This window comes from Hylobates moloch, unplaced genomic scaffold, assembly GCF_009828535.3.
Source record: "Hylobates moloch isolate HMO894 unplaced genomic scaffold, HMol_V3 SCAFFOLD_9, whole genome shotgun sequence".
Lineage (NCBI taxonomy): Eukaryota > Metazoa > Chordata > Mammalia > Primates > Hylobatidae > Hylobates > Hylobates moloch.
Genome location: NW_026652284.1, coordinates 18,528,298 through 18,585,752, shown reverse-complemented (window position 1 = coordinate 18,585,752; position 57,455 = coordinate 18,528,298). Strand labels below are relative to the sequence as shown.

The 57,455-nt window shown below is 43.2% G+C and overlaps 1 protein-coding gene across 1 annotated transcript; it reads left to right on the top strand.

Annotated features, from left to right (window-relative positions):
• Positions 1-12,652: 12,652 nt before the first annotated feature.
• On the top strand, positions 12,653-55,091 carry PLA2G2A (phospholipase A2 group IIA). The gene is made up of 5 exons (XM_058443670.1): positions 12,653-12,753; positions 50,321-50,399; positions 51,899-52,227; positions 52,486-52,592; positions 54,765-55,091. Exons 1-5 carry the CDS (start codon positions 12,653-12,655, stop codon positions 54,905-54,907), a joined length of 759 nt encoding a protein of 252 aa, XP_058299653.1. The 3' UTR covers positions 54,908-55,091.
• Positions 55,092-57,455: the final 2,364 nt, after the last annotated feature.

Genomic DNA, 57,455 nt, shown 5'->3' with positions numbered 1-57,455 from the left:
GCTATCAAAAATAAATAAGCTATCAAATCACAAAAAGACATGGAAGAACATAAAGGCATAAATTAATTCAATCTGAAAAGGATATATACTGTATAACTCTAGCTATATGACATTCTGGAATAAGCAAAACTATGGTGACAGTAGAAAGATCAGTGGTTGCCAAGGGTTTGGGAGGACAGAGGGATGAACAAGCAGAGCACAGAGAATTTTCAGGGCAGTGAAACTGTTCTGTAGGATATGGTGATGGTGGATACATGACATTATGCATTTGTCAAAACCCATAGAACTGTGCATCACAAAGGTGAACCTTAATGTATACTACGGGCTTTAATAATGATATATCAATATTGAGTCATTAATTTTAACAAGTGTGCCACACTAATTCATGATGTTAATAAGAGGAAAGTCTGTGTATGTGTTGGGATAAGGGGGCGGTATATGGGAACTCTATACAATTCTTCTGTAAATCTAAAGCTGTTCTAAAAAGAACCATCTATTAATTTAAAAAGAATTCCTATTGTCATAAATGCCCTGAAGTTATGGTGTGCGTTCTCATTGCAATGCAAGCATGGTAAATACTTTATTTTCTTCGTTTGTTTCAGGTCTATTTTGTGTTTGACATGTTTTGGTGCTCTCGGGCAGTACATCTCAAATTTTCCTGTGTCTACAAGTCAACTGGGGGATCTTGCTAAGATACGGGTTGTGATCTACCAGGTCTGGGGGAAAGCCTGAGATTTTTATATTTTTAACAAGCTCCCTGGTGATTCCCATGGGGCTGGTACATGGTCCACACTTGGAATAGCAGGACCTACAAACAGACAAACAAGACTGGAGACCCAGACTCCACCCTTTGTACTATGTTTTCTTTCTTTTTCTTTTATTGTAGAGACAGGGTCTTACTATGTTGGCCAGGCTGGCCTCGAACTCCTGGCCTCAAGCAATCCTCCCAACTTGGCCTCCCAAAGTGCTGGGATTACAGGTGTGAGTTACCATGCCTGACCTTGTATTCTGTTTTCTTCCTTTCTTTTTTTTTTTCCTTTTTTGAGATGGAGTCTCGCTCTGTCACCCAGGCTAAAGTACAACGGCACGATCTCAGCTCACTGCAACCTCAACCTCCCAGGTTTAAGTGATCCTCCCATCTCAGCCTCCCATGTAGCTGGGACTACAGGTATGCACCACCATGCCCAGCTAATTTTTTGTATTTTTAGTAGAGACAGGGTTTCACCATGTTGGTCAGGCTGGTCTCGAACTCCTGACCTCAAATCATCTGCCTGCCTCAGCCTCCCAAAGTGCTGGGATTATAGGCATGAGTCACCACACCCGGTCTGTATTCTGTTTTCTCAATAAGGAGGAAGAACTATCTAATTTTATGACTATGCTAGCCAGTAGTTATATTTTTTAAAAAATCAATCTTGAAAGGTCTGTTTCCACTGATGTTTCATCCTGAGTCATATCTAGTTTCTATTTCCAAAGGCATTGGGATTCCCTGCTACAACTAAATGAGTCAGTTGAGATCAGAAGTTCATATGTCCAAGTGAAACTCAGCGGAAGGTCCATAATGCTCCCTGGCAGTCAAAGGGCCACTAAGTGTTGGTATTTGCATAAGTCAAGTGCATTTTGCATTCTAGAGGTGATCAAGGTCACTGCCAGAGTCGCCCCGACAATGGCTACTTTGTGGTCAGTAAGAACATGCTGCTTACTTGAAGGAGAGTCTTAAGCAGGTGGCAAACGTGATGAGAGAAGGTGATTGCACAGGACAGATTTCATGTTCCCTGATAGCTAGGGCTCCGGGTGAAGCCTCACAGAGCATTGGAGCCCCATTTCTACCATGAACTTGCTAAGCCTGTTTCTCCATCAATACATTGGGATGATTGAGCTCCATCTGTGTTAAAATCTCCTCCAGCTCTGCATAATTATTTTTATTTTAAGCATATTCATTCCAAATCAGGGCCTGGCTCTTCATTTTCCAGGCAAGGGTTTCAAGTTTCCAACTGCAGCCTCTGCGCCTGCCATGCTCATCCTGCCTTTGGTCCATAGAACAGTGTTCAGATGAGGTGTCTGTCCTTCCAGCTGCCTGACTTCACATCTTAAAGCCAAGGAAGAGTCCAGTTCTGGCGGGGGGCAACCTCTCCTGGGCAGGTCAGAAACAACTCCAGGATGTGAGCAAAGATAGAACCCACTCTTCCCCATCCCTCTCCCCACAGTTTCCACTGACCCCAGCTGGCCTCAGAGACATTTGGCTGGAGAAGATCCTGGCTCCATTCTGGAGCCAAAGAAGACTTTACTGCAGTTTGACAGACTCAGAAAGTCGACTGAAAGAATGATGGAATGGGCGGCCAGCACTAACCAGGGCACCAATTTGTTGTGAGAAAATCAAACTCTTCTGGTTTTTTTCATTTTCATCTTCATTTTTATTTTTTTAGGGAGGTGGTCTCACTCTGTTGCCTGGGCTGCAGTACAGTGGCATGGTCATAGCTTACTGCAGCCTTGAACTCCTGGGCTCCCATCCTCCCGCCTCAGCCTCCAGAGTAGCTAGAACTACAGGCACATGGCACGATGCCTGGCTTCAATGTAAACCAAACACAGACTCTCTGAGGGACTATGAGTAGGTGCTTCCCCACGTCCATGGATCTTCTCAGTAGTAAGACCTGGGGTCTAGAAACTTGGGGCCACAGATCTCTCAGAGATCTGTCCAGTGGTGAGTTGATTGGGGCCCAGACAAGCAGCTTGTCCATCAGCTCAGAGTCTCTCAAAGGCCAGGCCTAGAACTCATCTGGCTGCCTTACTACCTGGTGTCTGGAATGGACCCCCTAGGCACACAGATGTACCATTTATTCATCCAGTCCATCACCCAACACACATTGACAGGGTCCCTTCCATTCCACAGGTCCTGTGCTACATGATAGGGGAACAAGAAGGACAGCAGTGTGCCACCTCCCCTGTCCCCTCTGAATTTTGGTGGTTTGTTTATTTGTTTGTTTGTTTTAATACATACAAGGTTTCACTATGTTGCCCAGGCTGGTCTGAAACTCCTGAGCTCAACTGATCCTCCCACTTTGGCCTCCCAAAGTGCTAGGATTACAGGCATGAGCCACCATGCCCAGCCTGCTCTGAGCTTTCAGCGCAGGAGAGGAGAGGAGTGGGGACTGGCTTTGATCCCCCTGAAGCCACCAGAGTTTTCCTCTCAGAGGATGTCCCTGCTTACCTTCTGTGTCTGGGAACTCCCCATTTGTTTTAAACTGAAGTTTCGTGCATCTTCCTGGCGTGGGATGTAGAGAGACAGAGGAGTATGAGATGCTGGGAGTTTCCCGTCTGATGGGAAAGACCATTTCATATTCTCCAGGGTTCTCAGTCTGAAGGAAGAGAAAGCCTCTGTATTAGGCTGTTCTTGCACCGCTATAAGGAAATACCTGAGACTGGGTAGTTTATAAAGAAAAGAGGTTTAATGGCCTCATGGTTCTGCAGGCTTTACAGAAAGCATGGTGCCAGCATATGCTCGCCTTCTAGGGAAGCCTCAGGAAGCTTAGTCATAGTGGAAGGTGGAGAGGGAGCAGGCACATCACATGGAGAAAACAGGAACAAGCAAGAGATCTCAGAGTGAGAGCTTACTCATCACCAAAGGGATGGCCCAAGCCATTCATGAGGGATCTGCCTCCATGATCCAAACACCTCCCACCAGGCTCCACCTCCAATATTGGGAATTACGTTTCAACCTAAGATCTGGGTGGGGACAAACATCCAAACTGTGTTAGCCTTTATCCTTAGAGACCCCCAGGCTTTGAGAAGCCCCTTGTCTGGGGGACAGAGCAGATATACAAATATGAATATGCAAAGATGTACAACACTTTATAAAAAGGCAGAGGGCTGGATTATCGCTGAAGGAAGGATAAGAGGTGGGTAACCCACAGGGGAAGGCCTTTGGAGTAGGATATATGGAAAGAGGGATTCTTTTAGGCCCTGTTTATTTCAAGCAGAAAGGAGAAATCTGCTTTCATAGTCATGCTTAGAGATTTTATATTTTTTTTGGAGACAAGGTCTTACTCTGTTGCCCAGGCTGGAGTGCAGTGGTGCAATCACAGCTCACTGCAGCCTCAACCTCCTAGGCTCAAGGAATCCTCCCACCTCAGCCTCCTGAGTAGCTGGGACTACAGATGTGTGCCATCATGTCCAGCTTATTTTTAAAATTTTTTCTAGAGACGGGGTCTCCCTACGTTGCCCAAGCTGATCTCGAACTCCTGAGCTCCTCCGGCCTCAGCCTCCCAAAGTGCTGGGATTACAGGTGTGAACCACCACACCTGGTATGTTCTGAGATTTATAATATGAGTGGGGCAATCAGGTCAGAGTGGGGTGGATGTGAGATGGCTATTCTGGGGCAACAATTCTTAAAGTAGAAAACAGCATGAAGTATGCTCTCTGGAAAAGATGAAGAGGTGGATTCATTTGTATCCCTGGGTCAAATCCCACAGAGAGGTGAGAGCAATGGAGAAATGAGGCCAATCTGGGGAGGAGGTCCAGAATCACCAGGCTGCCTGGTCCATGAAGGGCCATCCAGTCCAGTTTCCTGCTGCAATAAAAGACTTGCTCTAGGCTGGGCACGGTGGCTCGTGCCTGTAATCCCAGCACTTTGGGAGGCCGAGGTGGGTGGATCACCTGAGGTCAGGAGTTTGAGACCAGCCTGACTAACATGGAGAAATCCCATCTCTACTAAAAATACAAAATTAGCCAGGCATCGTGGCGCATGCCTGTAGTCCCAGCTACTTGGGGGGCTGAGGCAGGAGAATCTCTCAAACCCGGGAGGCAGAGGTGCGCCATTGCACTCCAGCCTGGACAACAAGACTGAAACTCTGTCTTAAAAAAAAAAGAAAAGAAAAGAAAGACTTGCTGTATGTAGCCCCTAAATGGGCTGTTGGCCTCCTCCTAAAAGTCATTCTAACACTAGCCACTCGTTTCCTTTGGGTCGTAAAACTACCTGCTAAAAGGAGGTGCTCTTTACATCTAGCCTAAACTGACCACTGCAATGTAATGTCTTTCTGTTGAAAACACTGAACTGGCTGGGCATGGTGGCTCACGCCTGTAATCTCAGCACTTTGAGAGGCCGAGGTAGGCAGATCACCTGAGGTCAGGAGTTTGAGACCAACCTGGTCAACATGATGAAACTCCATCTTTACTAAAAATACAAAAAAATAGCCAAGGGTGGTGGTACGTGCCTGTAATCCCAGCTACTTGCGAGGCTGAGGCAGGAGAATCGCTTGAATCCGGGAGGCAGAGGTTACAGTGAGCCAAGATTGCACCACTGCACTCCAGCCTGGGTGACACAGCGAGACTCCATCTCAAAGAAAAAGAAAAGAAAAACAAAAGAAAGAAAGTAAATAGTGAACTGATTGAAGATAAGGGCTGGTTAACAGTATTCCGCCTTCAAAAGCAAGGCTTTACAGTGCCATAGGTTGAGCCAAGAAGGCCAGTGGCCTATAGCAATCTGGCCCTGCTGACCTCCAACCTATGTTTCACCCTTTGTGCTCCATTGGGCTGGGCTTTTGTCACTTCCTCAACATCACACTTCCTCCTTGTGTGCAGCCCTAGTGGTTACAGTATTCTCCAGAATCCTTGGGGGTGCTGGAAAAGCAGGCCCTAGACTGAGTTTCCAGAAAAGACTCCCAGAGTCACATCCCAGAACTGATCTGTTAAGGGAACGGCTGTTTCTACCACAACAAGGAGCTGCTCATCAAATCATGAAGCTGTTGTTACCACTTCTATCCCCAGAGTCACACCTCTACTATGACAACCTATACCAGCAAATCGATGCTTTACATCCTGCCTCTTTTCCCACTCACTCAATTCTGATTCCAATTCCCAAGCAAATATATCTGATAGGCAGAATCTCAAAATGGATGAAAGCTTACCTGCAAGGAAGTCTTAGCCATCATTTTCATCTTTCCAGCCTCTGCAGAGTAGTAAGGTACACTAGGAGATGAAATAGATGTTGAGCAATCCAGTTCATAGATAATCTCCACAGTTAGTAATCCCTTCATTTATCTGACTGACATGCATAACCCTCTTCCCATATTTGTACTTCACTTCCAACTAAGTGGTCCTCCTTTGAGCCTATTGTTCAGTAGCATGAAGACCCCAAAATGGCCATATGGTCTTTCTCTCTCTCTCTGTCTTTTCTTTTTTTTAGACAGGGCCTCACTGTCACCCAGGCTGGAGTGAGGCAATCAGGGCTCACTGCAGCCATGATGTCCTAGGCTCAAGCTATCCTCCACTTGAGCTTCCCTTGTAGCTGGCACTACAGGCATGCACTACCACACCTGGCTAATATTTTTTAGTAGAGAATAGGTCTTGCTATGTTGATAAGGCTTGCATTGAACTCCTGAGCTCAAGTGATCCTCCTGCCTTGGTCTCTCAAAGTGCTGGGATTATAGGCATGAGCCACCACACTTGGCCATGTGGTCCCTTTTTTTTTTTTGAGACAGAGTCTCACTCTATCACCCAGTCTGCGTAACTCTCTCACCTCAGCCTCCTGAGTAGCTGGGATTACAGGTGCACACCATAATGCCCAGCTAATTTTTGTATTTTTAGTAGAGATGAGGTTTCGCCATGTTGGCCAGGCTGGTCTTGAACTCCTGACTTCAAGTGATCCTCCCACCTCGGCCTCCCAAAGTTCTGGGATTACAGGCATGAGCCACTGCACCTGGCACATGTGATCGTCTTTAACGCTGAGTTTAGTTGAACCAATTTTGCGTACCCTAGTAAAGGCATTCCTCACTTGGCTACTAATATCTTCAGCCTCAAGACTGGGCTGCAGAGGAAGCTGTTGGCCCTGACTCAATCAATAAACAAACTTGTCAAATCGAGAAGCTGCTGCTGGAGCTGCAGCTCCAGAATGTAACGCCCCTCCTACACACTGTACTGGCAAAACCACTTCCTCCAGCCTTGACTCACTCAGCCATTAAATCAGTTCTAAATTCAAGGCTCATATGATTGTATCTTATTTACAAATCCTGAATCTCATTCAGAAACCTAGCTGCAAAAGAGACCAGGCATGTTGTCTACAAGAAGTTCACTTTAAATATAAAGACATATATAGAATAAAAGTAAAGGGAAGGAGAAAGATATACCATACTAATACTAATCAAAAGAAAGCTGGAGTAGCTATGTTAATTTCTGCAAAGCAGATTTCAGAGTAAGGAAAATTATCCAGAATAAAGAGGGGCATTTACATAATGATGAAGGGGTTGATTCTTCAAGAAGACATGACAGTCCTTAATGTGTATGCCCCTTACAACAGAGTGTCAAAATACGTGAGGCAAAAACTGAGAGGACTGCAGGAGGAATAGACAAAGCCACAATTATGGTTGGAGACATAACCACCCTCTCTCAGTAATGAACAGAGCCAGCAGGCAGAAAGTCAGTAAGGACATGAACTGAATAGCACTATCTAACAGCTGGATCTAAATGACATTTATAGAATACTTATCCCAAACAACAGTAGAATACACATTCTTCTCAAGTTCTTGTGGAACACTCACCAAGATAGACCACATTCCAGGCCATAAAACATACCTTAACAAGTGTAAAAGAATAGAAATCATACAATGTATGCTTTTAGACCACAATGGAATTGAACTAGAAATCAAAAACATAAGATAGCTAGAAAATCTCAGAATAATTGGAGATTAAACAACACACTTCTAAATAACACGTGGGTGAAAAAAAATCTCCAGAGGAATTTAAAAATATTTTGAACTAAATTAAAATGAAAATATAACATCAAAATTTGTAAGGTGCAGTTGGGTGCGGTGGCTCATGCCTGTAATCCCAGCACTTTGAGAGGTCAAGGCAGATAGATCACCTGAGGTCAGGAGTTTGAGACCAGCCTGGCCAACATGGTGAAACCCTGTCTCCACTAAAAATACAAAAATTAGCTGGGTGTGGTGGCACATGCCTGTAGTCCCAGCTACTTGGGAGGCTGAGGCAGGAGAATCACTTGAACCCAGGAGTCGGAGGTTGCAGTGAGCCAAGATTGTGCCACTGCACTCCAGCCTGGGTGACAGAGCGAGACTCTTTAAATATAAAGACATATATAGATTAAAAGTAAAGGGAAGGAGAAAGATATACCATACTAACACTAATCAAAAGAAAGCTGGAGTAGCTATGTTAATTTCTGCAAAGCAGAAATAACCCCCCAAAAAATTTATGGGGTGCAGTGAGAACAGTGTTTAAAGGAAAATGTATAGCATTGAACACACACATTAGAAAAAAAAAAAGACCTAATACCAATAATCTAAGCTTCTACTTTACGAAACAAAAAAAGGAGAGCAAATTAAGTCCAAAGTAAGTAGAAGAAAAGAAATAATAAAAATTAGAGTAGAAATCAATGAAATTGAAAATAGAACATCAATAGAGAAAAGCAAAGACACCAAAAGCTGATTCTTTGAAAATATCAGCAACATTAATAAATCTCCAGCCAGGCAACTAAGAAAAAAGACAGAATACACAAAAAACTAATATTATAAATAAATGAGGGGCCATCACTACTGATTCCATGGACATTGAAGGAATAAAAGGAATATTATAAACAACTCCATGCTCAGAAATTTGATAGCCTAGATGAAATGAACCAATTCCTTGAAAGATCCAGTTAGCTAAAACTCACATAAGAAGAAATAGATCATTTGAATAGGCCAGCATCTATTAAATAAATTGAATCAATAATTAATAACCTTCTAAAATAGAAACTACTAGGCCCAGATGGTTTCACTGGTAAATTCCACCAATATTTAAGGAAAAAATCATATTAATTCTCTACAATCTCTTCCAGAAGGTAGAAGCAGAAGGAATACTCCTTAACTCATTCTATGAGGCCAGTATTATTCTAACACCAAAACTAGACAAAGATATTATAAGAAAGGAAAATTACACACCACCATATCTTAAAAACATAAATGCAAAAATCCTCAACAAAATATTAGCAAACTGAATCCAATAATGCCCAAAAAGAATTATACACCACAACCAAGTCAGATTTATTCCGCACATACAAGGCTGATCCAACATTTTAAAATCAATTAATGTATTCTGTCACATCAACAGCCTAAAGAAGAAAAACAACCCAATCATAGCAATAGATACAGAAAAGGCATTTTACAAAGTCCAGCATTTATTCATTATTTAAAACTCTCAACAAACTAGAAATCAAAAGGAACTTTCATTGAGTTCCAAAGACTGAGCCTAGGATAGGGGGGCAAGATGGCCAACTAGATGCAGCCAGGAGGAACACCTGCCCTTGAGGGAGTGGGACATTGGGAAGACTGCCACACTCTGAGTAGATCTTTAGAGGGAAGGCGTTGGGAGCTACCTCACTGGGGCAGGATGCTGATGATCCAAGAGGATGTGTATTTTGGATGGAAGGGGTATGTGGGAAACCTTTGTACTTTGAGCTCAATTTTGCTTTGAACCTTGCAGCTCTAAAAAGTAAAATCTTTTAAAAGAAGGGGAAAGAAGGAAAAGGAAATGCAGTGTTTATAGCCTTTTAGCCTCTGGAATTCAGGGACAGACACCAGGAGGCTGGAATAAATGTTGAGTGAGCCAAGATGCAGAAAATACTTACCCAGATAACTCCTAAACTCCCTGGAGAACTCAGATAAAATGTCATCTTCCTAGAGAAACTTCTCTGATCCCCAGACTAGTTGAGGACCTTCTGTTCAACATGCTGTCGTAGCACTTGGTTCTCCACTGCACTTACTACGTGTATAGGTCAGGGTTCAGTCAGGGAAGCAGAAACATTATGAAGATTAAAGAATGAGAGATTTATTATGGGAAATAGACCTCCTGCAACTTTAAGAGGAGCTAGGGAAGCAAAAGTCTAAGAGAGTGAGACAACCAAAGAAGAGACACTGCTAGTCCCAAAGCACTGGGTAGGTGGACAAGTTGGATCTGCAGAGAAATCTGAGAAACTGTCTCCAATTGCCAGAGTAAGAGGCAAATGGGAGCTTCTGGAGAGGTCTACTAGAAGGGGTTATCCCAGTGCAGCTACCAGCTCTATGGTCCTACAGCCAAACATCAGGTGGTGGGCCAGAGCTGTAGCTGGTCATCAAGACCAGTGGGCAGTAAGAAAACTGGACACAAAGCAGAGGAGAATGAGAACAATTGAAACCACTCCAGAAACCCAAGCACCAGTCCATCCAGAATTCTGGCCACAAGGACTTGCAGAGAGTAAAGGTCACTGATTTATTTCTGCTCCTAAAAATCTTGGGCAAATTTACCTGTTGGCCCACTCTAATCTAGAACCATACAGGAAAGAGAATTCTGGGAGACATAGTTCCCAGATTAACTGAATGGATCATGGAACAATCCAACACACAACATTCTGTGACTGTGTGGGGGTTTCATCATCTGGCATACGTTTCTCTGTGTTGCCAGATTGAAATGCCATCAGGGAAGGGACTATTTTTGTTTTGCTCACAGTTGCATTCCCACATAGTACCTAGATTACTGAGTAGGTCCTCAATAAATATTTGTTGGAGGAACAGTGATTTTTTTATTAGGATTTCAGCAATGACTTGGAAAAATTATTTTTTCATTATAAGAGGAATGCCTACAAAATGGAAAGTCTAATAAAGCATTCTGTTGGGGAGGGCATAGTGGAAAAGGCAGTCTCATACATTACTAGTGAGAATGTGAGCTAGTTCAACCATTCTGTAGGGGAATTTGGCATCACCTAACAAAACTACGTATACACTTACCTTTTGAGCCAGTAATCCCACTTCTAGGAATCTGTCCAGAAGATATAACTGCAATATTATGAAAATATATATGTACAGGTCACCGACTAAAGCAATATTTGTAATTGTAAAACAGCAGAAAAACCCTAAATGTCTATCCTGGGAGAATGGTTGGAAAAATTATAGTACATCCCAACAATGGAGGACTGTAAAAATGAAAGAGGGGCTTAGACCCCACTGAGACAGCCATCAGAAAAGACCTCTCCAAGTTGGGAGGAAAACATTAAACATATTTAAAAAAAAAAAGATAAAAGATCTCCATCCGTTTACATGAAATGATTTCCCACATCTACTGCTAGGTGAAAATAGCAAAGTACAAAATGATCTATGGTCTCGTATCCATCATATAAGAAAGAAGAGGCTAAAAGAAAATATATGCATATCTACACATTTATGCAAAAGAATTTCAGGAAGAACCAACCAAAAATGAATGCAGCTACTATGATAGACACAGCCTAGAGGGACCTCTAGTGAGTTCACCTTTGAATAATCCTTCCTCCTTTAGTGCAGGAAGAACCTCTGAATTGCTTCTAACTAATGGAATATAGCAAAGGATGTGGGGTAATCAGTCACTTGATTATATTACATTATAGAAGACTCTGCCTTAGCGGATTGAATTGAGAAATTCTCCCGGTGGCCTTGAAGAAGGTAGGTGTCATGTTGTAACTGCCTATGCCCAAACAGCATCTTGTTTGCAGTCTTGTGAGATAACAAATCTATGTAGTTCTAAGCTGTTTGTTTTGTTTTAAATTTTAAGTTTCTGAAAACTTATTACACAGCAATAGATAACTAATACTGTAAATTGGTTTGTATGGTATGGTACTATAAAAGTGGAAACACATCCTTATACATTTGTCAAAATCCATGGAATATACAACACAAAGAGTCAACCCTAATGTAAACTGTGAACTTTGTTTGATAATATGTCAACATTGCTGCATTAATGGTAACAGAGGTACTGCACAGAGGTGCCATTAACAAAAGATAACTAAATCTGCAGGAGGAGAAGGGAATTAGGTGGAAAGAAGAAGAAAGTGGAAAGAGAATAGTAGAGACAAGTGAGAAGCAACACTCTTCTGAGTATTCCTTTTAGTATGACTTTCATCTTTTTTCACGAGGGAAAGTTTTGCATATCACCCCCCCAAAGTAATACATAATTAAAATCAACTAGGATGTGAATGGAACCTAAAATAGAATACAATCACAAAGAAATATTAACTATATGAAAAATAAATTTCATAATCACACTTAAGGGAGGAGGAAAACAACTAAAAGACTGACCTAAATAACTTCAGAAAACAGTACTTTGATGGTATACCATAAGGCTAAAGATAAAAAGAAATGTACACAAACACTACCTGCTAGTTAGTAAATTTGTTTCTCACAGAGGTATGGGTTATCAGTTTTGAAACTTCTTTATTTGTACTACAATTGAAAAAATAAGTAAAAATATTATAAATTTAAAAATTCCTGTCAGATAAAAGAGTTATAAATTGAAAAAGAGAAGGTTTGGAATTGTGAACCCTGAATATCTGAGACAGGTCTCAGTTAATTTAGAAAGTTTATTTTGCCAAGATTGATGACACACACCTACGACACAACCTCAGGAGGCCCTGATGACATCAGGCCAAGGTAGTCAGAGCACAGTTTGGTTTTATACGTTTTAGGGAGACATAAGACATCAATCAACATAGGTAAGATGAACACTGGTTTGGTCCAGAAGGGTGGGACAACTCAAAGAAAAGGCAGGACTATTTGAAGTGGGGAGGGGGCTTCCAGGTCATAGGTAGATAAGAGACAGATGGCTGCATTCTTTTGAGTTTCAGATTAGCCTCTCTAAAGGAGACCTCTGTGGTGGTCTTGACCCCATGGCCCCACTGGGCATTGCCTTAGTGGAGGCTGTCTGCAGTGGCCCCACCCCTGTGGCAGTTCTCTTCCTGGGCCCTAAGGCTGTCTGGGACATCCTTTGGCAAGTAGAGATGCCATAAAACCTACAGAGTGCTCACAGAGGAGTCATTCTCTTTGTTTTCTCCTCATTCTTACATCATTTGTTTCCCACATTTTTTTTTCCTAAAAGGAGGAACTGAGCTGTGGCCTAGCGTTTTTGTGTGGTGGATCAATGTGTGCTTGCTTGTGGGCAGGACTCCACAGTGTGTCACCACTGAGTCATTTCCACCCTCTTACATGTCTCAGTTTCTCTCTCCAGAGGTCTAGGACCTCAGAGAGGGCTCAAAACGGTGGGCAATCAGCCCTTATATGAGTTTCCTGGATGAGCCTTATTCTTTCAAATTAATTGTTGTTGAGGATTTCCCTGCAGGGCTGCTGCAAATCACAGGGGGTTAAACCCCCAGACACTCCCACATGGCCCCTGGTCACTCAGGGGCACCTTTTGGCCGGGAGGAGCAAAATGACCTTTCTCTTCAGAGCTGAGAAAACTCAGTCTCTCATTTACCTATGAAAACAACAGTTCCTCACACAAATGCACACAGACAAGCTCAATCAAGATTAATTTTGAGAGAAAAAGTAAATAGAGAAGACCCTTTAGAATGCATATCCAAACTAGAATTAGGATCCTTAAACAACAACTTCCTAGGAGAAAATAAGAAACAACAGCCAAGACCACTTTCTGTAAACTGTACTCAGCCACCCCTACTTTGTAGCTCCCGTTTGCCATAACACATGCCAAGGTCAAATCCTCTCACAGTACAAGGTAATCTCTGGTACCCCCAAAGTCAAACAGGTCAGGTCATTCAATACAGGAAAACAGAGCTTTATACCTAAGAAGAATCTGCCCATGACTATCAAAATTCCACAAAGAAAGAAGAACATCCCAAAAGAGGTGATTGGTGCCTTTGTTCTGAATTATTTAAAGGGGTTCAAGTCATTAAAAGCCTTTTCTAGATTTTTGGTGCTGCAGATGGCAAGAGAGGGAAGGAGATATAGGGTGGAAAAAAAAGTAAAAGAACATTTTTTAACACAGGAAGTAAACACAGAAACCAAGCACATGGTTTTGGGTTTTCTTGTTTGTTTGTTTTTTCCTCTTTTGCAGTTGCAAGGAATTTTAACCAAATTAGAGAGGCTTTGTTACCCATAATTTGGAATTCTCACTTGGATTTAATTCTCACTTGGATTTAACCAAGTCAGGTAGAGTTGGTCAAATCTGATTGGCAAAAGACCGGAAGAAACAACAACAACAAAAAACTAACAATATGATCGCTGAGCACTCTAATGGTAAAAAGAAATTAAGACAAGCTGGTTGTTAGACTTTAGACAAGACAAAACCCAAATTCAGCTACTTACCTAGGGATGGGTCTCAGGCTGAAGACTGTCCTCTACCATTCTAGAAGCAGGAAGAAACTCAAACTCATCCTCCCTGCTGGGAGTGAGCTCAAATTCCATAAAGGAGTTACCTGTCTTCCAACATCATGGAAACAGGAAATCTTGCTTTCCTTGTTGGAAGCAAGTAAAACTCAAAAAAAGGAGATGGGGTGGGTGGAGTTGTACATAAAATAAACTTTAGATCTTGAGCAAATTTTGGGAGGTCAGAGATTCTCTGTGTCACACGCATCTGTGTGAAGAGACCATCAGGCAGGCTTTGTGTGAGCAATAAAGCTGTTTATTTCACCTGGGTGCAGCCTGCACATGGACACGCATGACATTTGGTGCTGAGATTTGGATAGGGGAGCCTCCATTGGGAGATCAATCCCCTGTCCTCCTGCTGTTTGCTCCATGAGAAAGATCCACCTATGACCTCGGGTCCTCAGACCAACCAGCCCAAGGAACATCTTACCAATTTTAAATCGGGTAAGCAGCCTCTTTTTACTCTCTTCTCCAACCTCTCTCACTATCCCTCAACCTCTTTCTCCTTTCAATTTTGGTGCCACCCTTCAATCTCTCCCTTTTCTCAATTTCAGTTCCTTTCCTTTCCTGGTAGAGACAGAGGAGACATGTTTTATCCATGAACCCAAAACTCCAGTGCCAGTCATGGACTTGGGAAGACAGTCTTCCCTTGGTGTTTAATCACTGTAGAGATGCCTGCCTGATTATTCACCCACATTTCAGAGGGAACACTTCCAAATTCATTTTATGAGGCCATCATTACCATAGTGGCAAAGCCAGACAAAGGCACTACAAGCAAAGGAAATTATATACAAATATCCCTGATGAGCATAGAAGCAAAAATCCTCAAAAAATACTACTAAACCAAATTCAGTAGCACACTGAAGAGATTGTTTACCATGATCAAGTGGGATTTACATCAGGGATACAATGATACTTTAACATACACAAATCTATAAATTTGATACACCACATAAACAAAATGAAGGAGAAAACCCATATGATCATCACAAGAAATATAGAAAGAGCATTTGACAAAATTTAACACCCTTTCATGAAAATACTCTCCACAAATTCGCTATAGAGGGAATGTAATTCAGCACAAAAAAGGTCATATGTGACAAACCCACAGCTAGCATCATACTCAACAGTGAAAAGTTGCAAACTTTCCCCCTAAGATCAGGAACAAGACAAGGTGCTCACTCTTGCCTCTGGAAGTTCTAGCCAGAACAATTAGGCAAGAGAAGAAAATAAATGGTGACCAAATTGGAAAAGAAGTTAAATTGTCTCTGTTTGTAGATAACATAATCTTATATATAAAACACTCTAAATTTAGACTCCACTAAAAAAAACCTGTTATAGCTAATAAAGGAATTCAGTAAAATTGCAGGATGTAAAATCAACATAAATGTTCTGTGCTTCCAGAGGTTGACGAATAAATAAATAAATTCAACATACAGAAAGTACCATTCCCATACATTAATAATAAAGTACCCTAAATATGAAAATCCAGAAAATAATCTCCTTTTCAAATAGCTATTGCAAAATAAAATACTTGGGAATAAATTTAACCAAGGAACTGAAAGTCCAGTGCACTAAAAACTATAAAACGTTGATGAAAGAAATTGAAGAGGACACAAGTAAATGAAAAAATATCCTATGTTCAAGGATTGAAAGAATTAATATTGTTAAAATGTTCATACTACCCAAAGTGATCTACAGATTCAATGCAATCCCTATGAAAACTCCAGTGGCATTTTTCACAGAAATAAAACAAAAGAGACCCTAAAATTCCTATGGAACCACAAGAGACCCCAAATACCCAAGTACTCTTGGGCAAAAAGAACAAAACTGGAGTCATCATACCACCAGACTTTAAAATATACTACAAAGCTATAGTAATCGAAACAGCATGGCATTGGCATAAAAAACAGACACATCAACGGAACAGAAAAGAGAGCCCAGAAATAAGTCCATGCATTTATGATCAATTGATTTGTGACAAAAGTGCCAAGAACACTGCTGTGGTTTGAATATTTGTGTCCTCTTCAACATTCAAGTTGCAACTTAATCCCCAATGCAATAGTATTAAGAGGTGGGGCCTTTAGGGGTTGATTAGGTCATGAGTGTTTCTCCCTCATGAATGGGATTAAGATCCTTATATAAGAGGTTTCAGCATTCAGCCCTTTTTGCCTTTCTGTCCCTTCTGCCACATGAGGACACAGCATCTTTCCCCTCAAGGACACATCAAAAAGGTGCCATCTTAGAAGCAAAGACCAGGCTTTCACCAAACACTGAACCTGCCAGAGACTTAATCTTGAACTTCTCAGCCTCTGGAACTCTGAAAAATAAATTTTTGTTGTTTATAAGTTACCCAGTTTGTGGCATTTTGTTATAGCAACACAAACGGACTAAGACAGAAATTAGAACCGAGAAGTGACATGTTGCTCTAACAAATACCTAAAAATGTAGAGGTGGCTTTGAAATGAGGTACTGGGTAGAGGCTGGGATAGTTTTTAAGTGTATGCTACAAAAAGCCTGAATTGCTTTAAAGAGAATGTTAATAACAATTTTGCTGAAGGCTCCAAAGAAGAGAGCTATAGAGACAGCCTCAGTCTTCTTAGAGATTAGATGGTCATAATCAAAATGCTGGTAGAAATATGAATAGTAAAGAACATTCTGATAAAGTCTTAGATGAAAATGAGGAATGTCTTATTGGAAACTGGAAGAAAAACCATCCTTGTAAGAGCAGAATTTGCAAGCAATGAAGGAGGATTTTTGTGGAAGAAATATCTACATGAAGTATTGAAGGAGCAGCTTGACTTCTTTTGATTGTTGATAGCAAAATGTGAGAAGAGAGAAACAAATTAAAGACAGAATTTATAATCAAAAGGGAAGCATAACTTAAAGATTTGGAAAATTCTCAGCCTTCCTGTAAAGAATAAAAAGTCGTGTTTGGGAGAAAATATTGAAAGTGTGGCCAAGTGAACATTTGAAAGAGATTAGTATGGATAGAAGAAAGTTAGATGCTATTTATCAAGACAATGAAAAAATGACCCTGAAGACATTTTGCAGATCTTCAGGGCTGCCACTCAAGGCCTGAGTGCCACGGCTTTGGAGGCAGAATGGTTTCAAGGGAGGGGCCCAGGGTGCCCATAGGACCATGGAGCTCACTTCCCTGTGGCACCTCATGTCTCTGCTCCCTGCAGATTGGCTTAGATTTCTCAGCCACCCCACCTTTGGCTCAAATGGGCCAAACTGTGGCTCAGGCCACCCCTCTGGATGCCAGGGGGGTAACCCTTGGCAGCCTGCATATGGTGCTAATTCTGACAGTGTGCACAGTGCAAGAGGTGTAGAAGCATGGAAGGATACTCTATCTAGAATTCAAAGGATGTCCCAGACAGCCTTAGGGCCCAGGAAGAGAACTGCCACAGGGGTGGGGCCACTGCAGACAGCCTCCACTAAGGCAATGCCCAGTGGGGCCATAGGGTCAAGACCACCACAGAGGGACTCCACAAGGATGTCTGGTGGAACCATGACAGTGGGGTCACCCCGAAGACCCCAAAACTGTAGAGCCACCAACGTGCAACTGCAGTCAAGGAGAGTCTCAGGCACTAGACTCCAACCCATGAAAGCTGTAATACCAGGCAAAGTCACGGGGCTGAGTCCCCCAGAGCCTTGGGAACACAACCCCTGCCCCAGTGTGTCTGGAAGGCAGGACATGGTGTCAAAGATTATTCTCAAGCCTCAAGATTTAATTTTTTTGTCTTGTTGGGTTTGGGACTGACTTGGGATCAGTTACCTTTTTCATCTTTCCTATTTCTTCTTTTCGAAATGAGAATTCCTGTCCCACCACTGTATTTTGGAAGCACATAACTTGTTTGATTTCACATCTAAAGAGGCTCACATCTAGATATTATCTAAATCAAGGAGGAGAATTTGCAATTATCCTCCTTGGTTTAGATGATATTTAGATGAGATTTCTGACTAGTCTCTAAAGTTGATGCCAGAATGAGTTAGGATTTTTTGGTTTACTAGGGTGGAATAAATGTATTTTGTATATAAGAAAGCTATGAACTGTTGGCAGGCAGAGGCAGAGCAATCTAGTTTGAGTGTTTGTGTCCTCTTGAAAATTCATGTTGAAATGTAATCCCCAATGCAAAACTATTAAGAGGTGGGGACTTTAGGCAGTGATTAGGTCATGAGGGCTCCTCCTTCATGAATGGGATTAAAGCCCTTATAAAAGAGACTTCATATAGCATTTGGCTTTTTTTGCCCTTCTGACCCTCACCATGTGAAGACACAGCACCCATTCCCCACCACCCCCCGGAGGACAGAGCAGTGAGGCACCATCTTGGTAGCAGAGACCAGGCTGTCAGCAGACACTGAACCTGTAGGCACCTTGATCTTGAACTTAGCATTCGTAAGTGAGAAATAAATTTCTGTTGTTTATAAATTACCTGGTTGCTGGTATTTTATTGTAGCAGCACAAATGGACTAAGACAAATGCACAATGGGGAGAAAACAATGTCTTCATAAATGATGTTGGGACTAGATATCCACATGCAGAAAAATCAAATTAGACCCTTATCTCACACAATATACAAAAATCAACTCAAAATGGATTGAAGTCTTAAATGTAAGACCTGAAAAATTTAAAACTACTAGAAGAAAACATAGTGGGAAAGCTCCATGACACTAGTGGCCAACAATTTTTTAGATATGAACCCAAAAGCACAGACAACAAAACCAAAAGTAGTAGACAAATAGGATTCCATCAAAGAAAGAAGCTTCTGCACAGCCAAGGAAACGACATGAATGAGCTTCATCATTATTATATTGAACGGAAGAAGCCAAACATAAAAGAGTATACACAATACATGATTCCATTTATGGGAAGTTCTAAAGTAGGCTAAGGTGAAAATGATTAGATCAGTGCTTTTCCCAATGTATAACTGTGTCCCTCCAAAATTCCTATGTTGATGTCCTAACCCCAGTACCTCAGAATGTGACTGTGTTTAGAAATAGTGCTTTTAAAGGGGCCATTAAGTTAAAATAAGGTCATGAGGGTGGGCCCTAATCCAATATGACTGGTGTTTTCATAGGAAGAGGAGATTAGGACACAGACATATACAGAGGGATGACCATGTGAGGACAGAGGGCAAAGACAGACATATGCAGGCCGAGAGAGAGGCCTCAGAAGAAATATCCTACCAATGTCTTGATCTCAGACCGGACATCTAGGCTCTTTCTATTTTCCACAGTGAATAAATTTCTTTCTTCCTTTTTATTTTTTTATTTTTATTCTTTTGAGACGGAGTCTCCCTCTGTTGCCAGGCTGGAGTTCTGTGGCGTGATCTCGGCTCACTACAACCTCTGCCTCCTGGGTTCAAGCAATTCTCCTGCTTCAGCCTCCCGGGCAGCTGGGACTGCAGGCATGCACCACCACGCCCAGCTAATTTTTGTGATTTTAATAGAGACAGGGTTTCACCATGTTGGCCAGGATGGTCTCAATCTCTTGACCTCGTGATCCCCCCACGTCAGCCTCCCAAAGTCCTAGGATTACAGGCACGAGCCATCGTGCCTGGCCCACAGTGAAAAAATTTCTGTTACGACCCCCAGTCTGTGGTATTTTTTTGTTTTGTTTCTTTTGTTGTTGTTTTTGGTTTTGTTTTGTTTTGTTTTCTTTTTGAGATGGAGTCTCACTCTGTCACCCAGGCTGGAGTACAGTGGCTCGATCTCGGCTCACTGCAACCTCTGCCTCCTGGGTTCAAGCGATTCTCCTGCCTCAGCCTCCTGAGTACCACCATGCCTGTCTAATTTTTGTATTTTTAGTAGACCATGTTGGTCAGGCTGGTCTCGAACCCCTAACCTCGTGATCCACCTGCCTTGGCCTCCCAAAGTTCTGGGATTACATGCATGAGCAACCACACCCAGCCTTTGTGGTACTTGTCTATGGCAGCCTGTAGTAAATTCTCATAATTTTATGTTTCCTTGGCATCCATTTTAATATAAGCTGAACTTTCTCATACCAGTAGCAGGGTGCAGTCACCGTTGACAGTTTCTGGTTCTATACTTCATCCCAGTTCCTCCATGGTCAGTCCAGATATCTGCCTTAAACTTCTGCCTCTGGTCACCACCTCCCCAACATCCCTATGGGACAGCTAGGTACAACATACTTGGCTCACTCCTCTTGTTCCCTACATCCTTCAAGAACTGCTCAGATATGCCACAGGGACCACCTCTCAGCCACAGCATGACCCCATGGAACTTGGCCTATTCCATGTGCTTTGTTGTGCTGCCTCCTTTGTGTCTCACCTGACCGACACACCTGAACCTAACTGCTTTCCTGGTCAGGCTATATTTATAGCCACCAACAAGAGAGGTGGCTCAACAGGTTCACATCTAAATATCATCATCTAAATGTCATCAAAATCAAGGAAGAGAATTTGCAATTATCCTCCCTGGTTTAGATGATAGTTAGATGAGATTTCAACTTAGACTCTAAAGTTGATGCTGGAATGAGTTAAGACTTTTGGGATTACTAGGGTGGAATAAATGTATTTTGTATATGAGAAAGATATAAACTGTTGGCAAGCAGAGGCAGAGTGCTATAGTTTGAATATTTGTGTCTCCTTGAAAATTCATGTTGAAACTTAATCCCCAATGCAAAGGTATTAAGAGATGAGGACCTCAAGACCAAATTATGAAGAATTGGTATTTACAAAACACACCCCAAGCAAGCTAATATATCCAGAGAAAGGAATTGACTGGGAAGGGACACAAAGAAACTTTCTGTCTAATGTTCTACATCGTGATCACATGAGGATTACCTGGGTGTATCCCTTTGGCAAACTTGCTATATATCAGTAATTTGTTCTTCTTTATTGCTGAGTAGGTTTCTATAGCATGCACATGCCACAATTTGTTTATGCATTCTCCTGATAATGGACATTTTTGCTATTTCCAGTACTGGGATACTTTGAATAAAATTGTGATGAGCATTCTTTTATAAGTATCTGTGTGAAAATTAAGTTTTCATTTCTCTTAAATAAATACCTAGGACTGGAAATGTTTGCTCAACAGATAAGGTTATGTTTAATGTTACAAAGCAGGTCAAATTTCTTTCCAAAGTGCTTGTCCCATTTTACATTCCCACCAGCAAGGTGTGAGAGTTCTGGTTGCTCTACCTTCTATGCTTAACCTTTTAATGCTCAACGACCCATCCAACAGAAAAAAAAAAAAAAGTCTCAGTGTCCTCAAGTCCAACCAATCCAGAGTAACCCTTCCTGTGACAATCTTGGACAGCACCAATCAGCTCTCCCCTCAAATTAGAACCTGTTCAAGGAGTGTGCTTAGTGGACAGCCCCAAGCCCATGTTCCTTTGGGATCTGCCACAGTATTCATGACAAAGCCATGTTCTCCAGTGCTGTTCCCATGATGGTGATGACAGGGGACTAGAGCCAGGCAATTGTTTCCCAGTGCAGGACTCCTCTAATGGCATAGTTCACCTGAGAACTCCTCATCAGATTGCTGAGACATTCTCAGAGCTGTGCCACAGTTTGAGCTTCTTCCTAGCCAGTGTTCCTTCCTTTTCTCTCTTCTTTTGAGGTAGGAGGTGGGACTTGACTCCAGAGATGGGGCTTGGACACCAGACCAAACTGAGAACTAAGGGTAGAAGTGATACAGAACTGCTGAGCTCCCAGCTAAACCCTGCCCTCAAGCTTGGAACCTTGGCCCTAAGTGAAAACAGCTGACCCTTCAGGGTTGGGCTAAGTGTCCACTGTTTTCACTTAGGGCCAAGGTTCCAAGTTTGAGGGTGGGGTTTAGCTGGGAGCCCAGCCATTCTGTATGAGAAACAGCTTCCCATACGACACATCCACCAGTGTGCTGTGTCAGTTTACCATTGCCACGGCAATACCTGGAAGTTATCGCTCCTTTCCATGGCAACCTGATGACCCAGAAGTTATCAACATTTTCCCAGATATTGCTGCATAATCCATCCCTTAATTTACATGTGGTTAAAAATGGGTGTAACTATGACTACAGAACTACCTCTGAGCTGCTACTCTGGGCACACTGCCTATGGAGTAGCCCTGATCTTCAAGAAGCAGTACCTCTGCTGCTGCTGCTGCATACTGTTGCTTGAATAAAAGTTGCTAACACCACCAACTCAGCCTTGAATTCTTTCCTGGGTGAAGCTAAGAACCCTCCCAGGCTAAGCCCCAATTTTGGGGTTCACCTGCCCTGCATCACCTGACTCTCTCCCTACTCCTTTCTCAATTGCCTCCATTAGCTTTCATGGCTGTTTTGCCCTATGCATGTCTCACATTTCCAACTACATCTTGGCATCTGCCTCCAGAGGATCAGAACTCATACATCATCTCTCAGGGGGAAAACAAGTAGAGGAGTGGAGAAAACAAGGAAAGTCTTAAATCTTCCCTACCTAAGAAGCCTACAGATCTCCACTTCTCATCCTTCTTTTAGTTAACCAAAAAAAATAAAACACCTAAATAAATAGGTACTCAAGATTGAGATAACTGCCAAGAAGGAAATAAATAAGATTATGTGGAAAAGAGTAAAGAGATGAGGGAAGAAGCTACTTGTTGTAAAAGACATATATGATAAAGAACTATTCTCCAAAATATACAAAGAATTCTTAAAATTCAATAATGAAAAAAAGAACAGGAGATCTGGCAAGATGGCCGAATAGGAATAGCTCTGCTCTTCAGCTCCCAGTGAGACCAACACAGAAGATGGGTGATTTCTGCATTTCCTTTTTTTTTTTTTTTAGTTATACTTTAAGTTCTAGGGTACATGTGCCCATCCTGCAGGTTTGTTACATAAGTATACATGTGCCATGTTGGTTTGCTGCACCCATTAACTCATCAATTACATTAGGTATTTCTCCTAATGCTATCCCTCCCCCTGCCCCCCAACCCATGACAGGCCCCCATGTGTGATGTTCCCCACCCTGTGTCCAAGTGTTCTCATTGTTCAATTCCCACCTATGAGTGAGAACATGCGGTGTTTGTTTTTCTGTCCTTGTGATAGTTTGCTCAGAATGATGGTTTCCAGCTTCATTCATGTCCCTGCAAAGGACATGAACTCATCCTTTTTTATGGCTTCATAGTATTCCATGGTGTATATGTGCCACATTTTCTCAATCCAGTCTATCACTGATGGACATTTGGGTTGGTTTCAAGTTTTTGCTATTGTGAATAGTGCTGCAATAAACATACGTGTGCATGTGTCTTTATAATAGCATGATTTATAATCCTTTGGGTATATACCTAGTAATAGGATTGCTGGGTCAAATGGTATTTCTAGTTCTAAATCCTTCAGGAATCACCACACTGTCTTCCACAATGGTTTAACTAGTTTACACTGCCACCAACAGTGTAAAACATTCCTATTTCTCCACATCCTCTCCAGCATCTGTTGTTTCCTAACTTTTTTTTTGTTTTTGAGATGTGTGGTGTTATTTCTGAGGCCTCTGTTCTGTTCCATTGGTCTATCTCTCTGTTTTTGTACCAGTACCATGCTGTTTTGGTTACTGTAGCCTGTAGTATAGTTTGAAGTCAGGTAGCCTGATGCCTCCAGCTTTGTTCTTTTTGCTTAGGATTGTCTTGGCAATGCAGGCTCTTTTTTGATTCCATATGAACTTTAAAGTATTTTTTTCCAATTCTGTGAAGAAAGTCATTGTTAGCTTGATGGGGATGGCATTGAATCTATAAATTACCTTGGGCATTATGGCCATTTTCATGATATTGATTATTCCTAGCCATGAGCACGGAATGTTCTTCCATTTATTTGTGTCCTCTTTTATTTTGTTGAGCAGTGGTTTGTAGTTCTCCTTGAAGAGGTCCTTCGCATCCCTTGTAAGTTGGATTCCTAGGTATTTTATTCTCCTTGTAGCAGTTGTGAATAGGCGTTCACTCACGATTTGGCTATTTGTCTATTATTTGTGTATAGGAATGCTTGTCATTTTTGCACATTGATTTTGTATCCTGAGACTTTGCTGAAGTTGTTTATCAGCTTAAGGAGATTTGGGGCTGAGATGATGCTGTTTTCTAAATATACAGTAATGTCATCTGCAAACAGGGACAATTTGACTTCCTATTTTCCTAATTGAATACCCTTTATTTCTTTCTCTTGCCTGATTGCCCTGGCCAGAACGTCCAACACTATGTTGAATAGGAGTGGTGAGAGAGGACATCCCTAACTCATGCCAGTTTTCAAAGGGAATGCTTCCAGTTTTTGCCCATTCAGTATGATACTGGGTGTGAGTTTGTCATAAATAGCTCTTATTATTTTGAGATACATGCCATCAATACCTAGTTTATTGAGAGCTTTTAGCATGAAGGGCTGTTAAATTTTGTCAAAGGCCTTTTCTGCACCTATTGATATAATCATGTGGTTTCTGTCGTTGGTTCTGTTTATGTGACGGATTACGTTTATTGATTTGTGTATGTTGAACCAGCCTTGCATCCCAGGCATGAAGCCAACTTGATTATGGTGGATAAGCTTTTAGATGTGCTGCTGGATTTGTTTGCCAGTATTTTATTGAGGATTTTTGCATCAATGTTCATCAGGGATATTGGTCTAAAATTCTCTTTTTTTGTTGTGTCTCTGCCAGGCTTTGGTATCAGGATGATGCTGGCTTCATAAAATGCGTTAGGGAGGATTGCCTCTTTTTCTATTGATTGGAATTGCTTCAGAAGGAATGGTACCAGCTCCTCTTTGTACCTCTGGTAGAATTTGGCTGTGAATCCGTCTGGCCCTGGACTTTTTTTGGTTGGTAGGCTATTCACTACTGCCCCAATTTCAGAGCCTGTTATTGGTCTATTCAGAGATTCAACTTCCTCCTGGTTTAGTCTTGGGAGGGTGTATGTGTCCAAGAATTTATCCATTTCTTCTAGATTTTCTAGTTTATTTGCATAGAGGTGCTTATAGTATTTTCTGATGCTAGTTTGTATTTCTGTGGGATTGGTGGTGATATCCCTTTTTCATTTTTTATTGCATCTATTTGATTCTTCTCTCTTTTCTTCTTTATTATTCTTGCTAGTGGGCTATCAATTTTGTTGATCTTTTCAAAAAACCAGCTCCTGGAATCCTTGGTTTTTTAAAGGGATTTTGTGTCTCTATCTCCTTCAGTTCTGCTCTGATCTTAGTTATTTCTTGCCTTTTGCTTGCTAGCTTTTGAATTTGTTTGCTATTGCTTCTGTAGTTCTTTTAATTGTGATGTTAGGGTGTCAATTTTAGATCTTTCCTGCTTTCTTTTGTGGGCATTTAGTGCTTAAATTTCCCTCTACACACTGCTTTAAATGTGTCACAGAGATTCTGGTACATTGTGTCTTTGCTTTCATTGCTTTCAAAGAACATCTTTATTTCTGCCTTCATTTCATTATTTACCCAGTAGTCATTAGGAGCAGGTTGTTCAGTTTCCATGTAGTTGTGCAGTTTTTAGTGAATTTCTTAATCCTGAGTTCTAATTTGATTGCACTGTGGTCTGAGAGACGGTTGTTATTTCTGTTCTTTTACATTTGCTAAGGAGTGCTTTACTTCCAACTATGTGGTCAATTTTGGGATAAGTGCGATGTGATGCTGAGAAGAATGTATATTCTGTTGATTTGGGATGGAGAGTTCTGTAGCTGTCTATTAGGTCTGCTTGGTGCAGAGCTGAGTTCAAGTCCTGGATATTCTTGTTAACCTTCTGTCTCATTGATCTATCTTATATTGACTGTAGGGTGTTAAAGTCTCCCATTATTATTGTGTAGGAGTCTAAGTCTCTTTGTAGGTCTCTAAGAACTTGCTCTATGAATCTGGGTGCTCCTGTATTGGGTGCATATATATTTAGGATAGTTGGCTCTTCTTGTTGAATTGATCCATTGACCATTATGTAATGGCCTTCTTTGTCTCTTTTGATTTTTGTTGGCTTAAAGTCTGTTTTATCAGGGACTAGGATTGCAATCCCTGCTTTTTTTGCTTTCCATTTGCTTGGTAGATCTTCCTCCTTCCCTTTATTTTGAGCCTACATGTGTCTCTGCACGTGAGTTGGGTCTCCTGAATACAGCACACTGATGGGTCTTCACTGTTTATCCAATTTGCCAGTCTGTGTCTTTTAATTGGGGCATTTAGCCCATTTACATTTAAGGTTAATATCGTTATGTGTGAATTTGATCCTGTCATCATGATGTTAGCTGGTCATTTTGCCCATTAGTTGATGCAGTTTCTTCCTAGCATTGATGGTCCTTACAATTTGGCATGTTTTTGCAGTGGCTGGTACCAGTTGTTCCTTTCCATGTTTAGTGCTTCCTTCAGGAGCTCTTGTAAGGCAGGCCTGGTGGTGACAAAATCCCTCAGCATTTGCTTGTCTGTAAAGGATTTTATTTCTCCTTCACTTATGAAACTTAGTTTGGCTGGATATCAAATCTGGGTTGAAAATTCTTTTCTTTAAGAATGTTGAATATTAGCCCCCACTCTCTCCTGGCTTGTAGAGTTTCTGCCAAGAGATCCACTATTAGTCTGATGGGCTTCTCTTTGTGGGTAACCTGACCTTTCTCTCTGGCTACCCTTAACAATTTTTCCTTCATTTCAACCTTGGTGAATTGACAATTATGTGTCTTGGGGTTGCTCTTCTCGAGCAGTATCTTAGTGATGTTCTCTGTATTTCCTGAATTTGAATGTTGGCCTGCCTTGCTAGGTTGGAGAAGTTCTCCTGGATAATATCCTGAAGAGTGTTTTCCAACTTGGTTCCATTCTCCCCGTCACTTTCAGGTACACCAATCAAACTTAGAGTTGGTCTTTTCACATAGTGCCGAGACCAGCTCAGTCAGGAAGACCCTAACCCAGCAGCACTAGAGGAATTAAAGACACACACATAGAAATATAGAGATGTGAAGTGGGAAATCAGGTCTCACCGCCTTCAGAGCTGAGAGCCTTGAACAGAGATTTACCCACGTATTTATTAACAGCAAGCCAGTCATTAGCATTGTTTCTATAGATATTAAATTAACTAAAAGTATCCCTTATGGGAAACGAAGGGACGGGCCAAATTAAAGAAATAGTTTGGGCTAGTTAATGGCAGCAGGAGTATATCCTTAAGGCACAGATCACTCATGCTATTGTTTGTGGATTAAGAATGCCTTTAAGTGGCTTTCCACCCTGGGCAGGCCAGGTGTTCCTTGCCCTCATTCCGGTAAACCCACAACTTCCAGTGTGGGCATTATGGCCATCATGAACATGTCACAGTGCTGCAGAGATTTTGTTTATGGTCAGTTTTGGGGCCAGTATATGGCCAGATTTTGGGGGGCTTGTTCCCAACATGTCCCCCTTCTTTGATTTGCAAATCAATAAAAGCAAAGGCAGCTTTGTCACTGTAAGCTACTTCTCACAGGAGTCAGGATCCACATCTGCAGACTATACAAAAGCAAAATCATCATTGAAATTACAGAGCTTCCAAGTGTTTTTATCCATTTTAATGGGTTACTAGCTGCCAATTTGTCTGCAGCTCCTTTAGGCACTCCAGTTCCTGGCATTAAGGTCAGGTGTTGCTGGGATGCTTTAAATATTTGTTCTTTTAATTTTGCAGTATCCAAAGACAACTGTGTAGAGTGTCTTTCTATATGCTTTTTTACTCTTTCCCAAATTTTGATCTTATTAAGAACTATTAATAGTTTCCACAAATCCTTGTGTTTAGCTCCTACAGCGGGCCATATCATTTGTGGTTGAGGTGCCACTATACCACCATGGTTCCAGATAATAGGAACTCTTGCCATACTTCTTATCATTTCTACCATCTGACCATTTTGTTCAGATCAGCTGAACATAGTGTGGCCATGGCATGCAGACTTAGAGGTGCAATTCAAGCTAAACATCCCCTTAGGGGACCAATTAATAATGATTCCATAGGAATCTTTGCGCAGCACCTCTGCCTGTTCTGCAATGCAATATTGCTAAACAAGTACCTTCAATATTTCTGGCCAGGTTCAATTTTGCTTACAAATAGGTTCTTGAGGGTGGTATGCCTCAATTATAGGAGCAGATTTATTATGTTAAATACTGAGACCAGAAAGCATGTGTAAATGTGTCATAGAGTGATTATATCCAGGCATTATTACCAGCCAGGACTGATAAATATGCCCAATAAGTATAATAGTTCTCTGTGTCAGCCCTTGTTGAAGGAATACTCATGGCAGTGGTGATAACTGCTATCATAGCTACCATTAAATTACTCGTTGTGACTGGTTGTCCTGCTTTCCTCAGGTTTTCTTCTGCCATCTGTGACAGCTCCTTGATCTGTCCCCAGGTGAGCGGCTGTGTTCAACAGGTGTTGCTCATGACATTTGGTGTCCTCCTCAGCATCGGTCTTGACATGGCTGCAACCAGAGGGTCCTCAGGATCCTCCTGGAATCTGGCTCATGATAAGATTCCAGGTATCTTGATGGTATCCAAATTGGCTGTTGATTTTGGCCTGGAAAAACACAAGCATAACCTCTACCCCAAGTTATTATTTTACCTATTTCCCAACTTTTTGTTATTGGATCTCTCCACCAAATCAGTTGTTCTGCTTCCGTCTTTGCAGCTGGTTTCTGTAGATGCTGTTCAGCTGCTGATAACATCTGGCCTTTGGGCAGGCTGAAAAAATTTAAAGTTAATAATGTTAGATTCAGTTGCATCTGTGCGGTTCCATGTTCTGTTTCCCCCTTTCTGCTTTTGCAACTGCTGTTTTAGGGAGATTCATTCTTTCCACTATGGCTTGTCCTTGAGAATTGCATGGGATAGTAGTAATGTGTTTAATATTCCACATAGATAAAAATGTAGCTAGAGCTTGGCTAGTATAGCCTGGGGCATTATCTGTTTTAATAGTCTAGAATGCCCATCACTGCAAAACACTGCAAAAGGTGACATTTAACACAGGCAGAAGACTCTCCTGATTGGCATGCAGCCCAGACAAAATGAGAAAAGGTGTCCACACATACATGTACATAAGCTAGTCTCCCGAATGAGGGAATATGTGTGACATCCACTTGCCAAAGGGAGTTAGGTTCCAATCCTCAAGGATTAACTCTTCCTGTAAAAAATCAGGAATGTACCATTTGGCAAGTTGGGCATTGCTGGATAATAGCTTTAGCTTCTTTCCAGGTAATGCTGTATCTGCGTTTGAGACCAGAGGCATTAACATGGGTTAAATTGTGAAAGTGTCTAGCATTAGATATTGCATTAGCAACTAGGCAATCAGCCATTTGACTTCCTTCAGTCAAAGGTCCTGGAAGAGGTGTATGAGCCCTAATGTGAGTGATGTAAAAGGATGCATTCTACTTCTAACTGCTGTTTGCAATTGGGTAAAAAAAGTCATCAGTTGTTCATCTGTATGAATTGTAACTGAGCATTTTCAATTAACTGTGTGGAATGAACCACATATGAAGAATCAGAAATCACATTAATAAGCATATCAGAAGAAGTCAATACTTCAATTACAGCTACAAGCTCTGCTTTTTGAGCTGAAGTATAGGGTGTCTGGAAAACTTTGCTTTTTGAGCCAGAATAAGAAGCTTTACCATTACTAGACCCATCTGTAAAAATATTCTTGGCACCTTCAATTGGTTTAAATTTAGTTATTTTAGGGAGAATCCAATTAGTTAATTTCAAAAACTGAAACAGTTTTGTTTTAGGAAAATGATTATCAAGAATAATCAGCTAAATGGGTTTGCCAAGTAAGACTATTTATAAAAGCTTGCTGTATTTGTGCCTTTGTGAGAGGGACAATAATTTTTCCAGGATCATATCCATGTAATTTAGCAATCTGAGTTCTCCCAATCCCTATCATATTAGTGATTTGATCTAAATAAGGAGTTAGAGTCCGTGAATTAGCATGTGGAAGAAAAAGCCACTCAGTATACCAAGTCCTGTTCTTGTACAATAACACCAGTAGGTGAATGCTGTGTTGAAAAAATTAGCAAATCTAGAGTCTTCTCTGGATCTATTCTATTTATTTGAGCTTTATGGACTTGCTTCTCAATTAGTTGTAACTCTGCCTCAGCCTCCTTTGTTAATTGCCAAGGGCTAGTAAGACTGGGATTTCCTCTAAGAATAGAAAACAGATTACTCAGGGCATAGGTAGGAATGCCTAGAACAGGTCATATCCAATTTATGTCCCCTAGTAATTTTTGAAAAGTCATTTAATGTTTTTAATTGATCTCTATGTATGGTTACTTTCTGTGGCAAAATGGTAGTGTCATTTACTAAGGTCCCCAAGTAGGAGTAAGGAGGAGTAGTATGAATTTTGTCAGGAGACATAATTAAGCCAGCACAAGAAATTGAATTTCGCAAGTGATCATAACACTGGAGTAATATTTCTCGAGTGGGGGCAGCACAAAGTATATCATCCATATAATGAATAATGTAACACTGTGAAAATTTTTTACAAGTAGGTTCAATGGCTTGCCCTACATATGTCTGGCAAATAGTTGGACTGTTTAACATGCTCTGTGGCAACACGTTCCAATGGTAATGCAGGCTGCAGGTTGTTTACTGCAGGAATTGTAAATGCAAACCGTTCATAATCTTGCTCAGCTAAAGGGATAGTAAAGAAACAGTCTTTTAAATCTATGACTATTAAAGGCCAATTTCTTGGAATTATAGCAGGAGAAGGCAATCCTGGCTGTAATGCTCCCATAGGTTGTATAACTGAGTTGATGGCTCTTAAGTCAGTTAACATTCTCCATTTACCTGATTTTTTCTTAATTAGGAAAACTGGAGAATTCCAAGGCGAAAATGTTGGAGCTATGTGCCCGTTTTCTAATTGTTTAGTAACTAATTTCTCTAAAGCCTCCAGTTTCTCTTTACTTAGCGGCCATTGTTCTATCCAAATTGGCTTATCTGTTAACCATTTTAAAGGTATAGGTTCTGAAGGCTTAACAATGGGCTCCATTAAAAATGATCTCCTAATCTTTGGCAGGAACTTTGTCTTTCTGTTTGAAGTGGTTCTTTCAAATCTTGCAAATTTTTTTCTAGTCCCATACCACGGACATACCACATTTCATGCATTATATGTTGACTTTGAGGGCTATATAATTGTTCTGGAATTAGAATTTGTGCTCCCCATCACTGTAATAAATCTCTTCCCCATAAATTTATAGGTACAGAAGTTATAATTGGTTGAATAGTCCCATGTTGTCCATCAGGCCCTTCACAATGCAAAATATAACTACTTTGATATACTTCAGGGGCTTTGCCAACTCCAACTATGTTAAATTGAGTGGGTTGAATCGGCCATGCAGATGGCCAGTGCTGTAGAGAAATGATTGAAATGTCCGCTCCTGTATCTACCAAACCTTTAAATTTCTTTTCCTGAATAGTTATTTCACAGGTAGGACATTTATCAGTAATTTGATTCACCCAGTAAGCTGCTTTGCCTTGTTTATTTGTGCTTCCAAATTCTCCTGTTCATTTAATTTCACTTTTCCCCATTTCCACATAAGGCACAATCAGGAGCTGTGCTATGCACTATCCTGGCTCAGCTTTCCAGGGAACAGAAGTAGATATAACAATTTGAATTTCCCCATTGTAATCTGAATCAATGACTCCTGTATGTATTTGTACCCCTCTTAAATTTAAACTAGACCTTCCTAGAAGTAATCATATCGTACCCTCTGGCAAGGGTCCACAGACTCCTGTTGGGACCTTTTATAGGGGTTCCCCAGGCAGAAGGCTCACAGATTTTGTGCAGCATAAATCTACTGTGGCACTACTGGCTGTGGCAGGGGACAGACATTGTATGGGGGTGAGAGAATGGCCTGAGCTGAAAATGCCCCAGTTTAGAATGGGGCCCAGGACGGGCCCCTCATGGTTTTTTCTGAAATCAGGTTCCCTTCTTTATCAAACTTAGAGTGACACTGATTAGCCCAATGTTTTCCTTTTTTACATTTTGGACATATTTCAGACTCAGCAGTTTTCTTTTTTCCCCTATCTGGCAGCCTGACTTGCTGATTATTTCTACATTCTTTTTTAGTATGAATAGCTTGTTTAAATTCTTTGAGTAATTTAAAAGGAAAAGGCTCAAATGCAGCTATAATATTTCCGTTGATCTGGGTGGGCGTATTCTAACAAGGAACTGCCAAGCCTCTAAATCACCCTCTCATCTAGCTTGCTGAATTCCTGCCTGAATAGAACTAAGAGTGATCGCGCGAGGCGCTGCTTGAGCAGTCACTGGGGCAACTACTTTTCGCCCAGTGTTCTCTGGAAAAGAAAGATCTGGAAGGTCATTTTCTTCGAAATAATGAGGGAGTGCACAAGGGTAGGGATGAACCTCTCCCTCCTTTGCCTCTTTAGCTTTAGCTGGCAAATAAACCTGGTCTGTAACCTCTTCTGTTACTTCATTATACTCTCCTTCCTCCTCATCATCAGTGTGAAAAAGTTCCAAGGTAGAATGAACCACAGCCCACACTTGTCCCATTGTTACCCTGATGCTTCTGAGCTCCCCTTCTTACTCACCATGGGGATTGCTTTAAGAGGACTTGGGTGTCCTCCAGCTAGTTCCACATTCTCCAACCATTGCTCTGGCAACCCTTCAACCTGGATTTGAGCCCCCATGATGGACGCCACTTGCCAAGACCAGCTCAGTTGGGGAGACCCTAACCCAGCGGCACTAGAGGAATTAAAGACACACACATAGAAATATAGAGGTGTGAAGTGGGAAATCAGGGGCCTCACAGCCTTCAGAGCTGAGAGCCTTGAACAGAGATTTACCCACATATTTATTAACAGCAAGCCAGTCATTAGCATTTTTTCTATAGATATTAAATTAACTGAAAGTATCCCTTATGGGAAATGAAGGGATGGGCCAAATTAAAGGAATAGGTTGGGCTAGTTAACTGCAGCAGGAGCATGTCCTTAAGGCACAGATCACTCATGCTATTGTTTGTGGCTTAAGAATGCCTTTAAGTGGTTTTCCGCCCTGGGTGGGCCAGGTATTCTTTGCCCTCATTCCAGTAAACCCACAACTTTCCAGTGTGGGCATTATGGCCATCATGAACATGGCACAGTGCTACAGAGATTTTGTTTATGGCCAGTTTTGGGGCCAGTATATGGCCAGATTTTGGGGGGCTTGTTCCCAACACATAGTCCCATATTTCTTAGAGGCTTTGTTCATTTCTTCTTACTCTTTTTTCTCTAAATTTCTCCTCTCACTTTATTTCATTAATTTGATCTTCAATCACTGATACCCTTTCTTCCACTTGATCAAATCATCTATTGAAGCTTGTGCATGTGTCACGAAGTTCTCATGCCATGGTTTTCAGCTCCATCACATCATTTAAGGTCTTCTCTACACTGTTTATTCTAGTTAGCCATTTGTCTGATCTTTTTTCAAGGTTTTTAGCTTCCTTGCAATGGGTTTGAACATCCTCCTTTAACTCGGAGAAGTTTGTTATTACAGACCTTCTGAAGCCTACTTCTGTCAGCTTGTCAAAGTCATACTCCATCCAGCTTTGTTCCATTCCTGGCAAGGAGCTGCGCTCCTTTGGAGGAGAAGAGGCACTCTGGCTTTTAGAATTTTCAGCTTGTCTACTCTGGTTTCTCCCCATCTTTGTGGTTTTATCTACTTTTGGTCTTTGATGCCAGTGACCTACCGATGGGGTTTTGGTGTAGATGTCCTTTTTGTTGATGTTGATGCTATTCCTTTCTGTTTGTTAGTTTTCCTTCTTAGAGACAGCTCTCTCAGCTGTAGGTCTATTGGAGTTTGCTAGAGGTCCACTCCAGACCCTGTTTGCCTGGGTATCACCAGCAGAGGCTGCAGAACAGCAAATATTGCTGCCTGATCCTTCCTCTAGAAGCTTCGTCCCAGAGGGGCACCTGCCTGTATGAGGTGTCATTCAGCCCCTACTGGGAGGTGTCTCCCAGTTAGGCTACACAGGGGTCAGGGACCCACTTGAGGAGGCAGTCTGTCTGTTCTCAGAGCTCAAACACCGTGCTGGGAGAACCACTGCTCTCTTCAGAGCTGTCAGACAGGGATGTTTAAGTCTGCAGAAGTTTCTGCTGCCTTTTTTCCGCTATGCCCTGCCCCCAGAGGTGGGGTCTACAGAGGCAGCAGGCCTTGCAGAGCTGCAGTGAGCTGTGCCCAGTTTGAGCTTCCCCAGCCACTTTGTTTACCTACTCAAGCCTCAGCAATGGTGGACACCTCTTGCCCTGCCAGGCTGCTGCCTTGCAGGTCAATCTCAGACTGCTGTGCTAGCAGTCAGCAAGGCTCCATGAGCATGGGACCCACCGATCCAGACACGGGATATAATCTCCTGGTGTGCTATTTGCTAAGATCATTGGAAAATCGCAGTATTAGGGCAGGAGTGTCCCAATTTTCCAGGTACAGTCTGTCATGGCTTCCCTTGGCTAGGAAAGGGAAATCTCCTGACCCCTTGTGCTTCCTGGGTGAGGTGATGCCCCACCCTGCTTCAGCTCACCCTCCGTGGGCTGCACCCACTGTCCAACCAGTCCCAAAGAGATGAACCTTGTACCTCAGTTGGAAATGCAGAAATCACCATCTTCTGCATTGATCATGCTGGGAGCTGCAGACCAGAGCTATTCCTATTTGGCCATCTTGGAATGGACTTATTTCTGCATTTCCAACTGGGATACCTTGTTCATCTCATTGGGTCCAGCCCACAGAGGGTGAGCAAAAGCAGGGTGGGGAGTTGCCTCACCCAGGAAGTGCAAGGAGCCAGGGGCCTCCTTTTCCCAGCCAAGGGAAGCTGTGAGGAATTGTGCTACCTGGCCCAGATACTATGCTTTTCCCATGGTTTTTGCAATCCACAGACCAGGAGATTCCCTCGTGTGCATATACTACCAGGGCCCTGGGTTTCAAGCACAAAACTGGGCAGCTGTTCAGGCAGACACCGAGCTAGCTGTAGGAGTTTTTTTGTTTGTTTTTTTGGTACCCCAGTGGCGCCTGGAACCCCAGTGAGAGAGAACCATTCACTGCCCTGGAAAGGGATCTGAAACCAGGGAGCCAAGTGATCTCACTGAGTGGGTCCCACTCCTACAGAGCACAGCAAGCTAAGAGCCACTAGCTTGAAATTCTTGCTGCCAGCACAGCTGTTTGAAGTCAACCTGGAATGATCCAGCTTGGTGCAGGGAGAGGCATCCACCATTATTGAGGCTTGAGTAGGCAGTTTTCCGCAGACAGTGTTAAGGAGGCCTGGAAGTTCAGACTGGGCAGAACTCAACACAGCACAGCAAAGTGGCTGTGGCCAGACTGCCTCTCTAGATTCCTCTTCACTGGGCAGGGCATCTCTGAAAGAAAGGCAACAACCCCAGTCAAGGGCTTATGGATAAAACTCCCATCTCCCTGGAACAGAGCACCTAGGGGAAGGGGCACCTGTGGGCACAGCTTCAGTGGACTTAAACATTCCTGCTTGCCAGCTCTGAAGAGAGCAGTGGACCCTTACAAGGAGGGTTCTCCAAGCACAGCACTCAAGTTCTGCTAGGGGACAGACTACCTTCTCAAGTGGGTCCCTGACCCTCCTGCCTCCTGACTAGGAGAAACCTCCCTACAGGGGTTGAAAGACTCTTCATACACTAGAGCTCTGCCTGGCATCAGGCCAGTATCCCTCTGGGACAAAACTTCCAGAGGAAGGAGCACGCAGCAATCTTTGCTCTTCTGCAGCCTCCGCTGGTGATACCCAGGGAAACAGGGTCTAGAGTGGACCTCCAGCAAACTGCAGCAGACCTGCAGAAGAGGGGTCTGACTGTTAGAAATAAAACTAACAAACAGAAAGCAATAACATCAACATCAACAAAAAGGACTCCCACACAGAAACCCCATCCAAAATTCATCAGCCTCAAAGATCAAAGGTAGATAAATCCACAAAGATGAGGAAAAACCAGCATAAAAAATGCTGAAAATTCCAGAAACCAGAATGCCTCTTCTCCTTCAAATGACTGCAACTCCTTTCCAGCTAAGGCACACAACTGGACAGAGAATGAGTTTGATGAATTGACACAAGTCGGCTTCAGAAGGTGGGTAATAACAAACTCTTCTGAGCTAAAGGAGCATGTTCTAACCCAATGCAGGGAAGCTAAAAACCTTGATGGAATGTTATACAAACTGCTAACTAGAATAACCAGTTTAGAGAAGAAGATAAATAGCCTGATGGAACTGAAAAACACAGCACAAGAACTTCGTGAAGCATACACAAGTATCAATAGCTGAATCGATCAAGCAGAAGAAAGGATATCAGAGATTGAAGATCAACTTACTAAAATAAGATGTGAAGACAAGATTAGGGAAAAAAGAATGAAAAAAGCCTCCAAGAAATATGGGACTATGTGAAAAGACCAAACCTATGATTGATTGGGGTTCCTGAAAGTGACAGGGAGAATAAAACCAAGCTAGAAAACACACTTCAGGATATTATCCAGGAGAACTTCCCCAACCTAGCAAGGCAGGCCAACATTCAAATTCAGGAAATACAGAGAACATCACTAAGATACTCCTCAAGAAGAGCAACCCCAAGACACATAATTGTCAGATTCTCCAAGGTTGAAACGCAAGAAAATATGTTAAGGGCAGCCAGAGAGAAAGGCCAGGTTACCTACAAAGGGAAGCCCATCAGACTAACAGGGGATCTCTCTGCAGAAACCTTACAAGCCAGAAAAGAGTGGAGGCCAATATTCAACATTCTTAAAGAAAAGAATTTTCAATCCAGAATTTCATATTCAGCCAAACTAATTTTCATAAGTAAAGGAGAAATAAAATCCTCTACAGACAAGCAAATGCTGAGAGATTTTGTCACCACCAGGCCTGTCTTACAAGAGTTCCTTAAGGAAGCACTAAACATGGAAAGGAACAACCAGTACCAGCCACTGCAAAAACACACTAAAATATAAAGACCAATGACACTATGAAGAAACTGCATCAACTAATGTGCAAAATAACCAGCTGGCATCATGATGACAGGATCAAATTCACACATAATATTAATCTTAAATGTAAGTGGGCTAAATGCCCCAATTAAAAGACACAGACTGGCAAATTGGATAGAGTCAAGACCCACCAGTGTGCTGTATTGAGGAGACCCATCTCACATGCAAAGACACACATAGGCTCAAAATAAAGGGAAGGAGGAATATTTACCAAGCAAATGGAAAGCAAAAACAACAACAACAACAACAAAAAACAAAACAGCAGGGATTGCAATCCTGGTCTCTGATAAAACAGACTTTAAACCAACAAAGATCAAAAAAGAAAAAGAAAGGCATTACATAATGGTAAAGGGATCAACTCAACAAGAAGAGCTAATTATCCTAAATATATATGCACCCAATACAGGAGCACCCAGATTCATAAAGCAAGTTCTTAGACACCTACAAAGAGACTTAGACTCCCAAACAATAATAGTGGAAGACTTTAATGCCTCACTCTCAATATTAGACAGATCAATGAGACAGAAAATTAAAAAGGACATTCAGGACTTGAACTCAACTCTGGACCAAGAGGACCTAATAGATATCTACAGAACCCTCCACCACAAATCAAGAGACTATACATTCTTCTCAGCACCACATAGCACTTATTCTAAAATCAAGCACATAATTGGAAATAAAACACTCCTGAGCAGATGCAGAAGAATAGAAATCACAATAGTCAGCCTCTCAGACCATAGTGCAATCAAATTAGAACTCAGGATTAAGAAACTCACTCAAAACTGCACAACTACATGAAAACTGAACAACCTTCTCCTGAATGACTACTGGCTAACCAACAAAATTAAAGCAGAAATAACGAAGTTCTTTGAAACCAGTGAGAACAGAGACAACATACCAGAATCTCTGGGACACATTTAAAGCAGTGTGCAGAGGGAAATTTGCAGCACTAAATGCCCACATCAGAAAGCAGGAAAGATCTAAAATTGGCACCCTTATATCACAATTAAAAGAACTAGAGAAGCAATAGCAAACAAATTCAAAAGCTAGCAGAAGGCAAGAAATAACTAAGAGCAGAATTTAAGGAGACAGAGACACAAAAAACCCTTCAAAAAATCAACGAATCCAGGAGCTGTTTTTTTGAAAAGATCAATAAAATAGACCACTAGCCCGACTAGTAAAGAAGAAAAGAGAGAAGAATCAAATAGATACAGTAAAAAATGATAAAGGGGATATCACCACTGATCCCACACAAATACAAACTACCACCAGAGAATACTATAAATACCTCTATGCAAATAAGCTAGAAAATCTAGAAGAAATGGATAAATTCCTGGACACATACTCCCTCCCAAGACTGAACCAGGAAGAAGTCGAATCCCAAAATAGACCAATAACAAGTTCTGAAATTGAGGCAGTAATTAATAGCCTACCAACCAAATAAAAGCCCAGGACCAAATGGATTCATAGCCAAATTCTACCAGAGGTACAAAGAGGAGCTGGTACCATTCCTTCTGAAACTATTCCAAACAACAGAAAAAATTCTGATTCCAAAACCTGGCAGAGACAACAAAAAAAGAAAATTTCAGGCCAATGTCCCTGATGAAAATCAATGCAAAAATCCTCAATAAAATATTGGCAAACTGAATCCAGCAGCATATCAAAAACTTATCCACCACAATCAAATCGGCTTCACCTCTGAGATTCAAGGCTGGTTCAACATATACAAATTAGTAAATGTAATCCATCACATAAACAGAACCAATGACAAAAACTACATGATTATTTCAATAGGTGCAGAAAAGGCCTTCGATAAAATTCAACATTCCTTCATGCTAAAAATTCTCAATAAACTAGGTATTGATGGAACATACCTCAAAATGATAACAGCCTTTTAGGACAAACCCACAACCACACACCAGGGCCTTTTGGGGGTTGGGGGGAAAGGGGAGGGAGAGCATTAGGACAAATACCTAATGTATGTGGGGCTTAAAACCTAGATGACAAGTTGATAGGTGCAGCAAACCACCATGACACATGTATACCTATGTAATAAACCTGCAGGTTCAGCACATGTATACCAGAACTTAAACTAAATTTTTAAAAAAGAACAATCCAATTAAAAACTGGCAAGAGACATGACCAGATATCTCACAAAAGGTACACAGATGGCAAATAAGCACACGAAAATATGCTGAACATGATACGTCAGTAGAATTACAAATTAAGGCTGGGTGCAGGGGCTCGCCCCTATAATCCCAGCCCTTTGAGATGCTGAGGCAGGCAGATCACTTGAGGTCAGGAGTACGAGACCAGCCTGGCCAATACAGTGAAACCCCATCTCTACTAAAAATACAAAAATTAGCTGGGCATGGTCGTGCACGTCTGTAATCCCAGCTACTCATGAGGCTGAGGCAGGAAAATCACTTGAACCCAGGAGGCAGAAGTTGCAGTGAACTGAGATTACACCACTGCACTTTAGCCTGGGTGACAGAGCTAGACTCCATCTCAAAAAAAGAAAAAAGAATTACAAATTAAAACTATGAGATACCATTACACACATATTAGAATGGCTAATGTCCAAAATACTGACAATATAAAATTGTTACTGAAGTGTCAGGGGTTTGGTCTAGGTCTTGTTGCTTACAGCACAGAAAGTCAATCACTAAGACAGCGAGTACTGCCAGGGAAGAAGGCTTTGATGAGATGCTGCAGCTGAGACTATGGGAGATCAGTCTCAAATCCACCTCCCCAACAAATGGGAAGTTATATAGCAGGGAAGAAATGTATCCATGTGTAGGAAAACAGCAATTAGGAAGGGATAAGGAAGAGGAATTGGTCAACAGGAAACAGGTAGTCAGTTAGGCCTATCAGGGGAAATTCAGTCAGATATTGGGCGAAATTCACCCCCAATATTTCACATAGTTTCTTTTCTATTTTCCCTAAGTGTCAGCTGGTCTGAGAAATAAAGGGACAGAGTACAAAAGAGAGAAATTTTAAAGCTGGGTGTCCGGGCAAGACATCACATGTTGGCAGGTTCCATGATGCCCCACAAGCCGCAAAACCAGCAAGTTTTTATTAGTGATTTTCAAAAGGGGAGGGAGTGGGTCACAGAGATCACATGCTTCACAAGGTAATAGAATATCACAAGGCAAATGGAAGCAGGGCGAGATCACAGGACCACAGGACCGGGGTGAAATTAAAATTGCCAATGAAGTTTCGGGCACGCATTGTCATTGATAACATCAGGAGACAGAGTTTGAGAGCAGACAACCCGTCTGACCGAAACTTATTAGGCGGGAATTTCCTCATCCTAATAAACCTGGGAGTGCTACGGGAGACTGGGGCTTATTTCATCCCTACAGCTGCGACCATAAAAGACGGCCACCCCCGAAAGCGGCCATTTCAGAGGCCTACCCTGAGGGATGCATTCTCTTTCTCAGAGATGTTCCTTGCTGAGAAAAAGAATTCAGCGATATTTCTCCCATTTGCTTTTGAAAGAAGAGAAATATGGCTCAGTTCCACCCGGCTCACTGGCGGTCAGAGTTTAAGGTTATCTCTCTTGTTCCCTGAACATTGCCATTATCCTGTTCTTTTTACAAGGTGCCCAGATTTCCTATTGTTCAAACACACATGCTCTACAAACAATTTTTTCAGTTAATGCAATCATTACAGGGTCCCAAGGCAACATACATCCTCCTCAGCTTATGAAGATGACAGGATTAAGAGATTAAAGACAGGCATAGGAAATCACAAGGGTATTGACTGGGGAAGTGATAAGTGTCCGTGAAATCTTCACAATTTATGTTCAGAGATTGCAGTAAAGACAGGCATAAGAAATTATAAAAGTATTAATTTGGGGAACTAATAAATGTCCATGAAATCGTCACAATTTATATTCTTCCACCATGGCTTCAGCCAGTCCCTCTGTTCAGGGTCCCTGACTTCCCACAACATAGGCCATTATGACAGGCAAGAGATCTGGTGTCTTATTGTCCAGACGCAGTTATCTGGTAAGTTTCAATTCCTTGATACTATCTTAGAGGCTTGCTGGTTGGTTTCCTGAGAAAGGAAGTCAGATAAGACAAATGTAACTTTCTCAAGGTTGAAGACTGGGAGAGTCAATTTCCATGTTTATTCAAAGAAACCACAAATGTCAGTTCTACAGGACAACTGGGCTGGTTTCAAAATGGCTGGTGAAGATGTGGAGTAATGAAAACTCTCATTCATTGTTGGAGGGAATGCAAAATGGTACAGCCATTTGGAAGACAGTTTGGTGTTTTCTTACAAAAATACACATTAAACTCTTGTTGTATGATCCAGCAATTGTGCTCCTTGATATTTACCCTAATAAGATGAAAACTTATTTCCACACAAAGACCTGCACATGAAATGTTTCAAATCTTTATAGCAGCTTTATTCATAATTGCTAAAACTTGGAAGCAACCAAGTTGTCCTTCAGTAGGTAAATGGATAAACTGTGGTACACATGACAATGTAATATTACTCAATAATAAAAATAAATGAGCTGTCACCTCATCAAAAGACATAGAGGAAACTTAAAGGTATATTACTAAGTGAAATAAGTCCATTTGGAAGGCTACATATTGTATGAATCAACTACATGACATTCGAAAAAGGTTAAACTATGGAGACAGTAAAATGATCATGAGGATGATGTTTGGGGGAAGGAGGAATAAATAGGCAGAGCATAGAGAATTTTTAAGATAGTGAAACTACTCTGTCTCATAGTGTAAGAGTGGATACATGTCACGTTACATTTGCTAAAACCCATAGTGTATAATACCAAGAATGAACCCTAATATAAACTATGGACTTCCTTTGATGTGTCAACGTCGGTTCATTGATTCTAACAGATGTACCACAATGGTGGGGGATGTTGATGGTGAAGGAGGATGTGTGTTTGGGGAAGAGGGAATATGTGGGGACTCTCTGTACTCTCAGATCAAGTTTATTTCAAATGTCACTGCTCTTTCAAAAAGCCTTTTAAAATAAGGAGAGGGAGAGAGAAGGAAATGCAGTGTTTAGCCTTCTAGCCTCTGCAATACTGACAGACACACCAGAAGGCTGGAATAAATGTTGAGTGAGCTAAGCCACAGAAACCGCTTACCCGGATAACTCCTAAACTCCCTCTAGACCTCTGGTAAAGTGCCATCTCCTTAGAAAACCTTCTCTGATCCCCAAACTAGTTGAGGGCTCTCTGCCTCATGCTGTCCCAATGGATCATAGCACATGACATTCTATAATTGTGTGTGTGTTCATGTGTGTGTGTGTGTGATCATCTGACTGATGTCTGTCTCTGCTGCCAGATTGAAAAATGCTCTCAGGGAAGAAACTGTTTCTGTTTTGCCACCATGGCATTACCACACAGTGCCTGGATTATTGAGTAGGTCCTCCCTAAATATTTATTGAAGGAATAGTGATATTTTTAAAACTATAAGAAGAATGAACCCAAAACGAAAAGTCTAACAGAGCATTCTGTTGCTGAGGCCATGGAGGAAAAGACAGTCTCAAACATTAGTAGTGAGAATGTGAGTTAGTGCAACCATTCTGTAGGAGAATTTGACATTACCTAACAAAATTACACATGCACTTACCTTTTGACCCAGTAATCCTACTTTTAGGAATCTGTCCAGAAGATACACCTCCAATGTTATGAAAATACACATGCACAGGTTGCTGACTGAATCAATGTTTGTAATTGTGAAACACTAGAAAAACCTAAATGCCTATTCTCGGAGAATGGTTGGAAAAATTACAGTACATTCCCACAATGGAGGACCATAGAAATGCAAGAGGGGCTTTGACCTTGTCAGGGCAGCCACCAGGAAAGACTTCCCTGAGTTAAGACGAAAAAAATTAAACATTTTTTTTAAAAGAAAGACGATCTCTATCTGCTTATATGAAACGATTTCCTAGATATACTGTTGGGTAAAAATAGCAAAGTACAAAATGATCTATGATATGCTACTCTTTGTGTAAGAAAGCAGTGGCTAAAAGAAAATAAACATGTACCTACACATTTATGCAAAAGATTCAGGAAGAATCAACCAAAAACGAATGAGATTGTCTACTATGATAAACACACCCTAGAATGACCTCCAGTGAGTTTACCTTTGTATAATCCTTTCCCTTTGAGTACAGGAAGAACCTGTGAATTGCTTCTAACAGAATACAGCAAAGGATGTGGGGTAGTCAGACCCTTGATGAGGCTACATTATGGAAGATTCAGTCTTAGCAGATTGGAGTGAGTGATTCTCCTGGTGGCCTTGAAGAAGGGAGCTGCCATGTTGTAACTGCCTATGGAGAGGAAGTCTAGGAGCTGAGGCCATAGAGGAGCATGGGGGAGAACCAAGCAGAGGGGTATGATCTCTACATAGGAACACAAGCCAAACAACTTGTTTGCAGTCTTGTGAGATAAGAAACCTATGTTTGTTTGTTTGTTTGTTTTTTGAGACGGAGTTTCGCTCTCGTTGCCCAGGCTAGAGTGCAATGGCGCAATCTCGGCTCATGGCAACCTCTGCCTACTGGGTCCAAGCGATTCTCCTGCCTCAGCCTCCCGAGTAGCTGGGATTACAGGTATGTGCCACCACACCCAGCTAATTTTGTATTTTTAGTAGAGACAGGGTTTCTCCATGTTGGTCAGGCTGGTCTCGAACTCCTGACCTCGGGTGATCCACCCGCCTCAGCCTGCCAAAGTGCTGAGATTACAGGCATGAGCCACCACACCCAGCCAGAAACCTATGTTGTTTTAAGCTGCTAAGTTTGTGATAACTTATTACGCAGCAATAGATAACTAACGCCGTCACCTATGAGCCATGGGGAGAGAATGAAGTGGGAAGAAGAGGAAAATGAGAAGATAGTAGGCATGAGTGAGAAGCAACACCTCTGAGTATACTTTTTAGTATGGCTTTCACCTTGTTTCACATGGGAAGGCTTCACATACCCTCAAAAGCAATAAATAATTAAAATCAACCGGGAAAAAGGTAGAACCCAAAATGGAATACAAATGATAACAAATAAATTTATAACTATATGACAAATCAATATAATAACCACACTTAAGGTAGGCTGCAAGAAAAGAGATAACCTATGTAACTTCAGAAAACAGTATTTTGATGGTATACCAAAAGGCTAAAGATACAAATAACTATACACAAATACAGTACTGTAGTTAGTAAATTTATTTCTCACAGTTATGGATTAATAATTCTGAAGCTACTTCAACTGTACTATAATTGAACAAATAAGTAAATATATTGTGAAAAACTTGTCAGAGAAAGGAGTTATAAATAAGGAAGGGGGAGGCTGGGTGTGGTGGCTCATGCCTGTAATCCGAGCACTTTTGGAGGCCAAGGTGGGCAGATTATGAGGTCAGGAGATTGGCTAACACGGTGAAACTCCACCTCTACTAAAAATACAAAACCTTAGCCAGGCATGGTGGCAGGCGCCTGTAGTCCCAGCTACTCTGGAGGCTGAGGCAGGAGAATGGCATGAACTCAGGAGGCCGAGCTTGCAGTGAGCCGAGATGGCACCACTGCACTCCAGCCTGGGCGACAGAGCAAGACCCCATCTCAAAAAAATAATAATAATAATAAATAAAGAAGGGGGAAGGTTGTAATTACCTATATGGTTTTGAACTTTTTTCCAAAAAAAAATTGGAGGTATGGGGGCGGGGCGCAGTGGCTCACGCCTGTAATCCCAGTGCTTTGGGAAGCCGAGGTGGGTGGATCACGAGGTCAGGAAATCGAGATCATCCTGGCTAACATGGTGAAACTCCATCTCTACTAAAAATACAAAAAATTAGCCGAGTGTGATGGTGGGCACCTGTAGTTCCAGCTACCCAGGAGGCTGAGGCAGGAGAATGGTGTGAACCCAGGAGGCGGAGCTTGCAGTGAGCCGAGATGGCACCACTGCACTCCAGCCTGGGCAAAAGAGCCAGACTCTGTCTCAAAAAATAAAAAAAATAAAAAAATAAAAATAAGTTTGAACATCTTGTGGTGCAAGAAAGGAAGTGTTTTTGCCTGAGTTCAGGAGATCGAGACCATCCTGGGCAATATGGCAAAACCTCTTCTCTAATAAAAATACAAAAAATCAGCCAAGCACAGTGACACATGCCTGTAGTCTCAGCTATTCCAGAGGCTGAGGCATGAGCATCACTTGAACCCAGGAGGTGGAGGTTGCAGTGAGCTGAGATCACGCCACTCCACTCCAGCTGCCTGGGCAACAGAGCATGACTCTGTCTCAAAAAAAAAAAAAAAATGATGAGAACATGTTAAGACAACATAGGTGTAAACTCAAAGGAACTCTTCATGGCCAAGATGGAACAATTTGAGTAAGAAAACAAATAGTATAGAAAATAAGCCCCTACTAATACAAATGGTTGAATACATAACTAGAAGGAAAAGCTTTTGCCCATAGTAGAATTCAAATTCTTCATATAAAAAGAATGAGGAAACCAGGAAAACACCAGTAATAATTGCTACAGCCAAGAACCTTCGATTAATGCTGAAATGGCTAAAATTAGTGAGTGCAAAGAGGTCTTGAGAGGTGACAGTGTGCTGGCAGTCCTTGCAGCCCTTGCTCGCTCTCGGTGCCTCCTCTGCCTGGGCTCCCACTTTGGTGGCACTTGAGGAGCCCTTCAGCCTGCCACTGCCCTGTGGGAGCCCCTTCCTTGGCTGGCCGAGGCTGGAGCCGGCTCCCTCAGCTTGTGGGGAGGTGTGGAGGGAGAGGCACAGGCGGGAACCGGGGCTGCTGCGTGGCGCTTGTGGGCCAGCACAAGTTCTGGGTGGGCGTGGGCTCGGTGGGCCGCACTCAGAGTGGCCCGCCTGCCCTGCCAGCCCCAGTCAGTGAGGGGCTTAGCACCTGGGCCAGAAGCTGCTGTGCTCGACTTCTCGCCGGGCCTTAGCTGCCTCCCCACTGGGCAGGGCTGGGGACCTGCAGCCCACCATGCCTGAGCCTCCCCCCTCCACCATGGGCTTCTGCACTGCCTGAGCCTCCCTGACGAGTGCCACCCCCTGCTCCACAGTGCCCAGTCCCATCAACCACCCAAGGGCTGAGGAATGCCGTGCACAGCACAGGACTGGCAGGCAGCTCCACCTGCGGCCCGGTGTGGGATCCAATGGGTGAAGCTAGCTGGGCTTCTGACTCTGGTGGGGACTTGAAGAACCTTTATATCTAGTTAAGGGATTGTAAATACACCAATCGGCACTCTGTATCTAGCTCAAGGTTTGTAAACACACCAATCAGCACCCTGTGTCTAGCTCAGGGTTTGTGAATTCACCAATCGACACTCTGTATCTAGCTACTCTGGTGGGGACTTGGAGAACCTTTGTGTCCACACCCTATCTAGCTAATCTAGTGGGGAAGTGGAGAACTTTTGTGTCTAGCTCAGGGATTGTAAACGCACCAATCAGCACCCTGTCAAAACGGACCAATCAGCTCTCTGTAAAACAGACCAATCTGCTCTCTGTAAAATGGACCAATAAGCAGGATGTTGGGGGGTTGGCGGGCAGATAAGGGAATAAAAGCAGGCTGCCGGAGCCAGCAGTGGCAACCTGCTTGGGACCCGTTCTACACTGTGGAAGCTTTGTTCTTTTGCTCTTTGCAATAAATCTTTCTGCTGCTCACTCTTTGGGTCCACACTGCCTTTATGAGCTGTAACACTCACCGCGAAGGTCCGCAGCTTCACTCCTGAGCCAGCGAGACCACGAACCCACCAGAAGGAAGAAACAACGAACACATCTGAACGTCAGAAGGAACAAACTCCGGACACGCCACCTTTAAGAACTGTAACACTCACCGCGAGGGAACGCGGCTTCATTCTTGAAGTCAGTGAGACCAAGAACCCACCAATTCCGGACACGGTATGGTGAGAAAAGGGACATTTGAACCATCTCAAAGTATCTCCCCACAACATACTTATTAATTACAAAAGGAAAAGTAGTAACTTTACAGTGGAGAAACCCGTCAGACACCATCTTAACCAGTGATCAGAATTAACATCAATAGTAGTGAGATATACCAATATCATTGAGAAGGACACCATATCACTTTGTAACATTCTTGCTAAAAATGCATAACCTCAATCTGATCATGACAGTGTATCAGACAAACCCAAAGTGGATGACATTCTACAAAAGCTTGACCAGTACTAATCAACAGTATCACAGTCATAGAAGGCCAAGAAAAGGAGATGTCACAGATTAGCAAAAACTAAGGAGACATGAAAACTACATGCAATGTGAGAGCCTGGAAGAAAAAGACATGAGTAGGAAAACTGGTGAAATTAAAATAATGCCTGTAGATTAGTTAATAACATTAATTTCCTGGTTTCCATGGTTGTACAATGGCTGTGGAAGACGTTAACATTAGGGAACCTGGGTGAAGGGCATTTCTTCTGTAAGTAAAAATTCCACTTTTGCAATTTTTTTCTGTAAGTAAAAATTTATCTCAAAATGAAAAATTTTTTAAAGTAACATATGTTCACAAAGGAACATTAGGAAACAGTAGCAGAAAAATTTCAACCGTAATCCTGCTATTAAAAACAACTGCTGGCCAGGCTTGGTGGCTCACACCTGTAATCCCAGCACTTTGGGAGTCTGAGTGGGCGGATCATGAGGTCAAGAGATCAAGACCATCCTGGCCAACATGGTGAAACCCCGCCTCTACTAAAAATACAAAAATTAGCTGGGCGTGGTGGCACACGCCTGTAGTCCCAGCTACTCCAGAGGCTGAGGCAGGAGAATCTCTTGAACCTGGGAGGCGGAGGTTGCAGTGAGCCGAGATCGCATCACCGCACTCCAGCCTGGTGACAAAGCGAGACTCCGTCTCAAAAACAAACAAACAAAAACAACAACAACAACAAAAACCTGCATATGCAGATATTGATTTGGCAAAAGAAAAAAACTGTTGTCAATATGCTGATTCTTTTAGTTATTAATAATGCAAGGAAAGTGTTCTGAGCACTGACTAAGCTCAAAGCACCTCGCTTTAAGCACTCCAATCTTGTGTAAAATTGCCACCCTCCTAATCCAGATACCCCTCCTCTATCCCTACTGTAAGAATTAAGGAAAGAGGAAAGAAACATGAAAGATGGCTTGGTAGTCAAGGACAGGTTTATTTTAGAGAGGGGCAGCTGTCTGAGTTAGGTCAGAGGCACACTCTTACAGACTAAGAGTTTTTAAGGATTCAGGGTGGGAGAGTTTAACAGAGGCTTGGACTACTTCTGTGTCTTTTTGTTGTGCTTATGTGGAAGGGAGAGTTTCTGTGTCTGTTCCCATACATTTTTCTGCAGCCGCAGGCATACTCCCCAAGTCTGCTTTTAGCTTTCCCATCTTAGTGCACCTGAAGGGAGAACAATGTGCTTATTAAGGCTCACTGTTTTACTGGGGCCCATTTTATGAGGGTGAAGTTTGGCAGTCGCCAAAGAAACTTTCCCCACACCTCCCTCTGTGCCCAAGCTGTCTTATCTGTGTTTTACTGCCTACTTTTTCTGGCTGTTTGTAGTTAGAAGAGAAATGATTTCCTTGAAATGCATGAGGCTAGAAAGGGAGCTGGAACTTAAAGTGGTGGTGTTTGTCCGAGATGACGGTGCTCCTGCCCTGTCACCTACTGCCTCTCTCCCCATCGCAGTGTCACCACCTATCACATGATGTCATTTACTAGTGCGTCTTTTGCTGATTGTCTGTCTCTTTCTGCTTAAGTGAAAGCCCCATGAAAGTAGAGATTTCTGTTTGGCTCACTGAGTCCAAAGTCTTGGATTAGGTCTGGATTGGAAGATGAACAAGAGGCCAATTCATGGACTTTGAATTCCTGAAAAACATCCTGAAATGATGGGAAAAGGAGAGGCTCTATCTGACGTCACCAGAGTCCTTGAGCATTGGAATATTTCTTCCAACTGAAGCCTGGACCAGAGCTATCTAGATATACAGAGAGGGAGGCGGTTCTGCCAATTGGAGGAACTACTGTTTCCAAAAGTGCAATGTTTAACAAAGGCAGTGGTCTACCCCGGGGGATGAGACATCTGAACCCTGACATGGCCATAAAGCCAACTGCTATAGGAGTGGCAACCCAGAATAAGAAGAGTGAAGGAAGCCAACAGAGATCCCTGGAGGTTGTGTTAGTTTGCTTCGGCTTTGTATTAGGTACTTTGTGGCTTACACAACAGACATTTTATTGTCTAACAGTTCCAGTGGCAGAAATCAAAGGGCCCAACAGGGTTGATTCCTTCTGAGGGCTGTGAGGGAGAATCTGCTCCATCCCTCTCTTCTAGCTTCCAGTGTTTTCTGGTAATCTTTGCCATTCCTTGGCTTGTAGAAGCTTCACTCTGATCTCTGCCTTCATCTTTGTATGGCCTTCTCCCAGTGTGCCTGCCTGTCTCCAAATTTCCCATTTTTGTAATGACATCTGTCATCTTGGATTAGGGCCCATGCTAGCTGCCCTAGTGACCTCCTCTTAACTAATTATATCTGCAATGACCGTATTTCTAAATAAGATCACATTCTAAGGTACCAGGACTCCAACACAGGAATTGAGAGCAGGAAGGAGGACCACAGTCCAACCCCTTACACAGTCAAGCACTGGAGGTAAATGGTATTCTCGAGAGGAAAGCTGTCTGATGGCTCTTGGGATAGACTAGGTTATGCTGCAGCAACTGCCCATCTCAATTATCATCAGCTTAATACAACAAAAGTCTATTTCTCATTCACACTAAGAACACTGTGAGCTGCAGGACTTTCTAGGACAACTGTCTTCCGTGCTATGATTCTACATCCCAGATTGCTTTCATCTTCTGGTTCTACTGGTGAGGCAGGGAAGGGCTGGGGAGTTGCATCTCACAGTCCCCTTGCTGGAGAAACCCGGAAGTGACCCTTCATGCCAATGCTCATGTTTTACCAGCCAGCAGCAAGGGCCCTAGGTCTCCATCCCTGCAAGGGGCTCTAGAGTGTAGGGAACAGATGGAATGTCCACAAGCACCACAGCGTCTGCCACAGTGACATTTTTAGGACTGGTATCGCAGAGTGTTTACTTAAGGCCGTGGAAGCTAAATTCTTAGCATGTGCTGGAGAGCAATGAAAAAGATATTTACTTTATGAATTAAAGCTGGAGTCAGAGTAAGCCTGAAGGCTGAAGGAAAAAGAGCAACAGATCCAGGGAGCATTCACCTGCCCTGTCTCCAAACAGGTGAGGATGGGGGATAAAGTGAAGGCAGTGCTTTGGTGGGAACTTCAAGGATAGCCTCTGGCTTTTTCCAGGTTTAGAAGCTCATACGGGGCAGGGGCGGAGGAAAAGAAGAAAGAGGAGGAAGAAGAGAAGGTTGAGGCCCTGGCCCAAGTTAGTGGGAAGGGAAATCCACCCCCATTAAACCCTCTCCCTGGTGGACTGTGGGGTGCACACGTAAGGCCTGCACAGGTGCTGGAATATGGTAGAGGCCCAGGACATACTTCCTGTGAATGAATGATTGAGTGGCTGAATGAATACCACTAAAAGCCCTCTTTTCTATTCCCAAATGCCACATTGAGCAGAAGAAGGCAGCAATCCTTGCTCAGCAATTGGTGGTCCCCTTGAGTGTGCAAATGAGTCCACAGCCTGCAACAGCAGACAGTCCCTGCCCCGCTTAGAAGTGATTGCAGGGAGGTGGCTGACCGTTGATCACACCCAGAGCTGGTTATGGGAATTTACTCCATGGAAAGACTGCAAAACGGCCTGAAATGTGTTTTGGCATCAGCTGCTGACACGTAAGGTTTCCCAATCCTCAACTCTGTCCTGCCAGCCAATGAGGGGAAGGAAAGGGATTACCTAGGGGTATGGGCGGCCAATCCTGAGTCCACCAACTGGCCACGCCCATCCCCAGCCTTGTGCCTCACCTACCCCCAACCTCCCAGAGGGAGTGGCTATTTAAGGGGAGCAAGAGTGCAGAACAAACAAGACAGCCTGGGGATACAACGCTGGTGTCCTCTGAGAGGTAAAGGGCCAGCGAAGCTGATGTCCTGTCAAGAGCAGAATTCCTGCTCCTTCGCTGCCTTTGAGTGTGGCTGTGTTGTGCATGCGTGTGCATGATTTCATATGCACAAGAGGGTGTGTGTGCATGAGTGTGTTGAGCGGGTATGTGAGTGTAGTGCAAGAGAGCGTGTTTGCACTATCAGGTAAGTACAAGAATGTGTGTATGTGGGCATAGGTGTGTTAACATGTAGGTGTTTGGGAACTTGTGTATGTGGAAGGGATTAGAAGGCCTAGAAGAGAGAGGTTGATGCTTTCATTCTGGAGGAAAATACTGAGGCTGAGACCCCGTGGGTGCCTTGGAGACTCCAAGCCTTGAATCCAATGTGGGGATATGCAAGCTCTGTCTAACGGGGGATACATCCTCTGACCTCAGGAACCTCCCAGGTAGTTGGGAGGAAGCTGGTTCCAACCTCCCAAGAACTCTCAGTCTGATGAGGTACAGGGGAGGTCTCATTAGTGTATCATGGGGTTCTCCACAGGTCTGAGGGCCTGATGTGTGTGAAACCATTCTGCAGAGCTGGGAATGGGTCAGGAGGTGGTGGTGGTGGTGGTGTGTGTGTGTGTGCATTGCTGGAGGGCACTCCTTGTGTGCTCTGGGTGTGACAGAGGAAGTCACCCTGGACTTAGGTTGGATGGGAGAGCATGTCTGTGTGTCTCAGAGCCACCAAGGAGGAGCAGGGGAGAGACGGCCGGAGCAGAAGCTGAGACCACCCAGCAGAGGAGCCAGGCCAGTCCACCTGCATTTGTCACCCAAGAACTTTTACCATGAAGACCCTCCTACTGTTGGCAGTGATCATGATCTTTGGTAAGAGCTGACCCTGACCTCCAAGCATGGGGGGACAGCCCCAGAAGGGAAGCACTTTTGTCCCTTAGTTTTCTCTCCCATTGCAGCGATCCTCTCTCAGGGGGAAAAAAGAAGCCATTTGGGAGGAAGGAGAGTAGCAGAGAGGGGCAGAGAGGGAGGGCACAGAACCCCATGCCACATTACCAGACAACTCCCAAATTTCCTTCCAGGCCTACTGCAGGCCCATGGGGATTTGGTGAATTTCCGGAGAATGATCAAGTTAACGACAGGAATGGAAGCCGCACTCAGTTATGGCTTCTACGGCTGCCACTGTGGCGTGGGTGGCAAAGGATCCCCCAAGGATGCAACAGATCGGTGAGGCCACCCATCCCTCCCTACCCTCCTAGACTCTGGCCCAGGCAGAGCTGGGAGCTGCAAAGACAGTGCCGGTTCCTGATGGGCACAAATGTCTCAGGATGGCCTGGTTGGAAAAGCAGCCAGCATGTTGGAACTTCTGCTGTAGACTGTTGCAAAGTCACTGGGTCTCTGCCCAGGGTCCAAAGGGGTGAGACCACAGGCACCAGGTCTCCTGGTGCTGTGGGACAACAGCCCCAATCAGGTGTCTCCTTGCAGCTGCTGTGTCATTCATGACTGTTGCTACAAACGTCTGGAGAAACGTGGATGTGGCACCAAATTTCTGAGCTACAAGTTTAGCAACAAGGGGAGCAGAATCACCTGTGGTAAGAGTCCTACCTCACCATCAAGTGGTCCTCATTTGTTTAGACAGTGCTGGGGACTGTGCTGGGCACCAAAGATAGACACAGAGGGACACAGTTCCTGCTTCAGGAAGCTCACGGTTGAGTGGAAAGCCAGGAAAGTGAAAATCCAATGTGGTAAAGACTCCAGTGGGAAGTAAACAAACAGATAAGGCATTAACACAGCCCGAGGCTTGAGGAAGGCTCCTGGAAGGGGTGACCTCTAAGCTGAGTCTGAAAAGCTGTGCAGAGAGTCAGGGAAGAGGAGGGAGCATTCCCAGAAGAGGACACAGCATGGCCAAAGACACCAGAGGGCACCGTAAGCCATTCTGTACTGCCCAGCAGAAACATGAGGAAGAGAAGCAGTGCTGAGCCATGATGCTGGAGACATAGGAAGGAGCTAGGTCTATCTGGCCCTCCAGGCCAGGCTGTATTTAGGTTTTGCCCTAAAGCAATAGGATGCTATTAAGCAAAGGAGCAACAGGGTCAGATCTGCATTTTAGACGACTCACTGTGGGGACAGGGTCAATGGAGACAAGTGGAAGGGGGGCAGAGAAAGCTATTGCCATCATGCAGGCAAGAGGGAGTAACATTTTGACATAAAACAATGGAGGTCAGGATGGGAAAGGTGGAGAAAAAATCAAGATGCATTTGAGATGGAATCAGCTGAACTGGTGACTGAGTTGGGAGGGATGGGGAGAGGGAGTTGTTGGATGAATATGTGGCTGCATGGATGGCACAACTGTGATAAAGACCATGGGAGCAGGTCATGGTGGAAGGTGGGGAGGAGCAGTTCTATTTCCAGCATGTTGAGTTTAGGGGCCTCCAGCACCCAGGAAGGGGTCCAGCAGGCAGCTGTCTATACAAATGCAGCTCAGGGGAGAAGTCAGGACTGGGACACAGATTCAGAAGCCAGCAGCAGAGAGCTGAGAGGTGGGTGTGATCGCTTACTTGCTGTTTAAAGGCCCAGAAAGGAGACAGAGGAGGGATGGACAGAGAGGGAGAAGGGGAACTGAGCGAGAAGGTCAAGGAGTCAGTAAGGAAATGATTAGCAAGGGCCAAGTGAACAGAGGAGTCCTCCAAGAAAAGAGCCAACAAGGCTTCCCTGGATGTTGAGGCAGAAAGGCATGAGGGACTCAGGGGAAGCTGTTTCCATGCAGTGGGGAGGGCAAAGCCAGATTAGAGCAGGTGGGGGCTGATGGGAAGGGAAGTAGAGACAGGAGGCAAAGACAACATTCTGGAGAAAGTTTGGCCCTGAAGGGGAGGAGAGGTGGGTGGCACTGGAAGGCTTTACTTGGTGTCCCCAGACAGCTGACTCATGAGTGGGTTTTGGAAAAAGCGTGGACTCCTGCCCATGGCCTGAGTCCTTTAAGATCAGAAATTATGTCTCCCATCATGGCCTCTCCATAGAGGCGTGTATCTTCAGCAGGCATTAGGTCACAACCCACATGATGCCAAGCTGACAGTGGCTTGGATAATGGGGATATGTGACTGTCATATAACTAGAATTCTGGAAGAGTGCAGTGCCAGGGTTGGGGCAGCTTTCCAGCCATGTCATCAAGAATCCAGCCTTCTCCTGGCCTTCAGCTATGCCACATGGGCAGTGTCTACACCTGGGATGTCAAGAGACAGGCTGCAGGTCCACCTTCCTGGCCTCACATTATGGAAGAGGCTTTCCTCTTGGGCATCTCTCTTTTTGGAGGGAGGAAATAGATCATTCCCAGAAGCCCCTAGCAGACTTCCCCTTGTTGCTCATTGGTTGGAACAAGGTTACATAATACACAAAGACCAATCACTGCAAAGGAAAAAGGGATGACCCTGCCTGGCTTACACCAATCACAATCTATTCCCAGACCCCCGCGGCTAGGGCTTTGCCTCCTGGACACATCTGTTAGCAAGAGGAAGAGATTATGGCTGTTAGGAAGGCCTTTGAGAAAGTATCCCAGTGCCTGGCTGTGTCTCCACCAGGCTGGAGGCCAGCATCCCAAGGGCAAGAATTCTGTCTCCCTATTGGTCACAAATATCTGGAGTGCAGGTGTTTGTCTCCAACTAGGAGCTTCTGGAGGACAGGGCTGTGTCTTCTACCCCAGGGTTCCCACAAGAAGCCACTGAATATTAACAAACTCCCATCTTGTGTTTATTTTCTTATGATTTCAGCAAAACAGGACTCCTGCAGAAGTCAACTGTGTGAGTGTGATAAGGCTGCTGCCAACTGTTTTGCTAGATACAAGATGACCTACAATAAAAAGTACCAGTACTATTCCAATAAACAATGCAGAGGGAGCACCCCTCGTTGCTGAGTCCCCTCTTCCCTGGAAACCTTCCACCCAATGCTGAATTTCCCTCTCTCATACCCTCCCTCCCTTCCCTAACCAAGTTCCTTGGCAATGCAGAAAGCATCCCTCACCCATCCTAGAGGCCAGGCAGGAGACCTTCTATACCCACCCAGAATGAGACACCCAGCAGGAGATTTCCAGCCTTCCACTGCTCTCCTCCACTTCAACTCCGTGCTTAACCAAAGAAGCTGTACTCCGAGGGGTCTCTTCTGAATAAAGCAATTAGCAAATCATGTATATGTGTGTGTGTATGCATTGCCCTACGCACTGTTAGCATGAGAACAAATAGGGGTAGGGGTTAAAAATACAGGCTCTGAGTCCAGTGTAGAGCTGTGTGCCTGTGGCCCCAGCAGCTCCGGAGGCTGAGGCTGAAGTGCAAGGATTGCTTGAGCTCAGAAGTTCAAGGCCAGCCTGGGCAACACAGGGAGACCTTGTCTTTATAAAAACAAAACAAACTAAAAAAGTAGGTTCTGGAGTCAGACTGGCTGTGTCAAATCCCCGCTCCCTCATCTCCCTAAGCCTTAGTTCTTTCATCTAGATGGAGATAACACTGGTGCCTCCTGCATGGGGATGTTTGAGAATTAGAATGATGACAAATGAAAAGCCTTGGGCCTGATATGTCTACAGCTGCCATGACTATTACAAGCGAAACCCAGACGTCTCCCTCCCCTTCCCTAGGCAATAGCAGCTCCTACTGGCCTGCTGGGAGAAAGCAGGAAGGCTGGTCTTAATCTGGGAAGCTATAGTCCACGTCTTCCACATGGAATGCTCTTCTCCTGTGTTGCCAGTCTAGTAAGGAGGAAAAGTGAGGTGATATAATGCTGGCCACCAGCTGGACCCTGGGGGTGTTATCCCATCACCAGGGTTGGTTTCCCAGGTGTGCAACCCCTGCAGTCCCACAGCATCCTGCGTTTGGAAGGGTGCCATGCCTGGTTTAATGCTGTGCTGTGGCTATCTGAAAAGTCTTACCAATCTTTAATCAAGAGTTCCTTCTCACACTTCATTTTGCACTGGGCTGCCCAAATTTATTTATTTTTATTATTTTTTAATAGAGATGGGGTCTCACCATATTGGCCAGGCAGATCTCAAACTCCTGGCCTCATGCAATGCTCCTGCCTTGGCCTCCCAAAGTGTTAAGATTACTGGCATGAGCCACTGCACCCAACCCGGTCACACACATTGTGTCCTACCTTTACTCGGATGCTACTTCCCCTCCCACTGTTCAGGGTTCCGCTGGGAAATTCCCACCTGGACCAGCTACAGCCCCACCAATAACACCCATCTGGGCTGCTGGGTGTGGATCCCTTCACCAAGGCACCCTGCACAGGGGACACAGGTGGGAGCTGAGTTTCCCACAGGAGAGAGCCCCTGCACAGCCCACCAAGCTCTGCATTCCCCCAGAGGAGGTGCCTTCCCATAATCTATCTTCCAGAAGGAGCACCTTTTCTAATTCTGCGCCAAATGTTTCATTTGCTGGAGGCAGCCTTGGTCACGTTCACTTTCATGCATAGCAAGAGAAACGCACATTAAAATTCCACTGAGATGCCATTTTTATCTATTACAATGAAAAAAATCCAGAAGTGTGACAACTTGATCTACTAGCAAGGCTGCATGGGGAAACGGGCACTTTCATAGGTAGCTGGTGGGAGGGCAAATTGGCAATATCTATCAAAATTACAAACGTATTTATCTTTTCACTCAGTGACCCCACTTGGAAATTTATCCTATGGATGCAGGCACACACCACACACATGCACACACACACGTGCACACACAGAGTGATGTATGGGCAAATTTGTTCACTGCAGCATTGTTCTGAATTGAGCTGGAAATAATCCAAGAGTACGTGTTGAGAGAACTAGTTAAATAAATCATGATACCAACTCAAAAAGGGACCCAATGCATTTATATAACGAGGGAAGCTCTGTCTGCTCCAATAGACAAAGGTCTTCATGATATGGTGGTAACAGAAAAGAGCAAAGAGGAAAATAGTGTAAGCAGTGTGCCACATTTATGTAGAAAAATACATCTGTTAATATGTTTGTGTTAATATTTCCAGTAACACTCAAAGAACATGCAAGAAATTCATCACAATGGCTACCTTTAGGGAACAGAGCTGGTAAGAAACGAGGCTGGCACAGATGGGGTGACAGAAAGATTTTTTGATACATAACTTTTTATATTGTTTTGATTTTTAACCCTATGAATATATTTCCTATTCAAAAGAAAATTAGCATCATCAAACACACACAAACATTCCTGTGTCTAAGACAGATAACTAACTCTCAGAGACAATGTGGTCTAACCCATGGGTTGGCCTGTGGACCAAATCTATGCACTGCCTGTTTTTGTCCAGCAGGCAAGATAAGAACGGTTTTTACGTTTTTTTAATGCTTGAAAAAAAATCTGAAGAATCTCTCACACAAAAATGATATGTTAAAATCATATTTTAGTGGCAATAAAGTTTTCTCATAATACAATCATGGTCTTTGGGTTGTAAATTCTCGTGATG

Bases quoted from the DNA above. Each gene is read 5' to 3' on its own strand.
- PLA2G2A (XM_058443670.1), top strand. From the start codon at position 12,653: ATGGCCCCACTGGGCATTGCCTTAGTGGAGGCTGTCTGCAGTGGCCCC. The intron at 12,754-50,320 runs GCAAGTAGAGAT...GGCTTTTTCCAG, and splicing joins GCTGTCTGGGACATCCTTTG to GTTTAGAAGCTCATACGGGG. The intron at 50,400-51,898 runs GTTAGTGGGAAG...CTGACCTCCAAG, and splicing joins AGGTTGAGGCCCTGGCCCAA to CATGGGGGGACAGCCCCAGA.